This window comes from Carica papaya, chromosome 1 (assembly GCF_054855325.1).
Source record: "Carica papaya isolate Zhongbai chromosome 1, ASM5485532v1, whole genome shotgun sequence".
NCBI lineage: Eukaryota > Viridiplantae > Streptophyta > Magnoliopsida > Brassicales > Caricaceae > Carica > Carica papaya.
Window position 1 is genome coordinate 10,862,440 of NC_142309.1, and position 72,089 is coordinate 10,934,528.

Here is a 72,089-nt window from a genome sequence, read left to right on the forward strand (position 1 = left end):
TAAAAACCCTCTGATAAGCCCATTCTAGTTTTTCGTTTCACACAATTTTTCGACCATTGTGTTCATCGTCCCTTTCTGTGCAGGTTAGTCGAAGAAGAAACTCCAGCCGCGAAGGAGAACCAGCGAAACCATCGCACCTGGAGACACCCCCAGCCAGTAGATTCGATTTTTGTGAGTTTCTAGCCAACCGAGACCCTTTAACGTATTTTTTTTGTATGGATACGTATAAAATCGGCTAAAATCGATCAAAATCGGCCAGGTCGAGGCGAATCATCGCCGTGGGCGGCGGAGTCAGCGCCGTCATGCCGAAACCCTAAATTAGGCCGGAAAGGTTTTCAACATCAATTTTGAATTTTTGGGGTATTTTTAGGTATATGACGAGTATTTTTTATTCCCGCATAAAAAATTTAGGTAACTTGGGACCCGTTAGGAGGCGTAGTAGATAGCATGGTATTTTGAAATACCGATTTGGGTAAGAATCCTTCACTCTATTCTCGGTTACGGTAAATTGATGATTAATAATGATAATTGTGTATTTTGTGAAAACATTAAAAAAATCCTAAAAATATTACAGGTCACTAGTGGAACCAGAGTTAGTTCACATGTCTTGATTCCCTATTTATTTTCATATATTGCCTATATTTACTTACTATTATATTGTGCGTAATTGAATTGATGATTTTTTATTCGATATTTTAATTATTAGTTATTTAACTATGCTAAACTATATCGCTTGTTTTAGTGCCATTTGAATTAATTTGTGAATATAAACTGAGATGTTGATATACTTTAGTGGTTGTTTGGATGATGAGAGTCTAAATAAATGAAAATTTACTGGGCATCCTAGGAAAGGGTGGACCGACCCGGTATATAGGAAACCCTACCGTAGACATTATCTTAGTCGGACGGAGCTGAGAAGTCTCATACCAGAAGAATTTTGGGAGATATGGTTCACCCTCATACCACACGGAGTATTGAGACAATAATATTGTTGGCACCCATTACCGGACTAGGTATGAGGATGGTCATGTTAATTGTCAAATCTTGATACTAGGTTTAAAGTAGAGGGATATCCCTATGGACTCCTAGAGATCCCAGTAAGTAGGTTAAAAAAGAAGAATTATTGATCCTATGTATGAAATTGAAATGACATTTGGTTAATTGTCTTTATAGGTTGATTTTGGGAAAAACCGTAACAATAAATATTAAATAAATAATTTTAAAGTTAAATGTATTTACTTAAAGTAAGGGCTCCATTAGTTATTTTCTGATTTTTACCAATATTTAGTTTTCCATATTAGTGATTAGTGTGATATTCTTACTGGGTTAGTGTAGCTCATCATTTTATTAACTATTTCAGATCAAGAAGATTAAGATCCATATCCCAATCAGCAAAAAGGTTGTGAGTAATTCACATCTTAGACTCCTTTTAAGTGCTAGTGAAGGTTGCCTTAAGATACTTATTTACTCGTTTTTATTTAATTACTGTTTGTTGTTTATGAATCACGTAGAAGAGAAATTTTCATAACCTTATTAGGTAATTCAATTTAATGTGGAATGAATGTAAACCCTAATATTAATTATTCACTTCCGCATTGAAATTATAAATTTATTTCCTTTAAGGTTTCAGACTTTTATAGTTGGTATCAAAGCCACGTTTCTCGAAACCATTTCTTATACAGAGACTTACAAACACTAAATACAAACTATCGCTCAACCATTTCTTATGAAATGCAAGTACAAAGATATGAGGAGAATAAGACTCCCACTAAACCAAGCAGCCTAGGATGGTTCAATTCGAGAGGATGTTGATCGACTCTTTGAGATGCTGGAACGACTCATCTCTGCCCAGCAGACCCGGGAGGAAAGGAGGAAGCTGCTTGACCCTCCTCCACTGTCACAATTTGAGCCACCATTGCAGTAGGAAGATCCGGAGCTACCCTGGTACAACCTTGTTCCTCCACCGTTTCATCCGACACTGTCATAGTACAATCTGGTGCATCTGACACCACCACAATACAATTTGGTGCCTCCACCGTATCATCCGGCACCGCCATGGACCCTCCAATCCCTTCCTAGCACAATCTAGTCCCTCTTCCACTGGACTCAGTTCCATCCATTATGAACCCAAACTACATTGAAAGGTATAAAAGATTAAACTCATTTAGCTTTACAGGGGCATCATCTTTCAAAGAGGTCGAATATTGGTTAGCTGAGACAGAGAAGGTCTTCGCAACTCTTGGGGTGGTTCCTAAACAGAAGGTCATACTTACAACCTACATGTTTGTGCGAGAGGCAGGTCGCTGGTGACAGCTCAAGCAGGTCATCCTGCCCGTTCTAGTCACTTGGGAACACTTCCTGATGGCCTTCAATATAGAGTACTTCCTAGAGCACTTTCGGCATTTGAAGAAAATAGAGTTTGCAAACTTAATCAATGGTGATATGACTGTGTCAGAGTATACCTGAAGATTCTTATAGTTTGGCCAATATTCCCCTAAGAGTATGATGGATAAAAGCAGAAAGATAAAGAGATTCGAGTGAGGTCTCCGTCCTGAGATCAGACAATAGCTGTACGTATTTAAGCTTAGCACTTACTCAGTTGTTCTGGCCAAGGCACAGCTAGTGTAAAGGAACCTTTGCATCTTTCTTTAAGTAATGGGGAATCTCAGACCCCCGGTTTCATACTGTAGACTAGCATTTGCTGCACTAGTTCAGTAGAACAAGAGACCTATGCTAGTGACTTAGACTCCTCCTCAAGCTCCGATAACAGGATGCGATAGGACTTGCCAAGACTGTGGCAAAAATCATGGGGACCGACCTGCTATCGTCTCAACAATCCTACAACATATGTGGGAGTACCGAACATTATGCGAGAGAGTACCCGTAAAATCAGAATCAGGCCAGATATCTTATTTAAGGCAGAACTTACAACCTCACTCAATAGGATACTGAAACCAACTCGAATGTGATACAGAGTACGTATACTATCTGTAATCATCTTGCACATGTTTTGATTGATACTGATGCTTCATATTTATTTGTATCACATGCTTTTGCACGAAACTTGAATGTATTACTTGAAAGATTTAATTATATGTTGTTTGTGTCCACTCTTAGAAGTAAAACACTACTAAGAGAGGTTATATACATAATTTGTATCATAAACATAGCAGATAGAAAACTGAGTGTGGACCTAATAGAGATTGACACGGAAGATTTTAATGTAATTCTGGGTAATTGTTGACCGGCTTACTAAGCCTTCTAACTTCTTGACTATCAAGATGACCGACCTATTGAACAAGTTAGCAAGAATACATATCTGGGAGATAGTCAAGTTACATGAAATTCCAGTGACAGTGGTATCCGACAGAGACCGCATGTTCACTTTTCGATTTTGGTCTAGTTTTTAGCAAACCATGGAGACGAAACTATCCCTTAGCACCACATTTCACCATCAAACCAATGAACAATCATAGAGGACGATTCACACACTAGAGGATATGTTCCGACCTTATGTTCTTGACTTTAGGAGCTATTGGGATGATCACCTATATTTGATAGAATTCGCTTACAATAATAGCTACCAAATAAGTATCGGCATGGCCCCATACGAGGCATTGTATGGTCGCCCCTGTAAGTCACCGATCTTTTGAAAAAATCTGAATGATAGAAAATTGTTTAGTTTAGATCTTGTAAAAGAGACTACAACCAAAATAGTTAAAATCAGAAAAAACATGCAGACAGCTCAGAGTACACAGAAGAGTTATGCGAATACCCGGAGGAGAGATTTGAAATTTGAGAAAGGTAATCGGGTGTTTCTTAAAGTGACCTCTTTTAAGGGAATTAACAGGTTTAGCAAAAGAAAAAAATTAAATTTCTGGTTTATTGGACCATTTGAGATCTTAGACAGGATTGGTACGACCGCTTACAAACTGACACTATTTCCAGAGCTATTCAAGGTTCATAATGTATTTCATGTGTTCATACTACGTAAGTACAACCTATACCTCTCACACATCCTGACCTACGAGCCTCTCTCACTCTAAGAGGATCTATCCTATGAGGAGGTACCAGTAGGCATTGTAGACCAAAAGAGTAAAGTACTTCGCAATAGAGCAATTTTATTCGTCAATATCCTATGGTAAAATCACACACAGAAGGAGGCTACATGAGAGATAGAATCGAACTCTAGAGCACAATATCCCCAACTGTTTGACTAAATGAGAGGGTGACAAATTTAAGGGACCAAATTTTTTTTAAGGGAAGAGAGTTGTAATATCCGGATCCAGAATTTGGCTCAGGATCAATTTTCATATTTATAAAAATAATTAAAAATATTAATTTAATTTAATTTTATCAAATTATTTGAGAAAAATAGGTTATAAACGAAATTGAAAGTAATTTTAGGGAAGATGGGTGAAATTTCGAGTTCGGTGGATGTTTTTGAAAGAAAAATTAAAAACAGAGGATTAAAATATAAAAAAAGAAAACTCGGCCACATGAGACAACTCAGTTAGCAGCCACGCGAACCATAGTACATCGCATGACAAAACAAGCTAACATTGGCGTCACACGGGAGGCCATGCAAGCGATCCACGTGGCCAGTGATTCATTCCACATCGACAAGAATGGACGGCCTAAATCGACGGAGGATAAGTATATAAACATCGCGTGTAGGGGAATTCTAACCCCAGCCGCATTTGCCCTCGCCGAATAAGAAGGACCAGTCGGTATAGAAGGAGACTGACCCACGATCGTCGCCACACTGGAGCCAGTGTCGATTGCCAAAAAAGGTAAAATTCTCTTCTACCCGCTTAAAATTTGATTCCGAGTCTCCTTGTTGCCATATCAGAGTAAAAGAGACAGTGAATAAGCCGAAAACTGCAGGTAAGTCGGAAACCACGGGCAAAGTCCAGCGTAGCTGCCGTGGCCGAAACTCTAAAAATCTTTCGATGAGCCCATTCCTGTTTCCCGTTTCACACAATTTTCTAACTATTGTGTTCACCATCCCTTTCTTTGCAGATTAGCCGAAGAAGAAACTCCAGCCGCAAAGGAGAATCGGTGGAGTCGTCGCACCCGGAGACCCCCCCACTGGTAGGTTCGATTTTTTGTGATTTTCTGATCAATCGAGACCCCCTAACGTCTTTTTTCGCATGAATACATATAAAATCGGTTAAAACTGGCCAAGCCTGGATAAATCGCTGTCGTGGGCGGCGGAGTTGACGCCGGCGTGTTGAAACCTTAAAATGGGCCGAAAAGGTTTTTCAACATTGATTTTTTTTATTTTTGGAGTGTTTTTAGGTACGTGATGAGTATTTTGGATTATCGCAAAAAAAATTCAGGAAACTTAGGACTCGTTAGGTGGTATAGTAGATAGCACGACGTTTCGAAACAGCGATCCAGGTAAGGATCACTCACCCTATTCTCGGTTACGGTAAATTGAGGATTAATAATCGATAATTGTATGCTTTGTTAGAAATTAGAAGAACCCTAAAAATATTATAGCTCACTAGTATAACTGGAACATGTTAGTTTATATTTATCTTGATTCTTTGTTTATTTTTCTGTACTACCTATATTTGATTACTATTATACTGTACGTAATTGAGTTGATGATTTTTTATTCGATATTCTGGTTATTGGTTATTTAGTTATGTTAAACTATATCGCTTGTTTAAATATTATTTTGAATTAATATTTGGATATGAACTGAGATGTTGATATGTTTTAGTGGTTATTTGGATGATAAGAGTCTAAATAAATGAAAGCTTATTGGGCACCCTAGGAAAGGGTGGACATTATTTCAGTCGGACGGGACTGAGAAGTCCCATACCAGAAGGTTTTTAGGAGATATGATTCACCCTCATACCAGAGGAACTATCGAGGCGATGATATTTTTGGCGCTCATTATTGGACGGAGTATGAGCTCGACCGGGTTAATTGTCAAATCTTGATACTTGGTTCACGAGTAGATGGATATCCCTATGGATTTCGAGAGTCCTAGTAAGTAGGTTAAAAAGGAATGATTGTTGATTCTATGCATGAAATTAAAATGTCATTTGGTTAATTGTTTTCATAAGTTGATTTTGAAAATAATTGTAACGTTAAGTATCGAATAAAAAATTTTAAAATTAAATGTATTTATTTAAAGGAATGATTACATTAGTTGTTTCCTGATTTTTACTAACATTAGATTTTCCGTATAAGTGATTAGTGTGATATTTTTACTGGACTAATGTAGTTCACAATTTCATTAACCATTTCAGATTAAAAAAATAAAGATTTAAATTCCAATCAGCAAGAAAGTTGTGAGTAGACCACATTTCGGACTCCTTTCAAGTGCTAATGAAGGTTGTCTTAAGATACTAATATATTTATATTTTTTTAATTAACGTTGTCTTTTATGAACCACGTAGAAAAGATATTTTCATAATTCTATTAGACAATTCAATTTAATGTGTAACAAATGTAAATAGTGCTTCCGCATTGAAATTATAAGTCCATTTTCTTTAAGGTTTTGGGACTTTACATTAGAAGTTTAATTTTACACCCGGTCTTCATGGTTGCATTAACTTGTGTGTATATTTTAAATATTCATATGTTATATTTTATGAACCTAAATTTGTTATATTATTGTAAAAATATTAAGTGTACGATTCATAGTTTTGTAGGATAAATTATAAAATTAATGTACAAAGTTTTACATTTGTTATAATTTGGACATTGATATTATTTATGTTACAATTAGGTTTCTATTTGTTTCAAATATTTGGTTTCTTTCTATTTTCTAACATAATTAGATAATATCGAAATATTTTAAAAAATAGTTTAAAATAATGACTTTAATTAATTATTTTAATTAATAAATTTATTAATTTAATTGATTAGTAAAAATAATGTTTTTGAGTTATTTTTTTAAAATATTTAAATATGATTTGATAATTTAATTTTTTTGTTACAAAATAAAAAAAAATTGGGTGTTTAAAAAAATTAAAAAAATTAAAAAAATTAAAAATTAAATTATAACGAAAAAACAATTTAATGATTTATTTATTTTTATTATAATTATTAAATAAATATTAAATTATTTTTATATAAATAAATAACATACTAATTTTTTTTTTATATTATTCTCATACTATATAATATAAAATTATTGTTAATGACATAAGATCCTTGCATCAAAATATTTTCGTAAGGTTGTAAGTTATAAATATAGAATTATATAACTTTTACAAACATAAACATATACATCAAAGTTGTAATGTTTAATTTAATTTGCTTGTTTGTGAGGATGAAGGACAAAATAGAGATAGAAGAGGGACCCACTGGTGATGGATGAAGCTACAATACACATGATTGGCTGATGACGATTCCATTGGCTTTAACCAAATTTTTGCTTGGGGATATATATACACATATATATATAGAGAGAGAGAGAGAGAGAGAGAGAGAAACAGAAAACAATGCTTTATTTAACATAGTAAATATAATTTTTTTTTTAATTATTTTGTTTTCATTTGAAACATTTTTAAAAAATATATATGATTTTTTAATTTTTTATATTAATTTTAATTAAATTAACACGTTATGTTGCAATAATGAACACAATTGAAAAAATTAATTATTTGATTAATTAATTTATTTCTTTCTCTCTTTACCAAAAAACAAAAACTTTTAAAAAAAATTCAAAGAAGAAAAAAAAGAATTTTTTTTGGCAATTACGATTAATGTTATTAATAATATATAATTTTAAAAAGTTTTACTTATTTTTTTGTTTATCTTTTTTAATTCAGCCATAATTAATTAACCCATTAAATAAAACAATATTCTTTTTTGCTCATGTAAGTACCACAAATTTTTTTAATATATTAAAATATTTTTAATTTTTTTATGGTTATTTTGCTTTATTTAAATTAAATAATTTGCATGAAAACCAATGAATAAAACATAGATTCATTACTTTTAGTTTAATAAATTTTTTATTTTTACTGAAATTTGAAATCTTAATCTAAAAAATAAAAGCTGTTACCCATTAAATAGTGTTTTGTTTGCAATGTATGTATATATACACACATATATATATAATATATAATATATATATACATCATTGGTGAAGGTGCTGTTGCACTTTTTTTTTGGGTTGCATTTTGGCATCAAAGGTTTTGGTTTGCTAAGGAGCATAAAAGATTCCTACTTTGTTTTTTCAGCTGTGGATGAGACTCATTTCCAGCTCTGTTTTTATAGCTTTTCTTCTCTAAACTTTCCATTTTCCTATCAGTTTTCATTTCATTCTGCAACAAATTCATTCCCATCGCTCTAAGGCTTAAGCTACTCTCATGGCTTCATCTTTATCTCTTCTTCAAGTTCCCTCCTTTATCAACCATCATTCTTATAGATTGAGGTCCACACCTTCCTCATCCAAAAATTTCGGTACCCCCACATTCCCCCATTTTCTTTTTTCCTTAATTTTCATACTTGCTTATCAATATGTTTTCTTTCTTTTCCCTTTTTCATTTCTGCTCCTGCATTTCAGGGAATTGTCAGTTTGCTGTAATCAGTTGCTCGTCTTCCAATGGGAGAGAGACTGACTCGGTCGCCAGCGCTGTCAAGAAAGTAGAGCAGCGGATTGAAGAGAAACGGCGAGCCGAGTTGTCTGCTCGAATTGCTTCTGGAGAATTCACTGTGCGCCAGTCTGGGTATCCTCCTTAGTTTTCTTTAATTAAATTGTAAATTTATGTTTTAAGAACACGCATGCAAGCTTGTATTGTGGAACACAGTCTTGGGCATGGTTAGTCTTTGTTGTTGTGATAAGTACATTGGGTGTGAGTAAATGGAGATGAATGAGGAAATCTAAATGTTCTAGTTACTCTGGTCTTGCCTTTGTTTCAATAGTGTTTTATTTCCGTGCAATTTAAAAGTTGTCATAGTTGCATTTGATGCATAATTAAATCAACTTCAGTTGTTGCTTTAATTCCATATCTGTATAGTTGTATTTCAAACTGTTAAGGAAGGAATTACCAAAAAAATAAAAACTACCTTGAATCAAATATATAATTGGTAGACTTATGGGACTTCCATTTATCAAGCTTAAGTTATGGAGTTAACTGAACGCATCTAAATTAGACAAGATCACTTGATTTGTCTATCAGAAAAGATCACATTGTTCTGATTTTCAATATGATAGACATTGGACTGGGAAACCTTTTGAAATTGGGAAAGCAAACTGTGGTTTTTATCTTGCCTTTGACTTACCATAATATATAGTTGTTTTGGTTGTTTGAAAATTATTCCTTTAGTTCTTATATAGTGCTTTGGTTTTGGGAACAAGTTTTCAATCTATATTAAGGAATGGTTTATCGAAACTGGGCATTCCTGAAGAGGTTCTGGAATTTTTATTTAAGTTGACTGGTACTCTTGAAGATTATCCCGAGATTCCAACGGCTAAAGGAACAATTAGTGCCATACGGAGCGAGGCTTTCTTCCTGCCTCTGTATGAACTTTACCTAACTTATGGTGGAATTTTCAGGTTGACCTTTGGACCAAAGGTTTGCTTCTTTTCTTCATGTGATTTCTTATATTACTGGTTGTTTTTTCAATGTACTTGAGCACTAATTAGGAGCATACATGAATTTTATACTTCATTTGTTGGTCTTTTGTGCAGTCATTCTTGATCGTTTCTGATCCATCCATATGTAAACATATATTAAAAGACAATTCAAAGGCTTATTCAAAGGTAAATTAAATGTCATCTTCAATAATGAGCAATCTGGGTTTCGGCTAGTCCTCTGTTTAATTCTTTCTCATCTTTCATATGCAGGGTATTTTGGCAGAAATTCTAGAATTTGTCATGGGGAAGGGACTCATACCGGCTGATGGAGAAGTATGGCGGGTTAGACGGCGTGCAATTGTACCTGCACTGCATCAGAAGGTATCCTAATTAAGTTAGATATTGAATCTTGTTTGCTTTGGCAGCATCATGCTCCTTTGTCTAATTAATTGGTTCACTTGATTTTCACTAACGAAGAAGCTGAAATGTTAATTGAGCTTTTGTTTTTCATTGCATGTAACACCCAATTATTTTTATTATTTATTTTATTTTTATTAATTCTATGTAAATATAAGTATGTATTAATTGAATTGAATTGAATTTAATTTATTTTATTGAAAATAATAATAATAATAATAATAATAAAAAAAGGTAAAAAATTGGTTAAGGATTTAATTGAAAATAATTTTGGAGAAAAGAGGTGAAAATTTGGGTTCTAGGGGTATTTTTGAAAGAAAAATCGGAAATCGAGGGTCAAAACGCAATTCAGAAAAGTTACGCCACGTCAACTGCCCGGTCAGCAGCCCCGATCAACTAGGACGCGCTAGGTGGCAAAGACACTAACCCGGAAGGCCACGCGGGAGGGAACCACGTGGGCGATCCGCGTGCGCGTGATCGAACGGCTGAGATCCGTTCCCGCGCGCATGGACAGGCCAGATCAAAAACGCGCAGGGATGGCCCAGATTGCATCGCGCACAGACGGCCCTGATTGAATTGCGCACGGACGGACCAGATTGAATCGCGATGAACGAACCAGATTCACTCACTATTTAATTGCGATCGGATGGTCCAGGCTAAAAGCGATGGACGGCCCAGATCAAAAGCAGATGAGTATTAATAACCCCATCCGCACCCAAACCCTAACCCTAACCGCCAGAGCCCCTCGTCGGAGAAGATAGCCAGCCGTTGGGGAGCCGACCGCTGCCACCTGCCGCCGCACCGGACCAATTTCCGGCTGCCAAACGAGATAAAAATTCTACCATTTGCTCAGAATTTGATTTCAAACCCACCCATGGCCAAATCAGAGTGAAAGAACCGGTCAATTGGCCAGAAAACACCGCTGAAACTCAGCGGTGCTGCCGCGGGGTGCTTCGATTTTTGCCTCCGATGAGGTCCTTCCCAATTCCCGTTCGATGTGATTTTTCCACCTTGTGATCACCGTTTCCTCCTCTACAGGTTGACCGGAGCAAAACACCCAACTGCAACGTAAGCCAGAGGAGCCGCCGCACCGGAGAGCCCCATCGCCGCTGAGTTTCGATTTTCTACGTTTTTTTGGGCCCACCGAGGGCGCTAAGTGTGTTTTCTCACAGGAATCGATGCAAGTTTGGCTGAATTCGGCCGGAAACGGCAGAAAACAGCCAACTCGAGGCGGATCACTGCCGCGGGCAGCAGCGCCGTCGCCGGAGTACGGTGGAGCTACCGTGCCGGAATTCCGAAATTGACCGAGTAGGCCCTGGGTCTGACTTTGGGTTATTTGGGATATGTGTAGGTACCGTAAGCGCATTTCAGTTCCTGAGAAAAAATTCAGGAAATTTAGGGATCGACCGTAGGCGCAGTAATAATCTAGTTTTCGGCGTCGAATCAAGTAAGAACACCTCACCCTATTTCCTATCATGGAATTAGAGTTCGAATAAATGATAATACTGTATTTTGTGCAAATTAATAGATATGTATAATTAATTAAGGTTGCTAATGGAGCCCGAACCGGACATTATTCTCTGTTGATTCCTGCTTTATTTATTTTACGGTTTAAATGCATTATGATATCTGGTTTATCTTTTCTATGGTTTTCAATGCATGTATTACTGTCTTACTTGACCACTGTGTTTTTGGAATTTACGATATGATTGTATTACCGGGTGCATATTTATTATTTATGTAATTATGTTCAATTTGGTAATGGAGACTAAGAGAAAACAGATAAGGTGACAGCCTCACTAGATATCTTGGGAGATGGTGGACAGATTGGGTTCATAAGGAACCCTACCGTGAACGTCGTCTCATATCGGACGGGGTATGAGGACGGTCCGCTTCACACTTATACCGGACAGGGTATTGATATTTAATGTATTGGAGCTCATACCGGACGAGGTATGGGACGGCCCTGGAATTAATACTGTTAAGGAGAATGGTTCACGTGTAGCGAGGACACCTCTATGGATCCCCCATGGATATTAGTAGGCTGGTGAAAACAAGAAACGGTGATAATCAGTTATTGTTAATGAATACGGATTTATGATATATTTTATGTTATTGATTATGCATGAAATTGTGATCTGTATGATGTTATTATCTTTATAGGTTGTTTTCACAGGTTCTCCAAAAGTAAGAAAAAAGATAAATGGTTTTATTTTAAATAAATGTATTGTTTTAAAATTTGTGCTCTATTGGTTGTTTCTTTTTTTTTTGGTTTTCTACCAAACTTTGCTTTTGTGACGGTAATATAGTGTGATGTCCTTACTGGGCTAGTGTACCTCATTCCTTATTTAACCATTTCAGATCAGGAGGGCTTGGTTCCCGAGCCCGATCCACAAGAAGACGACGAGTAGATGCTAGATAATTTATAGTTTCCTTTATTTTTCTCATTTCTCGTATTTATTTTAGAGAACGTATTCCGTGATATTGTTTAGTACTTTTAAGTTATTGTGTAAGGGATGTTAACCTTAATTTCGCTTCCGCACTCAAATTATTATATGTATTTTCTTTTGAATTTCCGGGGCCGTTGCAGTTGGTATCAAAGTCGCGTTCCTCGGACCCGTCCCTTACACAATAATACTTAGAGAAACACCAAACAATGAATTATCACTCAACTCTTCCTTGTGAAATGTAGGTATAGTGAGATGAGAAGAGGAAAACCCCCACTAAACCAGGCAACCCGGGAGGGTTTGCTCAGGGAAGACGTGGACAGGATATTTGAGATGTTAGAAAGACTCATTGCTGCCCAGCAGGGCCGAGAGGAGAGGAGGGAGCTACCTAACCCTCACCCGCTGCCACATGTTGAGCCACCACTGTAGCGAGAGGATCCTGAGCCACTTCGGTACGACCCTGCTCTTCCACAGTACCACCCAGTGTCACCGCCGCAGTATAATACAGTGCCCCTGCCATATCAGCAAGTACCACCATAGGGCCCCCCCAGTCTATCCTCAACCTGGCTCAGTCCCTCTTCCACTGGACCTAGTTCCTCCCACGATTGACCCAAGTTACATAGAGAGGTACAGGAGACTGAACCCATTTACTTTTGCAGGGGAATCCTCTTTTGAAGATGTCTAATACTGGTTGGCGGAGACGAAGAAGGCCTTCAAGACCCCAGGAGTGACTCCCGAGCAGAGGGTCACCCTTGCTACCTACATGCTGGTGGGAGAAGCAGACTGCTGGTGGGAACTCAAGCAGACCATCCTGCCAGTTTCAGTTACTTGGGAACAGTTCCTAGCAGTCTTTCATGCAGAGTACCTCCCAGAGCACATCCGATATCTGAAGGAGATGGAGTTTCTACAGTTGGTCCAGGGAAACATGACTGTGTGAAAATATGCTTGTAAGTTCCTGGAGTTGGGCCGATACTCCCCTGAGATGTTGATGGATAAGGGCAGGAAGGCTAGGAGGTTCCAGTGGGGCCTCCGCCCAGAGATCAAACATCATTTGTTTGTACTGGAGCTCGGGACTTATTCGGCCGTTCTGGCCAAGGCACAGTTAGTGGAAAGGAGCCTCCACACCCTCCCTCAGTCAGCAGGGAACCACAGACCCTCAGCTCCACCCTGCAGACTAGCACCTACTGCGCCTGTCCAACAGAACAAGAGGCCCAGACCGGTGATCCAGGCTCCCCCTCAGACATAGTGTCCCCTTGGGGTGCCGGAGTCACTTTTCCCAGAAAGGGAGATGTAACGTTGATACTATGTATTGATTACAGAGGATTGAACAAGATCACAATCAAGAACAAATATCCCCTTCCCAGAATTGATGACCTCTTCGATCAGTTGCAGAATGCGCAGGTCTTCTCCAAAATAGACCTGCGATCAGGTTACCATCAGGTGAAAATAAGGACAGAAGACATCCCCAAGACGGCTTTTCGAATCAGGTACGGACATTATGAGTTCCTGTTCATGCCATTTGGGCTAACCAATGCCCCAGCCATCTTCGTGGATTTGATGAACAGGGTCTTCAGACAATTCTTAGATCAATTTGTTATCGTGTTCATCGACGACATCCTGGTCTACTCAAAAAGCAGAGAGGAACATGCTCACTATCTAGCTCAGGTTTTGCAGGTTCTCAGAAGAAAGAAACTGTATGCAAAGTTGAGTAAGTGTGGATTCTAGTTTGAGCAGACCGCTTTCCTGAGACACATCATATCAAAGGATGGAGTATCAGTGAATTCTGAAAAGGTTGAAGCGGTGCTCGGCTGGGAGAAATTGACATCAGTTAAAGAAATCAGTAGCTTTTTGGGAATGGCGGGCTATTATCGCAGGTTCGTTGAATGATTTTCTAGTCTAACAGCTCCCCTAACCCGACTCAAAGAAGAATGCCAAATTTGAGTGGAATGAGAACTGTGAAAGAAGTTTTTCAGAACTAAAGAAGCGGCTGACTACTGCGCCTGTGCTAGCCTTACCGAGTGAATTGGGGGGAATATACAGTTTACAGTGATGCCTCCTATTTAGGCCTGGGTTGTGTTCTAATGCAGCATGAGAATGTCATAGCCTATGGGTCCAGACAGTTACAGAGTCATGAGAAAAATTATCTCATCCATGACTTAGAACTTGCCGCAATTATACACGCCTTGAAAACTTGGCACCATTATTTATATAGAGAAAACTTTCAGATTTATATCGATCACAAGAGTTTGAAACATATATTCACTCAAAAGGATTTCAACATGCGTCAGAGAAGGTGGATAGAACTTCTTAAAAACTATGATTGTGACATCTTGTACCATTCGGGTGAGGGCAAAGTGGTAGTCGATGCACTAAGCAGAAAAAGTGCAGGTATCTTATCCAATTTAATACCTGCACTTTTTCTTGAACCTGTTGTGTGGCCCCAATTTGCCTGCACTTTTTCTGCTTAGTGCAGGTATATTCGAGAAATAGTCAGATTGCATGGAGTCCTAGTGACAGTAGTGTCTGAAATGGACCCCAGGTTCACTTCTCAGTTTTGGAGTAGTTTTCAGCAAGTCATGGGAATGAAGCTGTCCCTTAGTACTGCCTTCCACCCTCATACTGATGGATAGTCAGAAAGGACAATCCGTACACTTGAGGATATGTTCCGAGCTTGTATCCTTAACTCTGGGGGCCATTGGGACGACCATCTATCCCTGATAGAGTTCGCCTACAACAACAGCTAGCAAGCGAGTATTGACATGGCTTCGTATGAGACGTTATATGGGCGCCCATGCAGATCGCCGATTTGTTGGAAAAAAGTGGGCGATAGAAAATTGTTCGGCTCGGAGCTGGTAGAGGAGACTACATCCAAAATAGTTAAGATCAAGAAAACATTCAGACGGCTCAGAGCAGATAGAAGAGTTATGCAGACACCCGAATGAGAGATTTAGTGTTTGAGAAAGACGACCAAGTGTTCCTTAAAATCACTCATTTCAAGTGAATTAGTAGGTTCGGCAGGAGGAAAAACTAAACCCCCGATTTATTGGACCATTTGAAGTCTTAGACAGGATTGGTACTGTTGCTTATAGACTATCACTGCCTCCAGAACATTCTAAGGTCCACAATGTATTTCATGTGTCCATGCTACGCAAGTACAATCCGGATCCTTTTTATGTCTTGGCCCACGAACCTCTTCCACTCCGAAAAGATTTATCCTAGGAGGAAATACCAGTCGGCATTACGGATCGAAAGAGCAGATTACTTCGCAATAAGCAAATATCCTTTGTAAAGGTCGTATGACAGAACCACACACCAAGGGAGGCTACATGGGAGCTAGAATCAGACTTTAGAGCCCAGTACTCCCAGTTGCTCGATCGAGAGTAAGAGGTAAATTTGAGGGATCAAATTTCTTTTTAAGGAGGGAGAGTTGTAACACCTAATTATTTTTATCATTTATTTTATTTTTATTAATTCTATATAAATATAAATATGTATTAATTGAATTGAATTGAATTTATTTTATTTTATTGAAAATAATAATAATAATAATAAAAAGGATAAAAAATTAGTTAAGGATTTAATTGAAAACAATTTTGGAAAAAATGGGTGAAAATTTGGGTTATGGGGGTATTTTTGAAAGAAAAATCGGAAACCGGGAGTCAAAACGCAATTTAGAAAAGTTACTCTACGTCAGCTGCCCGGTCAGCAGCCTTGACCAACCAGGACGCACCAGGTGGCAGAGAAGCTGACCCAAGAGGCCACGCGGGAGGGAGCCACGTGGGCGATCCACGTGCGCGCGATCGAACGACTGAGATCCGTTCCTGCTCGCACGGACGACCAAAATCAAAAACGCGCACGGACGGCACGGATTGAATCGCGCACGGACGGTCCAGATTCACTCCCTATTTAATCGCGATCGGACCGTACAGATTAAAAGCGATGGACGACCCAGATCAAAAGCGGATGGGTATAAATAACCCCATCTGCACCCAAATCCTAACCCTAGCCGCCTGAGCCCCTTGCCGGAGAAGACAGACCAGCCGCCCGGGAGCCGACCGCCGCCACCTGCCGCCGCCACCTGCCGCCGCACCGGAGCAATTTTCGGTCGCCAAACGACGTAAAAATTCTACCCTTTGCTCAGAATTTGATTTCAAACCCACCCATAACCAAATCAGAGTGAAAAAACCAGCCAATTGGCCAGAAAATGTCGCCGAAGCTCAGCGGCGCCGCCACAGGGTGCTTCGATTTTTGCCTCCGATGAGGTCTTTCCCGATTCCCGTTCGATGTGATTTTTGCCTCCGATGAGGTCCTAGTGACAGTAGTGTCTGAAATGGACCCCAGGTTCACTTCTCAGTTTTGGAGTAGTTTTCAGCAAGTCATGGGAATGAAGCTGTCCCTTAGTACTGCCTTCCACCCTCATACTGATGGATAGTCAGAAAGGACAATCCGTACACTTGAGGATATGTTCCGAGCTTGTATCCTTAACTCTGGGGGCCATTGGGACGACCATCTATCCCTGATAGAGTTCGCCTACAACAACAGCTAGCAAGCGAGTATTGACATGGCTCCGTATGAGACGTTATATGGGCGCCCATGCAGATCGCCGATTTGTTGGAAAAAAGTGGGCGATAGAAAATTGTTCGGCTCGGAGCTGGTAGAGGAGACTACATCCAAAATAGTTAAGATCAAGAAAACATTCAGACGGCTCAGAGCAGATAGAAGAGTTATGCAGACACCCGAATGAGAGATTTAGTGTTTGAGAAAGACGACCAAGTGTTCCTTAAAATCACTCATTTCAAGTGAATTAGTAGGTTCGGCAGGAGGAAAAACTAAACCCCCGATTTATTGGACCATTTGAAGTCTTAGACAGGATTGGTACTGTTGCTTATAGACTATCACTGCCTCCAGAACATTCTAAGGTCCACAATGTATTTCATGTGTCCATGCTACGCAAGTACAATCCGGATCCTTTTTATGTCTTGGCCCACGAACCTCTTCCACTCCGAAAAGATTTATCCTAGGAGGAAATACCAGTCGGCATTACGGATCGAAAGAGCAGATTACTTCGCAATAAGCAAATATCCTTTGTAAAGGTCGTATGACAGAACCACACACCAAGGGAGGCTACATGGGAGCTAGAATCAGACTTTAGAGCCCAGTACTCCCAGTTGCTCGATCGAGAGTAAGAGGTAAATTTGAGGGATCAAATTTTTTTTTAAGGAGGGAGAGTTGTAACACCTAATTATTTTTATCATTTATTTTATTTTTATTAATTCTATATAAATATAAATATGTATTAATTGAATTGAATTGAATTTATTTTATTTTATTGAAAATAATAATAATAATAATAAAAAGGATAAAAAATTAGTTAAGGATTTAATTGAAAACAATTTTGGAAAAAATGGGTGAAAATTTAGGTTATGGGGGTATTTTTGAAAGAAAAATCGGAAACCGGGAGTCAAAACGCAATTTAGAAAAGTTACTCTACGTCAGCTGCCCGGTCAGCAGCCTTGACCAACCAGGACGCACCAGGTGGCAGAGAAGCTGACCCAAGAGGCCACGCGGGAGGGAGCCACGTGGGCGATCCACGTGCGCGCGATCGAACGACTGAGATCCGTTCCCGCTCGCACGGACGACCAAAATCAAAAACGCGCACGGACGGCACGGATTGAATCGCGCACGGACGGTCCAGATTCACTCCCTATTTAATCGCGATCGGACCGTACAGATTAAAAGCGATGGACGACCCAGATCAAAAGCGGATGGGTATAAATAACCCCATCTGCACCCAAATCCTAACCCTAGCCGCCTGAGCCCCTTGCCGGAGAAGACAGCCCAGCCGCCCGGGAGCCGACCGCCGCCACCTGCCGCCGCCACCTGCCGCCGCACCGGAGCAATTTTCGGTCGCCAAACGACGTAAAAATTCTACCCTTTGCTCAGAATTTGATTTCAAACCCACCCATAACCAAATCAGAGTGAAAAAACCAGCCAATTGGCCAGAAAATGTCGCCGAAGCTCAGCGGCGCCGCCACAGGGTGCTTCGATTTTTGCCTCCGATGAGGTCTTTCCCGATTCCCGTTCGATGTGATTTTTCCACCGTTGTGATCACCGTTTCTCCTCTACAGGTTGAACGGAGCAAAACACCCAACCGCAACGTGAGCCGGAGGAAAACACCCCACCGCCGCTGAGTTTTGTTTTTCTACATTTTTTTGGGCCCACCGAGGGCGCTAAGTGTGTTTTCTCATAGGAACCGTTGCAACTTTGGCTGAATTCGGACGGAAATGGCCGAAAACAGCTAACCCGAGGCGGATTGTCGGCGTGGGCAGTGGCGCAGTTGCTGGAGCATGGCGGCTCGTGCCGGTATTCCGAAATTGGTCGAGTAGGCCCTGGGTCTGATTTCTGGGTTATTTGGGACATGTGTAGGTACCGTAAGCGCGTTTTAGTTCCCGGAAAAAAATTGAGGGAATCTAATGACCGGCCGTAATCGCAGTAACAATCTAGTTTTCTGTATCGAATCAAGTAAGAACCCCTCACCCTATTTACTATCATGAAATTAAAGTTCGAATAAATGGTAATACTGTATTTTGTGCAAATTAATAGATATGCATAATTAATTAAGGTTGCTAATGGAGTCCGAACCGAACATTATTCTCTGTAGATTCCTGCTTGATTTATTTTACAGTTTAAATGCATTATAATATCTGGTCTATCTATTCTATGGTTTTAAATGCATATATTACTGCTTACTTGATCACTGTGTGATTTTGGAATTTATGATATGATTGTATTACCGGGTGCATGTTTATTGTTTATGTGATTATGTTCAACTTGTTAACGGAGATTAAGAGAAAATAGATAAGGTGACAGCCTCACTAGATATTCTGGGAGATAGTTTACGGATTGGGTTCATAGGAAACCCTACTGTGAACGTCGTCTAATACCGGACGGGGTATTGGGACGGCTCGCTTTACTCTCATACCAGACAGGATATGGGAATGGCCCTGTAATTAAGACTGTTAAGGAGAATGGTTCACGTATAGGGGGGCCACCCCTATGGATCCCCATGGATATTAGTAGGCTGGTGAAAACGAGAAACGGTAATAATCAGTTATTATTAATGAATACGGATTTTTGATATGTTTTATGTTACTGATTATGTATGAAATTGTGATCTGTATGATGTTATTGTCTTTATAGATTGTTTTCACAGGTTCTTCAAGGACAAGAAAAAGAGTAAATGGTTTTATTTTAAATAAATATATTCCTTTAAAATTTGTGTTCCATTGGTTATTTATTTATTTTTTTGTTTTCTACCAAATTTTGCTTCTGTGACGGTAATATACTGTGATATTCTTACTGCAGTAGTGTAGTTCATTCCTTATTTAATAATTTCAGATCAGGAGGTTCTGTTTTCCGAGTCCGATCTACAAGAAGACGGCGAGTAGATGCTAGTGCTTTATAGTTTCCTTTATTTTTTTCATTTCTCTTATTTATTTTAGAGAATTTATTTCGTGATATTGTTTAATACTTTTAACTTATTGTGTAAGGGATGTTAATTTTAATTTTTTATTTCGCCTCCGCATTCAAATTATTATATGTATTTTTTTTTGAATTTTCAGGGCCGTTACATTTCAGATTATGAAGCTAGACATTTATGAATTTAGGAGAAAAGACTTAAAATTTATGTAGTAGACAGTGCTTAAAATTTTAGTAGTGTCCACAAGTTTTTAGAAAGAGAGTAATTTATGGCCTGGCAAAACAGCTACCTTGAGCATGTAACCTGGCAAAAAGGAAGTTACTTATGCCAGGAAAAGACACTATATTGAGCATGTAACCTGTCAGCTTGAGTTATAAATCATTGTTGACTAAATAGTTTTCAAGGTCAACTGCAACCTTTAAGTGACAAACTCTCATTTTTTTTCTTTAAATTATGAAGGAGTGGTTAAACAAATTAAACATGAGTTATAACATTATTAGTTTAACTAGTTGGAACCCAACAGGCCACAAGAATTGGATACATTAGACATACATCTAGGAGATTAAGGATAGAATACCAAAGAAACAAGGGAAATAAATGTAAAGTGTGATAAATTTCTACCTTGATCAATGTCTACCTTTATAGGATTGGGAGGCATTTTGGAGCCTTAAATACATCATTTGACCTGTTTCTGATGCTGATTCTTTTCTTGGTTTATTATATAGTATGTTACAGCTATGATCAACCTGTTTGGAGAAGCTACAGATAGGCTTTGCATGAAGCTCAATGCTGCTGCATTCAATGGAGAAGATGTGGAGATGGAGTCACTCTTTTCCCGTCTGACATTGGATATTATTGGCAAGGCAGTCTTTAACTACGATTTTGATTCATTAACAAATGATACTGGTATAGTTGAGGTACTGGCTTTTCTTTTCATATAATTTTTTATTGGAGTCTAAGTTAGCTTTATGGTTGATGTCTTATGCAAGAACTTACTGGATTTATGATATGTTGGATGTAACCAGACTCAAAATTCCGCATGGGCGTGGGTTATGGAGGAAAATATTAATGTTGAGGAAACCTTTCCAGCAGTGTATTAACTGGAAAATTGGTAGAGGCAACAGTATCAAATTCTGGGAGGATGATTGGGTTGGTTATGGGTGTCTTAGGAGGAGTTTTCCGAGAATTTTTAATATTGCTCAAATGACTATGATGACTGTTGAGGAGGCCTACCGAGTCTTGAATGGTAATATTGTCTGGTGTATCAATTTAAAGTGGAATTTAAATGATTGGGAGATTAAGAGTTTGAAGATCTTCTGAAGTATCTCATGTCACAGCATATTTCTGATAGGGACGATCAGGTTGTTTGGAAGTTGGAAAAGAATGAAAAATTCTCTGTTTCTTCTTTTTACAATTATTTATGTGATATGGGAGCTGTGAATAGACTGGTATTTCCAGCAAAGCTAATCTGGAAGACCAAAATTCCACCCAGAATTGCTTTTTTTGCACGAGAGGCATGCTGGGAAAGAATTTTAACTATGGACAGATTGAAAATCACGGGCAGAATCATTGTTAACGGGTGTTACTGCTGTCTTAAGGCTGAGGAGACGTGTAACCACATACTGTTATGGTGTCCCACTGCATATAATTTAGGTGTACGATTTATGGTTTATTAGGAATTAACTGGGTCATTTCGGGTTCGTTTGAGAGGGAGATTTGGGCATGGGATGGTTCCTATGTAAAAAGAAGTATGAGAAACATTATTCCTTTAACTGTTTTTTAGGTCATTTGGAAAGAAAGAAACATGAGAGATTTTGATAGTGTTGAAAGTAGTGCATACTAATAAACTAATAGATAGCTGGATATATTTATTCAAGTTGATTATACTTAGTCATGATATCACTAGAAATGTGGATTTTAGGGATGTCATTGACATATTAACTTTTATGTAAATGCTTTTGTACATAGGTGGTACTCTCGTCTTTTTGGTACCATGATTAGTATATACTTTACACTTTTTATTTTTTAAAAAAGTGATATGTTGGATGCAACAGGCTGTTTACACAGTTTTGAGAGAAGCTGAAGATCGAAGTGTTGCACCTATTCCATTATGGGAAATCCCAATCTGGAAAGACATTTCACCACGGCAGAAGAAGGTTACTGCTGCTCTCAAATTGATCAATGAAACGCTTAATGATTTGATAATGATATGCAAGGTAACGTTGGAACTGTCAAAGCAACACCTAACTCTTTTTCTAAGAGAATACTGGACACTTTTATGCATATATGTATTTGGCATATGAAGCTTTAGAACCATTCAAATCAGGTAACTTCAGAAGCATATGAAACTTTTATAAACATTCAATTGGAACTTTTAGAACCATTCAAATCAGGTAACTTTGAGATTGTATTTGAGAAACCCTACTGAGTATCAATAAAGGATCAAAATGATGTCCAGGCTGTTCTGCTTCTTTTTTTTCGGGAATTTGATTTCTTTGTAAATATCAAATAGTTAGAACTTACACTTACTGCTTGTTTAGTTAAAGAATTGCTGATTCTCCTTGATAAACTGATAATAGATTTCTATATTTTATTTATTTACTTGTTTCTTTGTTCATTTATTTGATACAATGAGGTTTTACTTGAAGCTAGAGAATTTTAGGGGTTGAAAAACATATTTATTGTTCCCTTTTTTTTTTTTTTTCAAAAAGAAGGCAGCTCTTTTAATTATGTGGCTAACTCGGTTTCATTTAAAAGAAAAAACCACTGTAAGAGAACTGTTTTTAATTTTCATTTTGAAAATTTGTCTCACATGAAGTCAAGGTCATATGATTCTTTCAATTGGATTCAACTGTCAAGCTCTTGGATATATGACCACTGATTCGGTTTTGTTTTTGTTATTTATTTGCTATCCTGCAGAGAATGGTAGATGAAGAGGAGCTGCAGTTTGGTGAAGAATACATGAATGAACAAGATCCTAGTATACTACACTTCCTTTTGGCATCAGGAGATGATGTATGTCTTATTAATTGCAACATGTTTCTGCTAATAGCTCACATGATAGAAGAATTTCTTCCAACTTTTTGTAGGTTTCTAGCAAGCAACTCCGTGATGACTTGATGACCCTGCTTATAGCTGGGCATGAAACATCTGCTGCAGTTTTGACATGGACATTTTATCTTTTGTCGAAGGTGACAAGCAATTTCTCAGCACATATCAAATAGGTGCTTGGTTATATTTCACTATTTTTACTTTCTTAATGACTGTAGGAACCTAGTGTCATGGCAAAGCTCCAAGATGAGGTAACCTAAACTTGTACTGGCATATAGTGCACCTAATAGATTTATGCTATAAAATTTTGTTTGGTCTTAATCATTTGACCCTAATCTAATTTTCTATTTCCTCTTTCAATCACATGATTTTTCTTAGGTTGATACTATTATTGGAGATCGGTTTCCAACCGTAGAAGACTTGAAGAAACTAAAGTATACAACTCGAGTAATTAATGAGGTAAGGAAATTAAATTCAATATAATTTATAGTTCCTATTAGTTTGATTTTTGTCTTACAAAAGGTTTTGATATTAATTGTGTTATGACCTCTGCAGTCACTCCGGCTCTATCCACAACCTCCGGTCTTAATTCGCCGTTCTATTCAGGATGATGTGCTTGCACAGTATCCCATAAGAAGGTTATATCCTAGTAATATGTCCACGGTCACTACTGTTCTTGGCACCAGTGTATATTATTGAGACTGATGTTCTTTTGCATGACAAGGACTTGAATAATTTCCATTTCAATTGACTTGGCGAAAAAACTAAGGGAATGAGGTTCTCATTGGAAATGACTGCATTTGGTAGCATCACTAAGTTTCTAGGTATAAGGATAAATTTAGGAATCTACCAAACACAAATTAGAGGGTGAAATACATACTTGGAAACCTGTAAATTTCTCAAAAGTTTTGCAGCAGATTTTCCTCATTTGGATTCCCATCTTCGGATCTGCTTATTGATCACGTGGTCAATTACAGAAAGAGATTACTTGGTGATTTACCCCCTATATGCCTTTTCATTTTTGAGATTCAAGAGGTCTGGTTTGTGGGAATTATAGAGATTTTGGATCTCAACTTTTCACTTGGATTTGCTATCTATCCAAACACCATAATCTAGTCTCCCATTAACCACCAACTTCATCTCTTATAATAACTACACCCTGTTACCTCCGTTGTATCCTGAGGTTGATTGAGTTCCTATAACTATCCTTAATGGATGGTGGGGATGATTTTAGGTAGGTTCTTTTTGGTGCTTATTACCTTAGGTTAAGATTGGTCCATAATGACCACCAAATTCGTGATTTGACCAACCTAAATACCAACGGTAGGTGTTAAAGAGTGTAAGAATTAGATAAAAAAATATTGAATATTTTCTTATGTTTTATTGAAACAAAAGTAGGGATATATATACATGTAAACGGATTCATATATGCTAATCAACATAAATTACCGTAATAATTTTCTTCCTAATTAAACTTACATATTTGGAAATATTATCATACTATTATGTCAGAAAATATTCTATAATATTCTAACACTCCCCCTCAATCTGAAGTATAGATATTAATCATGTCTATATTGTTTCGAAGATACTCAATTCGTGTTCCATTCAGAGGCTTTGTGAATATATCACCAAGTTGTTCTCATATTTTCACATAACCAGTAAATATAAAGTTTAGCTGAATCTTTTCTCAGATGAAGTGACAATTAATCTCGATATATTTGATTCTCAATCTCGATATGTTTGATTCTCTCATGATACACAGGATTTGAGGCAATATGAAGGACAACCTGATTATCGCACCAAAGTTTTATAGGAGATGTGGGATTCAAACCCATTTCTTCTAAAAGATGATGTATCCATAAGACTTCACATGTGGACTGGGTTATACCTCTATATTCAAACTCTGCGCTTGAGTGAGATATAACTGTTTACTTTTTACTTTTCCATAATACGAGATTCCCACCAACAAAAACACAATAGTTTATAGTAGACCTCGTATCAATTTTTGATCCTGCCCAATCAGCATCTGTAAAACATTCAATGTGAGTATGTCCGTGATTTCTAAATATTATGTCGAGTTTTGGGGCACCTTTTAAGTAACACAGAATCTGTTATAGAATCTACCAATTTTTAACTATAGGTGTAGATATAAATTGACTTACAATACTGATAGAATATGCAATATCTGGACGAGTCATAGTGAGCTAATTCAATTTTCCAATAAGTTATATTTTTTTAATTCATCAAGGGGATCACCGTCATCTTTTGTAAGATATACATTTGGTACCATAGGCGTATTGCATGGCTTAGATCCTAACTTTCCTATTTTTGCAAGTAGATCAAGTACATATTTGCTCTATGATAACAGAATCTCTTCCTTACTTGTTATTTCAACCCTCAAGAAATAGTTTAGTTGTCCCAAGTCTTTGGTATTGAACTTGGTATGCATGAATGACTTGAGAGAGGATATTCCTGTATGGTCATCTCCCTTAATCACGATATTATTAACGTAAACAATAAAAAATATAATACCAGTTGTTGATTGTTAATAGAGGGCTGAATGATCACATTTGCTCATTTTCAATCCGAATTCACATACTACCTCACTAAACTTGCCAAACTATGCATGAGAAATTTGCTTATGATCATATAAAAATTTCTTCAAATGACAAGTTTTCTCTTACTCTCTCTAAGTAATAAATTCAAGTGGTTGCTCCATATACACTTTTTCTAAAAGATCACCATGAAAAAATACATTTTTAATGCCTGCCTAGTGGAATGGTCACTCTCTGGAGACTGCAATAAATATGAATAAATAGGCAAAGATAAGTTTTGTCACTAAAGAGAATGTATCAGAATAGTCCACCCCATAAGTCTGATCATAACTTTTTGCTACCAATCGAGTTTTAAAGTCTTGCCACAGAGCTATCTGGATTCACTTTGACTGCAAATACCCATTTGTACACCCACAACCTTTTTTCTCTTGGAAAAATCTACTAGATCTCAGGTATGATTATTATCAAGAGCATTTATCTCCTCAAGTATGACATTACGCTTATCAGGGTGATTCAGAGCATCCTTAACTATCTTGAATATGGAAGTGGAATCTATAAAAACAATTAAAGAGCTAGACGAATCAGGCAAATGATCATATGAAATGAAGTTAGCAATAGAATAAGTAGAATGAGGAAGGGTGCATTGACGTGTACCTTTACAAAAACTGATGGGGAGATCAAGATCATGGGTGGAAGAATCAGATGATGTAGAAGCTGGTGCAAGGCATGTATCATTAATCTGTTGTCTTTTGGAATAAATATGAATAATGGGCGGTTGTTCTTGAGTTAGAAGCATACTATCATCAATTTGTTCAGAAAATACATTAGAAGAAATACCATTATCTGGTTGCTCTGTAGAGGTACTATTCTGGAATATATAAATGAGTCACTCATCATCCTTCACTTAATCTGTAGAACTAGACTGTGAGGAAAAAAACGGTATATTCTCCGAAAAGACTACTGTCAAAAGTGTTAGACATGGCTGTTTGATCTTAAGAAAGAAAGAGAGAGAGAAGAGAGAAATAGAAAAGAAACAAATAGAGAAATATGAGAAATAATTTTATTCTTTTTCTTGATTGATTATAATATAAAGATTAGACCTTTTATACATTATAAGCAATTAAAGCAGCCACTATCATGGCCATTGCAGCGGTAGCTGCTGTGAAGTAAGTTTAAAACTTTAACTCTAACCCTAACCCTAACCCTAACCTTAATTGATATTTGTAAAAGACTAATTTACCTTGTAAAAGATTAATTTACTCATTTTATTATTTCTCTTTTTTTTTTACCCTTAATGTCCTGACAACTACATTGGCTGATACTAGATATTTATTGGGATATGAAGAGTAACACCGGTATCCCTTTTGTAGGCCGAGAATATTCTAAAAAGACACTTCAAGACTTTAAAATCCAACTTAATAATATTTGGTTGAATCTCTCGAACATAACAAGTACTACCAAATATCCGCGGCTGTATCAAAAACAATAACTTGTTTGAAAAAAGAATACTGTAAAGAATATCACATTCGAGTACTACAGACAACAGATGATTAATCAGGAAACAGGCAGTGGATACAACATCAGCCAAGAATTACTTGGGAACTTTTGTCTGAAACAAGAGGGCTCGAGCAGTTTCAAGTAGATGTCTATTTTTTCTCTCAGCAACCCCATTTTGAGATGGTGTATTAACACAAGAGGACTGATGAAGAATCCTTTGTTGAGTCATATAATTGTGAAATGAGTCTGACATATATTCTTTAGCATTATCACTTATTAGCATATGCATACAAACATTAAATTAAGTTATGGTTTCCGCATGAAAAATACAAAAATGTGCAAACACTTCAAAACGATTTTTTATAAAGTATATACAAGTCATTTGAGAAAAATCATCAATAAAAGTAACAAAATACTTAAATCTTGTTTTAGATATAATAGGACATGGGCTCCAAATATCAGAATGAACTAATTCAAAAGCAGACTCTGTTAGTTTATTAATTGTTGGACTTGACGAGTTACGATGATGTTTTGTAAACTGACATGACTAACAATCTAATGAAAATATATCATGAAACTGATGACACAACTTTTCAACACAGTAAGAGATGGATGCTCCAGCTGACAATGTGTTTCAAATTGAGAGATAATACTAGAGTAGACAACTGATCGAGACACCCAATTATCCATAATTTAGAGACCTTCTGATACGTATTATTTACTAATAATCTGCTTCGTCATAAGATTTTAAAAAAGACAATAATCAGGAAAAAATGAGATACAACAATTAAGATTTTTGATAAATCTACTTACAGAAATAAAATTGAAAGCAAGTTTGGATAGACTTAAAACAGATGTCAGGGTAATGGCGCGAGTTGGTTTTGTAGTCCCAGAACCCTCAATATTATAGGTTGACCCATCAGCAATAATTACAGGAGATGATGCTCTTTATGATCGAAAGCTAGAGAAGATATTAGAGTTATCTTTCATATGATCTGTAGTACTAGAATCAATCACCTATTTGTTTGATGAGAAGATAAAATATTTTTTATCTGATTCAATAGATATAGTGGTTGGTGTACGATCTTTCAAAAATTCTTGAAACTGAAAGAATCTTACATATTCGTCGGCTAAAACTACAATAGTTTTCTCAGAAGTGGAGCTAGCAATAGCAGCAGTAACAATATTTGCAGTTTGTATTCTCTGATTTCAATTCTGTAATTTCTTGCACTGCCACTTTGTATGTCCTTGCTCATGACAATAATAACAAACAATATTATTTGAATCATTATACCAACTATATCCATTACTCTGTTTCCTCTCCTATTATTATTTCTTCATCTTCCTCTAGCAATAAAAACATTAGTATGCTGATTAGGTGTAGTAGTCTCTGTGCGTAACACTCTATTGAAAACTTTCTGAAGAGATGTGATCTCGAAATCAGATAGGATTTGAGATTTAGTAGTCTCAAATTCAAATGGAAGACCAATCAAGAAATTTATTATGACCATCTGCTCTCTCTCTGTTTGTTGTACCTTGATATCAGTACTGAACGACAAAAACACATTAAACTCCTCATATGTCTTTTTAAATTTCTTAAAGTAGGACGTAAGAGATTTGACCTCATTTTTAGCACGATAGAAAGCTTCACAAGCATCATACATGTGAGACACATTTTTTTCGTCTGAATATATAAACATTAAATAATTCATTAGTTCTTTAACAAACTCAATGATTAATTAAGCTAATTTTTTTTTTAAAAATAAAAAGTGTAAAGTATTGTATTAACATAGTACCAAAACGGGGGTATCACTCATGTACAAAAGATTTACAAAAGAATTAACTCATCAATGACATTTCCAAAATTTACATCGTTAATAATGTCATGACCTAATAATGTGGTTCCAAAAGAATACAATCATTTATCTTTAATGCTATATGGCTGCAAACTCTACCCTCAAAAGCTCTCAAGTTTCGTTCTTTCCAGATAACCCATAAAACAGTTAATGGAATAATGTTTACAATGTTTCTTTTTACATATAACCCATTCCAAGCCCAAATTTCCTCATGGACCGAACCCGCCATCATCCATTGAATCCCTAACAAACCATAGATCACACACCAAAGGTCCCAAGCCACGGGGCACTAAAGCAGCAGATGATTACAGGACTCCTCAGCCATCAAACACATATAACACCCGTTCACAAGAATCTGTCCTCTAGTTATGAGTTTATTAATTGTGAGAATCTTCTCCCAACTAACTTCCCACGCAAAGAAAGCGACCCTCAGAGGGATATTTGTTTTCCAGATTTGTTTGTAAGGGAAGTTCCAGTGAACCAACGTAGTATCCTTCATTAAGAAGTTGTAGTAGGATCTAACCGAGAATCTTTCAGACTCCTCTAATTTCCAAATAAATTTGTCAGGAGATGAAGAGATTTGTTGTGAAGATAACACTTAAGAATCTCTGCATAATCATTAATTTCCCAATCATTTAAGTTTTTTACAATCTTTTTGTCCCAAATTACATTACCATTCGATCGTTGATACACATCTTCAATGAGCATATTCTTCCATTGGGCAATAGAAAAAATCCTCGGAAAATAAATTTTGAGACTACCCCTCTCCAACCAATCGTTAGTCCAAAATTTGATTTTATTACCTTTCCTCAGTTTCCATTGTGAGCATAGGCTGAATTGGGGCCAAAAAGATAAGATCTTTTGTCATAAGCCTTTGCCATGCAGAGTAGAGAGCCTACTTCTCGGAATCATATTAGGATCACCCCAACGAGCCTCCATAATCCTCCTCCACAACCTATTATCCTCAATCATGTATTTTCACAACCATTTGCCAAGGAGAGCATCATTCATTTTCACCATAGATTTAATGCGAAGTCTACCCAAACAAATGGGCCTTTAAATATCCTCTCACTTTACCTAATGATACTTGTGTTTCCCATCAACATCCCCCGAAAGGAAGCGACATTGAATTGATTCTAGTCTCTTGGCCACCTTTGCTGGTATCGAAAAGGTAGAAAGATAATAGATAGGAATGTTGGCCAAAGTGCTTTTGATTAAGGTATATCTACCACCTTTTGAGAAGAGGTTATGCTTTCACCTCGCAAGATTCCTCTCAAATAATTCCACAATCGGCTCCCAAGAGGTAGTGTCTTTATATTTAGCCCCTAGAAGAATACCCAAATATTTCATGGAGAACCTAACTGCTTTACACCCAGGCACTCTAGCAAACAGCTTAAATTCCCAATTCCCGCCAATACTAGCCAACTCAAACTTATCGAGATTAATTATTAAACCGGATACAACCTGAAAGTAAAGGAGAACACATCTCAAATTCAGCAAGTACCTCACATCCAGTTGACAAAATATGAGCGTGTTGTTTGCGAAAAATAGGTGAGACACTTGAATCTCATGATTATTTTTACCTACCACGATCCCCCTCACTAATTGAATGTCAACAGCCCTGGTTAAGAGGTCATTTAGGGCTTCCATGATAATGATGAACAATAATGGTGAAAGGGGATAACCATGTCTTAGACCTTTAGATGCACCAAAGAATTTGGATGGACTGCCATTGATGAGCATCGCAAACGAAGAGGTGTATATGCAATGTCATCTCTTAGCGTGATTTGTCTAGTTCTATCAGTGGGAAAGTCTTGAATCAAGTGATCATCTTTATCAATACCGCGTAGATAAACTCTAATAGTTTTACTTCACTCCAGATAATTTATTGCATTCAATTTATGTTTAGTGATCTTTGACATGGCTGAGACTATCTCACTAACTGAAAACTTGTTATTCTTCATTCTTAACTCGAGAATATCTACAAATTGTCATTCAAAAATATCCAGATATAGCAGTTAGAGATACACCAAAAACACTGCAAATATACTAGGAAATTTGAGAAAACAGAATATCCTTCACGTACAGGTATCAATAACCCTAATAGAACCTCACTGTCAACCAATGGAGATCTGCACTGCCGTCTAAAACTACCAAACAGCCTCCTTTTGACCGGAAATCACCATAGAACTCCAATGTCAGCCCTAATATGAAATAACGCTCGAAGAAACAACCGAAATCGCGCTGGAGAGCGGAGAATCGATTCCTGTCACGTGATCTACTCCGCCACGCCTTTTCTTTCTGTGGCCTTTTGGTTTCATGCACAGAGCCAGTCAACCGAGCCTCTCTGTTGCTTCTATCTTCAAATGAGAAAGCAAACTGCACAGAAATACACTCCTTCGACAAAACCTGACACACACAGCCTCAAATTGCCGCGCAAACCACCATCTTGAATTTTTCCGCGTACGCCACTGTAATGGCCGCATTCTGAACTGGCCGGAGATCATTGATCGACTTCCTTCGGTGTCGGGAATGGGTTGTTTAACCCTCTTTTGGTCTGATAAAATTTGACTCATAAAACCCTAACTCTAACCCTATCTCTAATACCATGTAAGAATTAGGGAAAGGAATACTGAATATTCTTATGTTTTATAGAAACAAAAGTAGGGATATATATATGTAGACGGATTCATATATGGTAACCAATATAAATTAGCATAATAATTTTCTTCCTAATTAAGCTTATATATTTAGAAATATAATCATATTATTATGTTAGAAAATATTCTATAATATTCTAAGAAAGAGGAAAAAAAATCATAATGTTAAAAAGAAAGTAAATCAAGGTGTTAAAGAGAAAGTAAGTCAGGGTATTAGAGAGAAAATAAATTAGAATGTTAAAGAGGAAATAAATCATGTTAAAAAGTAAAATTACACTATTTGTAATTAATTTTCTATTTTCTTTTCTGTTCTGGAAAACTTATATATATTGGGATGTAACGTTCAGTGGAATATATATCAATCAAAAAACTATTTTTATCAGTAAGAAAGTTGCACTATTCTCTTTAGGGGATCTGGTCACTCTCATTTAAGTGTGTTTGTTTAACATTCTTTTTTGTTGTTCAACTTTTTCAGATGCTAATTCCTTCACGAAAGGAGTTAAGAAAATTCTGTGGGTTTTCTTTCGTCTAGGGTGAAAGAGGTCTTTAGGGATAAAATGGTTAGATGAAGCTTTTTGGCAGTTGAATAGGACAGGGGTCTTGTTATTTGGAATCTTGTAAAAAAAACTTTGGCCTCAACTAAATGGCCATCGTGTATTCCTTTGGAACCTAATTTTTTGTGGTACAAGGAGATGACAAACGAATAGCAGTTGTCCCAGAATAGTTGAGATACTAAATTCAAGTCTTATACTACTGTTAGGAGCTCTAGCAACTCATTTGTCATGTTTATGGCTTCTTTTGGCCCCTTGTCCTTTTATTAGAAGAAAAAGAGTTATATTGACAGCGCTTCTTTTGGCCCCTTCTCTTTTTTAGAAGAAAAAGAGTGAAATATATTGACAGGGCATCAAGGAGAGTGCCACCTTTCTCGAAATTATACAGAAGTCAAGAAAGCAAAATGTCATCCATGTCCTTTTTGGCCTTCATTATGTTGAGTTTTGGCGATTACTCTTGTTTCGTTTTTTGGGAGGATCTCTGGTTGGAGTCTTCTCTTGAATCTTGTTTTCCTTATCTATACAGATTCTTTTATAAATGTTATGCTCCTATAACTGCATTCTTGACTCATTAGATTCCATTTCTTGTAAATTTTTTTCCCCCTTAAAAATTGTAATTTTAGGGCAGTGTTAGATCTAAAGCTCTAGATGAACCTTCTTGATGCTTTTTGTCTCACTCCTAGATCTGATCCAGAGTTTGGGCTCTGACTGATTGATTCATTGGGTATTTACGCTTGGAACTTCTTTTAAGTGTCTGGTCCTTCACTTTAATACCCAAGAATACAGTCTTATGCCATTCTTTTTGGCTGGAAAATTTCCTCTAAGGTGGAAAAGTTTTCGTTTGGACTTGGTCTTGAGTAGGATTGACACTAATGATATGATATGCTTTCCAAAGGCACCACCCTTCATATTTCTTTGATGTGCTTCCGGAGTTCAGAATGTAGTAGCCATTTGTTTCTTTATAGTAATGTGGTATGGATTTTGTCCAATTTGTTTTCCACAATTGAGGAAGTTTTGGTTTACTTCCCTAGTTGAGAGAACCTAAATATCTTCTACTTTTTCCTTTCTTGGGAGTGCTAAGCATGGGGTGCTTCAGAGGGGGCATTTTTTACTGGATTATGGGTCTTATGGTTGTAATGAAATTCTAGCATATATGGTTTGAACCACACACGTGCGTTGGATAGAATTTGATCAATATATAGCTCGAAATACAATTTCTAGAAAGCACCAACCACTACATGCTTTTTCCATTAAATGTTCTTTAAACTCATCCACAGGCAGAAACACACATATTCCATTCAGATGTCTTCTCGCAAATCTCGATAAAGCTTTCTAGTTGAGCTATTAATCTACTAATTCAAACTTATTATGATTTCTCAAATTTAAACCCCTGGCTTGTTTTTTATTTGTATATTGCATATCCCAATGGTTTATTAATTAAAGTTGTCAGTGGCCTACAATCTCTTTTTCAGTCTGTAAGACATAATAACTAAAATATTATTAATCTGTATTCACGCCATTCTGTTTTTTTTTTTTTACATGCAGGGGTGAAGATATTTTTATTTCTGTTTGGAATCTTCATCGTAGTCCACATCTGTGGGATGATGCCAATAAATTTAATCCCGAAAGGTGGCCTCTAGATGGTCCAAATCCAAATGAGACTAATCAAAATTTCTGGTGAAGTACTCACTTTGTTGGTTGCACCACTTAACTCAATTTTACATTCTTTTTTTTTTTTTTTTTTTTTTTTAAGTTTCTTTAACTTTACTTTGTTTCATCAAATAAGAGAAGTTAAAAGCTTACTGTTGAATGTTAAGTGCTATCATTGAAGTTTGAAAATGGAAGTTCTAATTGGGATGTAATAAATCCATAATATAGGTATGCGCTATAAATATTTCAGATTGGATAATTTGCATGGCATCTTTATACCCTAAGGAGCATGGCTTCTTTTCAGAGATTTGCCTTTTGTCTATTATAAGAAGTTCTTAGGAGGCTATTCTGCTATGATGTTTGCCCTATTTTTTCTTGTTCAAAATTTGTGTTAATTCATCTATTAGCAGGATATCTAATCAAGTAAAGAGGAATAGTTTTTAGAAAATATAGGGAAGAAAAGAGAGAAAATTGTTAGGCAATTAATGAGAGAGCATTATTGCGTTTTGTTCATAATACACCAATCATGAATCACCTATTACCCATACATTTATAGTGGTTTGAGTTGAAGAAGTTTTTCGTTTAGTGGTGCTTTGGATTTAGGTGGTATGAATTGACTACAAATTTGGTATTGGAAAAATATGTAATTATTAAACTCCATATAAGAACTTAAGTCATTTATTATGAGTAATTTGAGCTTGAGCTTTTGAAAGCTAATAGTTTGCTTTCAAAGGTTGTTGGCTTTACTTGAATTTGATGCTTTATAAATGATTTTAGATCACATGCTAGTATGATGATTCAAAGATTTGAATAATGTAAATTTTGATGTCTAATCCAACATAATTGTTGAGTTCTATATTAGTGTTCAAGTCATTCATTACTAATATCTTAAACTTGAGTTTTTGAGGCTAGTGGTTTAAGTCCAAACTGTTATTAAGTCAATGATATTTGGTCTCAATCGTTCACAGATGGATTTGACCCATCCTTTTGAATCAGTACTTGAGATTGGACAGACCAACCTGGCAATCTTGAGTTTGGTGGTTGGTTAAATTATTAATGGTAGGTTCTTTCTTCGGGGGCAATCAACAATCTTGGTCTGCATGAACCCCATTATAATGCTGTCAGTTCCCATTAGACCGTAAATTGTTGAATATCTTGTCTCTTGAAAGGCCCACCCAAGTTTTTTTTTTCTCCTCTGGTTTTGCCTCCTCTTCAAACTTTCTTCAAACTCTTTCCTTTACTACTTAACAACTTTCTTCTTCTGCGCTTCATTCCTAAATCAATTAATCGAGCCTTATTGAGTACGTCAGCATGAGTCTTTATTTGAAGCTCATTGCATCCTTCCTACGTGATATTCTCAAATTGGCCAAGAAACAATCTTCACCACTCAGTGACACATTTTTTTTCATGTGGGTTTTTTTTTATATTTTGTGGCTGTAGAAGAATGCCAAATTATATGAAGAATGTTTCCATTTTTTCCTGGTTGTGTAGGATAGATTAGCATTTTTCAGTTTTGCATTTGGTTAATGCTCATGGTGGCAGAATATAATACCTGAGAAAGGACGTATTATGAGATTTTTATATAATTATAGTCTTCATATATTATTAAGGGTACTTAATTAATTTAAAACTATTAAATAGGTTCACATACTGTTTAGAAACTTTATTTCTTATTTAGTTAGAACCTTACTTGATTAATTTTTTCCTTTTAAGTATTTTAGTCATATTAAGCTATGCAAACACTTCATAAATACCTGAGTAAGACTGCATATGAACAAAATGGTTGATTTCTCATTAAATTGAATGTTTGACAACTCTGATTATGATTGTGGCCTTATAAGTGTGGTTGTTGTCAATGCTCATGTTGTAGATTGATTTGTCTTTTCTTTTCTTTAATTTTTTTTTTTTTCTCTTCATTGTATTCCGCTGTGCTCCATCATATGATCTTCTTTGCAAAGGGATTGCGTTTATCTTGTTTTGTAGTTAGCTTATTTTCTGGTTTCAGTTTCCCTTAATGCGGAAAATCATCTCATCCTCCATTTGTGTACCTTATCTTTTTCCTATCCAATAATGTATATTCTTTTTTCCATACTTTTTTTAAAAAATTCTCTTATATAAAGAAATGAGAGATCTCTTCCTTGGGGACCTTACTGCAGTTTCTACTTCATGTCTGGAATGATAAAAGTTGTTGTCTAAGAAATCATAGTCTAGCCATTCTCCAGGATTTTTCTTTAGATATATTGGAACTTCAGAATTTATTCAGGATTTTACTTCAGATATATTGAAACCTCAGAATTTACTCTGTGAATAAGCAGGGAAGGTTTAAAAGCAGCATATGTGGACTGGATTTCTAGCTTTTTTCCTGTGACATTATTCATGATTTTGCAAGCAACAACAGCTACCTTGTATTTACTTTTATTCATATTTTGTTAATTGCAATTTCCATTTTGAAGTTCTCTGTTTCATACACTGGGACTTGAAAGTGAGTTAGATGATGTTATATTATATCTACTATCTATATTTCCATAATTTAATAACATTTGCTGTTTTTCCCCTTTAGTTACCTGCCCTTTGGTGGAGGACCACGGAAATGCATAGGGGACATGTTCGCTTCGTTTGAGGTAATCCATATAATGAAATTGTTGGAGGACCAATATCAGAATTGAGTAATGAACTTGTTGGTTGTCATGATAAGTGTCTTCAATTGTATTAGAAACCAATATTGATTATTATTGCAATTAACTTTAAGTCATTATAAACTCAATTTTCAGTAACTCGATTTGCAGACTGTAGTAGCAGTTGCAATGCTTGTTCAGCGATTTGACTTCCAGATGGCAGTAGGAGCTCCTCCAGTAAGTCACCTGCAGCCTTACTCTTTTTAGTTTTATTATCAATTGAATTAGATGATTTTGAAGAATCATAATTTTTTTTTAATTTATAAGAAGAATAGTAGCAATCTTGATGGTATCCTGCTGCTGTCTGGTTAGTGCAGCTTCAAACAACTTGATTTGTTACACTTAACCATGTAATCAGAACATCAATCATGGTAAAGCCGGTTGAAAAGTCTTGCTTGACACTTCAACTAAAGGATGTGACTGATTGATCTCACATAGTCCCTGCTATCTAAACCCAATGACTCCTTTAAGTTTTGAGTCAGCTTGTCAACTATCAGAATATCATAGAGCTCCAACATTTTGAATGATATGCAGGTAAAGATGACAACTGGGGCAACAATCCATACCACGGAAGGACTAAAGATGACTGTTTCACGAAGAATGAAACCTCCTATTGTACCAACTCTGGAGTTGCCTGCATTAGAGATGGATACATCTGGGGGAATTCCGCAGGAGACAAGCAACTCGATTTGAAAGGTGATGTTTCTGCTGCTCATTCTTGATCATTGTGCCCCTGCTGCACTTTTTTCAACTGCTTGGCGTGTCCGTGAGGGAAAGAGTAGCACAAAGGAAAAGGAAACGAAAAAGAGAATTGTAAATCTCTTATATCCAGAAAGCTCAGTTTGTGATAGAATAATGTTGGTAAGTGGTGAGAAGCTGTCTATAACCTCCCACCACAAGCACATCTGAGGTCCATTAAAACCGGGATGTTTCCTTTGTAGTATATCTATCTTTTATTTTGTCGTTTTTACTCATTCGTCGAGGGGAGAATTCCTTATTCTCCTTGTTTGTATTCTTTCATTCTCTTTGTCTGGTGAAGAGAAGCTTCTTGTCTTATAAAAAAGACAAAAAATAGTTGTCTGTAATCTATTTCGTGGACTATGATGTGAAAATTGAAAGAGACTAAAACAACTGTATATTAAATTGATCATCCACTATTTTTTCTCTGATCAGGTAATAGATTGGAAAATTGGGAACTCTTTTCTTGGTACTCCTAACAGGGTTTTGCATCATCCTCTTTGACAAGCTTCGAATTCTATTTACAACAATGAGTGCTACAATTTAGTAAAAATAATTTATTTAAAAATAAAAAATCACTGCATATCATATTGGAAGTAGGATCCGCAGCCTAATCAAATCAAAATTAAAGATTCGAGAATCAAAATAACGAAGGATTAGGAAAATATATAGAATATAAATTAAATAATTGAATATGTTTTGCACGCTTATTCGATAATGTCTTAATTATTGTAATTGTAAATTGAGTAATTATAATATTTTATAATTGAAAATTTTATTTTATAAAGAGAAAAAATTTAAAATATGTTCAAAAAAGAAAATTAAAATGAAAGTTTTGTATGCTCGAGGATATTAATTCTTGAACCTCTCTTTTTGGGTAAAATTTCAATGATTTTTTAAACTTTATTTTCTTAATTTTTAAGTTATCAAAACTTTATATAAAAAACACAACGATGAAATTATTCTCTATTTTATGCCGTCATTTTGTTAAAGGGTTTTCTCGGCTTCTCTTGGATTCTAATCATAAGGAAGATAGAAAAAAAAAGTGCAGAACAAACTAGGTAAGAGGAAGAGACAATAGTTTGTAAAAAGTATGTATTAATTTCTTATGTTGAATGTATGTATGAATGATAAAGATTCCCTAGAAAGTTTAAAAATAAGGTAACAAATTTTACTGCAGTGTAATATAAGATAAATATTTATTTATGATTAAGACATATTAAAATAAGTTCAAAAAATTTAAATAAAATCTAAAAAAAATAATTAATTATTATTTAAATTTTTTAAAAAAACAAATTGACGATGATATATAAAGATAAATGCATTGTGGTTCTACTTTTCATAAAAAATTTTAAAAATTGTATAAACTCTTATTATAAAATAGTAAAAAACTATCTTCTTGTTTGTAACAACCAGCAAAGGAGACCATTCATCATTATATATTTGACTTTACCTGATATAATGCGGAATCTTGGTACCTATTTGACAAGTAGGAAAGTGAAAGAAAAGATAATAGAGGGGAGAATCGTAGAAAAGAAGAAAACAGTGAGGGGAAGTGGCAATCATTCTTTTGCTTATTGAGTCATCCATTTCTTTTCTCTATTTTTTCTGAATCTGTAAATATTTGAAGTATAATTTACGATTTTATTTTTACTTTTACAAATACATTTATTCAAAAATAAAAACAAAGATATGAAGAATTAGAAAAAAAAAGTTAGATCATCAACAATGGTGGCTACTGTCCATAATCTACTATAATATTGATAAAGAAAAAAAAAAAAAAAACTTGTGAAAGTATCATAAAATAAATAAATATATTCATAAATTCTATACTGCCAAGAGAGATTAATATAAAGAACAGAAACAACTCCATAGAAGAATATAATAAAAGCTACTGAAAAACTTACAAAGAAGACTAATCAATCAATCTTTTGCCATTTTTCTTCACTTTGATTTGATGAAGATGTGGTTATGTGATTCCTATCATCCTCGCCTCGGCACTTCTTCTTCAATAGAAATCCACATAAAAATTTATTTCTTTAAAAGCTACTTTTTGCAAATGTCGTCCCATGTCCCAGACTATCAGGAATTTTTCCTGACAAATTGTTATATGCAACGCTGAATGCTCCCAGAAAGTAAAGTTTATTCAGTTTTGAGGGAATTTTTCCAATGAAGTTATTGTGGGAAAGATTCCAGTTCTCTATCTTATTAAGGTTTGAGAATGTTATAGGAATAGAACATGTGAGTTGATTGTGAGACAAATTCAATGCATGAATCCACGATAGAAATCCTAGTTCCCTTGAGATGTTACCTGTTAAGTTGTTGCAGGATAAATCTAATGCTAACATGTAATTGAGAATGTTTCCCTTAAAGGAATTGAGTCTATTTTTGGCAATAAACTCGACTTTGTCTTGTAAATCATAAAAAACTTGATGGTGAAACCAACTATATTGGATGCTTTTGTTTCCATAGTATGGAAAACCCCAAATTCTGTTCATAGTACTTTGAAATCTAAAGATATACTCATTAGTCGCTAAATTTCTGAATGAGATATTGTGGAGGCAATGAGGAATTGACCCACTAAAAAAGTTGTGGGATAGGTCCATGAAGTTTATCTTTCTTAATTGGCATAGAGCATTAGGAATTACACCACTAAAGTAATTTCCTCCTCACAACATAACCTGCACGTTCGAAATTGTAATTATGTGAGGAATGTTGCCAACAAAGCCAATATCTTTGAGGTTCAATGTCAATAGGTTGGAGGAGTTGAGAAGACCTTTAGGTAATTATTCAATGAGATTATTTCCTTGTAAATTTATTTGTTTTACCATTTCTAGTCTTAAACATGAAGGTAAAGAGCCTGAAAGAGAGTTATGAGATAGGTCTATAAAGTTAAATGTACCTCTGAATTTATTTCTACCCAGTATACATGGAATTTCATCTTCAAAAAAATTATTATTTAGTAAAAGGATATCCAAGCTTGTTATATTATCCATCCATCTCAAAATTTCACCTGACATGTAATTGTTGCCAATATCAAGTAACTTCAAATCTGGACGTTGTAACACTATATTTGGTAGAATTCCATTGATCGAATTGTTGTTCAAACTTAAATACACTATCCAAGTTAAGTTGAATAGAGAGAGAATATCTCACCATAGAACTTATTGTTATTTAAGTTTAGAATGTAGATCTTCGTACAATTTACAAACAATTCCTGGGAGACTTCTCCTGAAAAATTATTATTGGCCAAATCTAATCCTTGCAATTCATTCAAGTCACCAATTGAAGACAGAAGACTACCCTCAAAAGCATTATTAGACATATTAAGATACACCATGCATGGAACAAGCTTCCCAATATTTTCTTGAAGTTGTCCATTAAAGCCTTTGCCTGAGATATCCAAGTGAAGTATAGAATGAACATGCCATAGTTGAAGTTGACTGGTGAACAATTATTTGTTAGATATAAATCTTCTAGTCCATTATTATTCTGAAGAAACCAACTAGGGAAGCTTCCTATCAAATTATTGTGAGGACAAGTCGACCATAAGCAAGTTGACCTGGTTCAAGAGGAACGTAGTTACATGACCAGTGAGCCTATTCAAGTTGCAATTAGATAGCACAAGAACCTTTAACTGAAATGAAGGAACCCAATATGGATCTTCAGCTTCAACCTCAAATTTGCGAGTGATTAGCAAATGAGCTGAACGAGAAAAAGCCCTCAAAATGGTTGACTTAGATCTATGTACTCAAGGGATGTGAGGCCCGCTATTAAAGAAGAATAAATGCTTCCTGTAAATTGGTTGTGATATAGATCTAAACTCTTAAAGGGATGTCAAATTATTTAGGCATGTTGGAAGGGTCCCCTGAAACATATTCCAACTAAGATCTAATTCTTCAAGATGCTTTAGTGCACATAAACCTGCATAGAGAATTCAATTTAATCACATTTTCTAAAAACCTTATTAGCAATTTTGCTATTAACTGCCAAGCACCTTTTCTTAGAGCCAATAACTATCCAGTAATGTTGCTTTCTTATGTTTAAATAGAGTTGGCAACAAGAAATAGAAAGAAAAGGCCTGTCTTCTAGTAAACTCAATAGAAATTAATCATCACTTTTTTAAACTGCTCCCTCGAGAAGTAGACAAGAAACAAAGATAAACAACAAAAATATATTGATACACCTACCATGGCTAGAAAATGGTCCTCCCATGTTAGTAGACGCCAAGGATAGAGATGTAATAGCAGGGAGATGATTCAAGTATCTCGAGATTCCATTGTCAAAATAGTTATAACTTAGATCCAGGTGCTTTAGTTTCCTAAATCTGGAAAAGCTCGAGGGATCTGTGAATATTTGGAAACCATGTTGAAATGTCATAAAAGATGCATATTATACAGATTGTGTATGTTATGTGTGTTTATATGTGTGTGTATATGTATGTATGTATGTATATCTATACACAGATGGGAAACCATGTTTTCATTTTCGCTCGGGATATGTATCCATGTAAGTGTATATGTATATATATACACAGATTATGTATGTACAAATGGCAGAATGCTTGTTAACAATTCTCACTGTGAGTGTGTTACCTTGTGGGAAGATTAAAACTCAGATCCAAAAACTCCCAAGTTCTCCAACGCTGACAATTCTTCTGCTCAGAAAATCAAAATTGTTACCATTAAAATTCAGATGCTTTAGCTTCCTAAACTAGGACAAGCTTAGGAGACTTGTGAATATATGGAAACCATGTTGAAATATCATCAAAGATATCAGTGCATGTCATTATCCACTGAGAATTCTTTTTATTTATTTCAAACATTAATAAATATATATTTTAAATTGTGGTACAATTTTTATATATAATTTATTTCACAAATCTAAAAATAAAATAGAACAAATATATATATATATATGTAATATTATGACATTAATAATATATCTTAACAAATAGAAAAACAACATATGCTTGATGTGTTTCCGAAAAATAACATAACATGTACATATGTATATATATACATATATATAATGATTGAATAATAAAAAGTTGAATTCCAAAAAGGAAAAACCTTATAAATTTAATTCTTGGATAACTAATATATAATAATTAGAAAACTTATAAAAATTTAACTAAAACATTAAAATAATTAGCCACAAATTCTCAAATTGTTTCCTAAAGAAATAAAAAACTAAATTGAAATTTAATCTGTTATATAACTAGCTAAATTAAAGAAACTTAACGGCTTTAAAATGTTCTCTTCGATGGAAATGTAATAGGTAATGTAATATTGATCTCAACTTAGTTATCGCAATCTCATTAATATATTACTAAATTTAGTTCTCAATTTCATTAAATTAAAAATTATATGTTCATCACTACTAATTCTCGAATGTAAATATTTTATCCACTACATCACTTTATTATTGATAAAAAATTTTAAATTATTAAAATATATACATTTTGGTTTGTAATTTAATTAGAGATGTAAATGAAAAACATACTTATTTACTTTAAGGAAGTGAACATACACATACCTTCATCCTCAATGGAACCAAACAAATTGTTACTAGACAAACTCAGACTTGAGAGGTGTTTAAAGGGCAAGAAGATGGAAAAATTTAGAAACCAAATGTTGCTATATGGGTAGTGATTGAGACTGTCAAGCAATAGTCGAGTGACTCGGCCTGTGGTTGAGTCGCAGGTGACTCCCTCCCAGTTGCAGCAGTCACTGTGATCCTCATCAAGCCATGAAGGAAGAAGATAATTGGTATCTTCACTGTTTGATTTGAAGAAGGCCTTGATATCTAAAAGACTGAATCTTTCTTCTTCCCAGCAACACAGGCCTTCATGGAGTCGAATCAGCAGTACCATCACCACCCAGTTTACCATCAAGCATGACTTCATTTTGTTTTTCATTATGTGAGAAATCAAAATGGAAGATGCAGTGCTGATCTACCTCCAGTGTTTACACATATATAATGCATGCTCCTCTAGTTATGATCGTTAGATCAACAACAATCAATCACAGCCATCCATTCTTTCAATTTTTCAAAATAACTTATAATATTATGCAGTAATTATTTATACTTCACACACAATTTTTAACTAATGTACCGTTACGCAAATATAATTATTTTTAAAATAAATATATTGAGTATATTTGTTTTGTATTTAATTTTAGTATATTTTTCAGAAAAGATGATAATTAACTGATTTACCAAGGTAATTGTTATTTGATATTATCATTTTCATTATTGGCTTTGAATATTTGATATACTGTCTTTATATAATAAATTCACTTTTTCATATATTTCTTTGATTCACCATTCATAACAAATTTTGCACAATTTAGTTTTTTTGAAATTTAATGTATTTAGGTTTATTTATAATGACTAATATTTTTTTTTATAATAATTAAATAATTATTCAATAACAAAGTATAACAATACAGTCATTCATCTAACATATATTGAAATATTAGATAACCATTTAACATCTTAGAATAATTATTCTTTTTTTTTTATAAATGGGTTAATAAAGGTAAACGAAGTAATCCACTCACAATAATGTGTATGAATGATTAAGGATTTCTAAAATTTTAACCAGACTCTGGTTTTAAAATTCAAAACCTGAACTCATTCCCGAGTTTTAAAAATTAATTTTATTTCTTGTTCGATTAATTTTTTAGTAAACTTCACCCAACACGAATTTATATGTTAAGCATAGTTTTCTTTTTTAAATTACTGTTTTTTTATTAAATATTACAATTCTATATACAAATTTTCTATGACGTAAAAGAAAATTAAAAAAAAATTAATTATAGTTAATTACAAAGATGTAATTTTATCTTTATATCCTTTAACTTGATTTACTTCTTCTTTAATATCCTAATTTACTTATTTTCTAATACTCTGATTTACTTTCTCTTGAACATCCTAATTCATTTTATTTTTAACATCCTAATTCACTTTTTTTTTAATACCCTAATTTATCTCATCTTTAATACTTCATCTCAAGCTCAGGAATAAACATCGTCTATTCTCAACTTCCCAATAAGAGTTTGAAATATTAGATTGTTTACACCTTTAATTAACATGTGCATGTTGAGAATCAATGGACATATATGGTGTACTATTATGTTGCTATTAAGTTTTTTGATGATAAAATATTTATCAATCTCAATGTGTTTGGTCCGACCATATTATACCAAATTGTGAAAATACTTATAACTGACTTATTATCATAGTATAAGTACATAGAATTTTTTTATTTGATTTTAAAATCTTCTAAAATTCTTTTTATACAATTAATTCACATACCTATTTTGTTATTGCCTATAACATGGTTCTGTACTTGATCTTGCAACTACATTTTGTTTCCTAATTCTCTAGGTGACTAGGTTGTCACTGAGGAAGGTACGGTAATCTATATTACGTCTTCTATTTATAATCGATCTTGCATAATCTCCATTAGTATAGACTTGTAAGAGCAATTTATTATTATTTTTTAACATATCTCCTTTTTCTGGTGATCCTTTTAAGTATTATAGTATTAAGTAGGTTGTTTATAGACGTACTTTTTTTGAATTATGTATGAATTTGCTTATAACACTTACTGCATAGACAATGTCCGATCTTGTGTTAGATAGGATAGGTAGATCAACCTCCCAACTAATACATTTCCTAATTTATTGGTGCATCCCCTCTATCAATCCTATTTTGTGATTAGGATCAATATGTGTACTAGTTGGTTTGCATGTTAGCTTACAAATATCCTTTAACAAGTCATGAATGTATTTTTATTGAGAAATAAAAATCTCATATTTAGAGCAAACAACTTCAATTCCTATAAAATACTTCAGCTTGCCTATTTCCTTAATTTCTAAATCTTTTACTAAACATTATTTTAGTATTACTCGTTCATTATCATTAATTTTTGTTATAGTAATATCATCAACATATACTAGGAAATTTTTCTTATTTTTGAGTATTTGATGAAAATGTGATCTCCTCGAGACTACTTAAATCTCATATCTATCTTCACCTTTATAAACTTGACAAACCATGTTTTTTATGACTGTTTGAGTCCACTATTAGTTTACATACCTTATTGCTCATACTTCTTTGTTAAAGCTTGGTGAGATATTCATGTAAATTTCTTCTTCTAAATCTCCACGCAAGAAGACATTTTTTACTTCAAACTATTTAATTGTCAGATAAAATAGGCAGCTAATGATAATAAGATTTGCAGAGTTGTGAATATCTCATAGTAGTCTATCCCATATTGTTTGAGTATAGCTTTTTATCACTAGTCTTGCTTTGTACATCTTAATTGTCCTATTTGCTTTAAATTTAATTGAGAAAACTCATCTCTATCCTAGTCTTTTTCCTTGGGTAGATTCACCACTTTTCAAGTTTGATTCTTTTCAAGTGTATATGTTTTCATACTCATATTATTTTTCCATTTTGTATATAACAAAACCTCAAATACTATTTTAGACATATACTCATTCCTTAAACTCGTTAAAAAATTTTTATAAGTTAATGAATATTTATCAAATAACATAAATTGTGAGATATGATACAAATAGTTTTTATTATATTCATTTGTACCTTTGCAAAGTGCAATAAATGTATTATTATCAGAGTATTGAATAAGTTTTTTGGGACTTACCTAAGTTGTAGGATCAAGGTTAGATTCTTGGTACAGTTTTAACCCAGTACTTAATATTTTCTTCCTTGTATACACCTAAGAATATTTAGGGTCTAGTATGATCTTTTAAGAATGTTGATTTTGGAGGCTTTCTTGTGATGATGATTTTTCAAGTGAACTTTGAACATTTTCTTGCGGTGGTAAATTTTTTAATGGGTCTAAATGTTCTCTTATGGTGATGGTTTTAAGATGTGTGTGACAAATATAGTCGGTTAAAGTCTCTTAAAAATTATGTATCTTTATTTTTTAATATAAGTTCCCTCTAAAAATAAGGTTATATAAAGTAAAATTTTTATTCAACAAATATGATCTGCAAAATTTTGGTGGGAATGACAAAGAATAAAGACAACACACTCTATATCCGAGGGTTCAGATGATATGTAACACTTTTTATAAGATAAAACTATTGAAGTGTTTCAAGAGGACTTTTAAAGTTAAGAACACTTATAGACAAGTGATTAATAATGTAGGTGGTAGTAAAGATGACTTCACCCTAATATTATTTTAGGACTTCATTTCGAAAAAGAAAATCTCTAACAGTGTTTAAAAGATGATTGTTCTTGCATTTCGCTACTCCCTTATATAGTGGAGTATGGACACTGGACAATTCATGAAGAATTCATTCTTAATGAAAAAATGATGAAAGTTTGTGATTGAAAAAATCTCTAAGTACGAGATTTTTTTTATGGATGTTATAAATTGGGTTTTATCATATTGCAAATTTAGAGTATGATATAAATAACATAAGATTTGACATTAAGTAAAAATAAGCAGGTGACTCCAATACAATCATCAATAAATGATAAATCCATCAAACCCTAAAAATATTAGGTGTCTGAGATAGTCACCAAATATCATTGTGAATTAATAAAAATATAACTAAATTTTTTTTATTACTAATAGAAAATTTTACACACTTATGCTTTACAAATTCACAACTATCTCAATGTAAATATCTATATTCTGAATTTATAAATAATAAATGAAACATAACCTTTGAAATAGAGAAGGATGTGTACCCATGTTTCTTATGGTGGTGTGTATGGGGTTGGTGGTAATAGCCGAAAATGTTCTCCCAAGTGTATCCAAGTAATAATGTCTCTATCTGGCCCCAGCATGTACAATCATTTTCTCTTAATTATATTCTCGCAAGTCACAGTGGGAAGAATGAAATCTTACTTTATAGTTCAAGTTTTATGATAATTTAGGAATATGCAGCACATTTTCTAAAACGATGATAGTACTAAGATTAATGTTCCTCTTACCTACAACGGTATTTAAAGGACCATCTGTAATGACAATCTTCTATTACAGATGTAGACTTCTCAAGGTTATCAATAGACTTCGTATTCATTCAACTCAAGCTTAAAAGTAATGAGATTGATAGGTGTTTCTTCTTTCTGTTGGTTAGTTATATGAACATATTTAGGAATTTTTTTGGGGGCATTTTTGTATCCAGACGTATTGGCTTACTATGCAGTTTCCATAACTTATGTCTAGTATATTTGGATTTTTTACAGAAGGCACATCAAAGATTATCCATATCATCAACTTCTGGAGTGGCAATCTCACGGTAATTTGCTTTCTTCATTTACTTGCAAGGTCTAAGTATGACCCTTCACTTATTTACTTCTACTGTTATGATAAAAAATATCTCATTGAGTGATGAAATTTCTTCTTTTTCTAAGATCTAGATTCATCCTTGATCATATTCGCGGTTTAGTCCTACCAAAATTTATATGCATGGTCTTTTGTATAAACTTTTTAAAATTGCCTGCATTTTTGTTGCAATCCATGATCAAGCTGTGGTATTGGTTTAGTTTCTGCTATTGGTTTTTTGATATGTTAGAATATTCATTTACTAACCTATGCACTTATTTCACGGACTATGTCTTAAATATCATATCATAAATTTGTGCAGCGTCCTTGGATTTAGAGAAGATTTTATCAATTTCATCCCACATTGCTTTTAATATTACAATTTTGCTTATCTCTAGAACCATGGAGTTCTAGAACCATGTTATGATTATAAAATTCTCTTAATCCCAAGCATCAAATGTAGAGTCTTCGAGACTCAATTTGATACTTAGAAGATGTGAACGTTTTTAGAGATGAAGAAAATAGAGGAATCAAAATTTTATAGAAGGATGTCACTGGAATACAATAGTAGCAAAGGAAAAAACTTACATTAAATAGACCTGAAATTTAACTATCAACTAAATTTATGATCCTAAATTAACTAACCATTAAATCATAATTACAAATATAAAATTTAGAAAATATTAAACTCCTAAAAACTAGGAAACACTACATCATGTGCAGTCCTGAAGCAATATTTAAGACTCATCCTTGCTTTAGAAGCTGTAAACTCCAATTTATTGCCTTAGAACCTCGAACTTGTTGACTAAAAATGGTTTTGTAAACAAATCTGTTAGCTGATCTTCAGACTTATAGTAGATTAATATTACTTCTCTATTTTGTTGTACTTCCTTCAAGAAGTAGAGTTTAACATTAAAATGTTTAGCTTTCTCATGAAATTTCGAATTGTGAGAAATTGCAATTGTTGCCTGATTGTCAACAAAAATCTCAATGTTGTTTTTTTGCTCCATACGTAGATAAGATAAAATTCTCTTCAGCCATAAAGCTTGCTTTACTGCTGCTATTGCGGCAATAAATTCTACCTTTACGGTGGATTGTGTTACAATCTCTTGCTTCTTTGAGCACCGTGAGAAAACTTGTAACACCCAAGTGTTATTATTTTTATTTTTTAATTATTTGAATTTTTTAGATTTTTAATTAATTTAATTTAATTTCATAAAAATAAAAATAAAAATAATGATAAAATTGGGTAAAAATATTGTTTAGATTTAATTGAAATTGATTTTGGGAAAAAAAGGTGAAAATTTAGATTATGGAGTTGTTTTTGAAAAGAAAATCGGAAACCGGAGGTCAAAACGTAATTTAGAAAAGTTGTGCCACGTCAGCACTCACGTCAGCGGCCCGGTCAGCAACCCCGGCCAACCAGGACATGCCACGTGGCAAGGAAACACTGACCAGGGAACGGGCCACGTGGGCGATCCGCGTGCGCGCGATCGGACAGCCCAGATCCGTTTCGCGCGCACGGACAGCCCAGATCAAACATGCGCACGGACGGCTCAGATTCACGCGTACGGACGGCTCAGATTCAATCAGGCACGGACGACCCAGATTTAATCCCAATTAAATCGCGATCGAACGGTCCAGATTTAATCTTGATGGACGGTTGAGATTAAAAGACAAAGGGTATAAATAACCCCACCCACACCTGACCACAAAACCCTAGCCGCCAGTGCCTCGCCGGGAAGAAGAACCAGACGCCGGAGGAGCCGGCCGCCGCCACCCGCTGCGGCATCGGGGAAGTTTCCGACCGCCGATCGAGGTAAATTTTCTCCCCCTGGCTCGTTTTTCAATGCTGAGTCCGCCTATGGCCAAACCACCGGCCAAACGGCCGAAAAATCCAGCCAAAGCCCACCGGCGCCGCCGCGCCCCCCCTCTGTTTTTGCCTCCGATGAGGCCCTTCCCGGCCTCCGTTCGATGCAAATTTTATACCACTGTGATCATCGTTCTTTTTTCTACAGGTTGATCGGAGCCAAACATCAAAACGCGACTCACCCGGAGGAGCCGCCGCACCCGAGAGCACCGTCGCCGATAAGTTTCGATTTTTCGTGATTTATTGGCCCACCGAGGGCCCAAGGGTTGTTTTATCGCAGGGACCGATGCAAGCGTGGCTGAATTCGGTCGAAAATGGCCAACCCGAGGCGAATCGCCGCCGCTTGCGGCAGCGCCGTCGCCGGAGCACGGCGGAGCCGCCGTGCCGGAATTCTGATATTGGCCGAAAAGGGCCCTAGGTCTGATTTGAGATTTTTTGGGACACGTGCAGGTACCTGTAGTGCGTTTCAGTTTTTCGAAAAAAATTCAGGAAAATTAGGGACAGCCTGTAGGCGCACTGTAAAGTCGAAACAAGTAAGGACCCCTCACCCTATTTCCTATCACGGTATTAAAGCTAAATAAATAATTAAATTGTACTTTGTGACTTTATAGATGTATAATTGATTAAGGTTGCCAATGGAGCCCGAGTATGATACAGTATTGGTCTGTTATTGTTTGATCTAATTTCCAGTATTAAATGCAGCATGATGTTTGATGTAATTATGTTATGGTCTCGTATGCATGAACTATGGTCTTTTTTATTATGGTTTGTATTATGGTGAACCCGGTACTGTATTGTCTTATTTGGTGTCAATTACTGGTTTACATGTTTTGTATGATTGGATGATTGAGATTAAGGAAAAATGCAAAAAGTTTATGTGAATTGATAAGTGAAAAATATGGACAACCTGACTAGATATCCTGGGAGATGGTGGACGGACCGGGTCCGTAGGGAACTCTACCGGGAACGTGGTCTCTCATACCGGATGGGGTATGGAGACCTTATGTGTTTTGGCGCCCATACCGGACGGGGTATGGAGACGGCCCTGGAATCAAGTTATAAATGTTAAGGGTTCACGGGTAGCGGGACCCCCTATGGATCCCCATGGATACTAGTATGCTGGTAAAAGAAGAAAATATATTATTTAATAATTGAAATGCAAAAGGCGTGGTAAGTGTTATGTTATAAAGTTTATATGATTTCATGATAATGTTATTGCTTTCATATGTTGTTTTCATGGATCTCACCGAGGTATGTGGACAGTAAAGGTTTTTATGTTAATAAATGAGTTTGTTATAAATTATGCTCCATTAGTCATTTTTTATTTTCTACCCACCTTTACTTCTGTTGCGGTGAGATAGTGTGATGTCTTTACTGGGCTGGTGTAGCTCATCCCTTATTTAACAATTTCAGATTAGGAAGACGTTGTTCCCGAGCCCGTTCTGCAGGAAGACGGCGAAGGGGTCGCCTAAAAACTTTATAGTTATATTTATAGTTTTTATTTCGAATATCTCTTTTAGTTAGTTTGTTCTTTCATGTTTAGAGTACGTTTTGGTTATTGTGTAAGAGATGTTAATCAAAATTTTTATTACGCTTCCGCATTTGAGTTTTTTAATACATACATTTCATTTAAATTTCTGGGCCGGTTACAAAACTCCTAAACTTAAGCCAAAATAGTATCCTGGGATACTTTTCATGTCATCAACAGATCCAGCCCAGTCACTATCTGAGAATCCATACAATTTGAAATTTTCACATTTTTTAAACTTGACATCATAATCAACAGTACCTTTAGTATACCTTAATGTTCTTTTTGCTGATCTTAAATGTATTTCACTAGCACAATGCATAAATCGAGATAAAAGACTTACAATAAACAAAATGTTTGGTTTTGTTATTATAAGATACATTAAACAACTAATCAGACTTCTATAATAACTTTCATCAATTTTATAAGTACCATTTTCCTTGCTCAGCTTCTCTTTTTGACTAATTGGTGTGTTTGTTGCTTTGCACTCTTTTATCTGAATTTTTTTTAATATTTTTCACTGCATACTTTTCTGGCAGATGAATACTTCATTTTTATTTTGCTTGACCTCCATCCTAAGAAAGTAAGCCATAAGACCAAGATTTGTCATTTCAAAAACCTGCATCATTTTTTGTTTAAAATCCTCAGCCAATTATGCATTATTTCCTGTTATAAAAAGATCATCAACATAAAGAGACACAATGAGAATATCATTTTCCTTCTATTTAATGTAAAGAGTGGCTTCAGATAAACTTTTCTTAAAACCTAAGCTCAGTATATGTTCATATATCCTACTATACCAGGCTCTAGGTGCTTACTTAAGGCCATATAGAGCTTTTTTTAGTAGGTAGATCTTATCCTCTTCACCTTGCACCACAAATCCATCTGGCTACTCTACATATATTTTTTCCTGTAAAACACTATTTTAAAAAGTTGGTTTGACATCTAATTGGAACATTTTCCAACCTTTTTGTGCTGTTATGGCTAGCAATAATATGATTGTATCTATTCTAATAACAAGAGCAAAAAGTGCCAGAGTAATCAACACAAAAACTCTTAGCATAATCCTTAACAACAAGTCTAGCTTTGTATTTGTTGATAGAGCAATCTGTATTGAGCTTTATTCTATATACTCATTTTGCTTCAATGATTTTTCTACCTTTTGGTCTTTCAACTAATTTTCATGTTTTATTTTTTTTTTGGGATCTTTGACATCTCCTCCTCCATTGCCCTTTTCCACTTCAGGTCTTTAAGAGCTTCTTCATGTCCAGCAGGTTCGCATCTTGCCACATTGCATCTCTGATGGATGTCTGAAAGTGATCTTGTTTCTCTTACTGGAGGATCATCTACCAATTCATTCTGCCACTTATCTGTTTTTTTTTTCTCCAAAAAAAACTGTTTTTAAATTCTTGTAAGACTATTTGTTCTTCTTGAATCATGTTAGTCCTATTTCTCATCCTTGTTGAAGTGGACATCTATAGTGATTGTCATTTTTCTTGTTTGATGATGATATACCTTGTAGGCTTTGGAAACTAAGCTATGTCCCATAAAAATGTCTAGAGTTGCCTTCTTATCAAGTTTAGCCCGTTTGATATGTGCAATATGAACAAAATATACACAACTAAAAACTTTGAGAAAGCTTAATAAAGGTTTATACCCATTCTAAGCCTCAAACAGAGTTTTGTCTTCCAAAACTTTGCTTGAAAATCTATTTTGTAGAAATATTGCAGTGTTTGCTGCTTTTGCCCAAAACTTTTTTAGTAACTCTTTTTCATGCAACATGTATTTGGCCATCTCCACGATGTATCTCTTTCTCCTTTCACTAACTCCAATTTGTTATGGAGTATAAGGGGCAGTGAGTTAAATGTTTAATGTCAGCTTCCTCACATAACAACTTAAATTCTGCAGAGGTGTATTCCTTTCCGTTATTAGACCTTATAGCTTGAATTTTGTAGCCACTTTGATTTTTCACCTTTTTTTTTAAATTTCCATAAGATTCTAGCCACTTCTGATTTAAATTTCAAAAAAAAAAAAATCAGCACATTCTTGTAAAGTTATCAATGAAAAGAATATAGTAAAGGCTACCTTAAAGTGATGGTATTCTTTAAGATCTTCCCAAATCTGTGTGGACTAGTTGTAACTTTTATGAGGCTTTCCAAGATTATTTTGGAAATGATATCCTATTTAGTTTACCAAATTGACAAACATAACAATTTGACAAACAATCAGGAAGAATTGGTAAGCCTCTTACAACATCCTTTTTTTTTTCAGCATTCGTTGAAGTTGACAATGCCCAAGCCTCTTGTGTCATATTTCTGTGTTATTAACTTTAGCGGCATTATAGATATGGCAATACCAATTTTCAAAGGACACTTTACATCCTTTTTCTATTAACTGGCCTATACTCAACAGGTTTTGATCAATATCTAGTACATAAAGAACGTCATAAATTATTTTTGTACTTGAAATTGTTGTAATTGTAATGATTCCTTTTCCTTTTGCAGCTATGTAACCACCATTTCCAATTCTGACCTTAGTGATTTTGGTATATATTTAGTTCCTTAAATAGAGTTCTGGTATAAGTCATGTAGTTTGTACAACCACTGTCAATCAGTCAATACTCTGAAGAACTCATTGTTGAGAGACATGTTGCCATAAAAATCTAGTCTTCTTTATCTTGATCAGCAACTTGGGCATTTGCATCTTGTTTTTGAAATTTGCTTTTTCAAATAACATCTTCATGTCTAAGCTAATTACATTTGCTGCATTTTGCATCTGGTCTCTTCCAACACTTGAATGGTATATGACTTTTTTTACCCCATTGCTTACAAAGAGGATAATTTCCCTTTGAGCTTCTACCCTTGATTCGATTTTGGTTGTTTGAAGTGCTCTCACAACTCAAGACCTGGTTTTTCTTAAAGTTCTTCCTATTATTCCTTTCGGCATTCTAGTGTTTGACCGCCCGGGCTCCTTCAACAATACGATCTTGTCTCAATAAGGCCCCTATTGTTTTTGAGCTTGCAAAGCATTTAACAACTCTGCAAAGGACAGATCCTTTGTGTTCTTCAAGTTGGTTATTGAACTTTCATATCTTTTAAGTATAGTAACAAGAATTTTTTTCTATAATTCTTGAATCAATAAAATCAGTGCCCAGTAACCTGACCTTGTTGACGATGCCAAATAATCTATCTAAGTATTCTTTGATTGTCTCAGATTCTTTCATCTTTTGCAACTCAAATTCCCTTATTAGATTTAGTGCTTGCATTCCTCGTATCCTTTCACCTCCTGCATATTCTTCATTCAGATAATCTCAAACCTCCTTTGTTGTTTCAAGAGTCATAATTCTTGTGAATATGGTTGTTTAAACAGCAGCGAACAAAGTTGCTTTCGCCTTTGACTTTTTGGTCTTTTTTTCTTTGTGACTTTTGATATGAGCTACAGTGGGATTGTTCGGGAGCAGAGGAACTTCGTAATCCTCTTTCACAACTTCCCATAGATTTAAAGCTTCCAAGTACATCTCCATGCGTACTGCCCAATTTGATAGTTTTTTCTATCAAACAACGGTGGAGCAATTGATGAGAGATTGGCTTCAGCTTCCATGACGTGTCAAAACTCACATGCAGGTCTCTTAAGAAGAGAGTTTTGATACCAAATCAAGGTTTTTAAAGATGAAAAAGTTAGAGAAATCTAAATTGCATAGAAGGATGTCACTGAAATATAGCAGCAAAGGAAAAAACTTACACTAAATAAACTTAAAATTTAACTACCCACTAAATTTATGATTTTAAATTAACTAATTACTAAATTATGATTATAATTAATACTGAATTTTTTTTGTTATTTATATGTATTATATTGAATGTCACAATTTAAATTTATATATATAAGTTTTTCGATGACTTAAAAAAAATAAATAATTAATTATAACTTACGTAATTTTATCTTTATATCTTTTAACATGATTTGTTTTTTTTTAATTCTGATTTATTTTGCTCTTTAACGTTTCAATTTATTTTCTCTTTAAAATAACATATTATACATAATTAAAATTAAAAAGTATATTATTTTTAATCTACTAAAAATTTAAAATACTAAACGAAGCCTTAAAAATCATAATTTAAAGTGGGTTGCCTCGGTCACTAATTGAGATTCAAGTTAATGACGGCGTTAAGTCCATGGAGTCGTCTACACGGAAAGCAATCAGTAGACTTATATTTTCTTTTTCTTGGGGACAATAATTATATATATATATATATATATATATATAGTGTGTGTGTGTGTATCTATCTAATACTTTTAATCATAATTTATAATGATTATATGTATATGCTTTTTTATTTTTTAAATTTATAATAAACCTAACATTTTATAATTTATTTGGTAAAATTTTACATTTAAAAAAATTGAATTTCATAATAAAGAGAAAATAGTTTGGTAATAACTATATTTGTTATCATATGAAATAAGTATAAAACAAGTCTAGATTTTAATAATATATACATTCCATTCTATTCCACTAAATATAATTACTACATTTTTCATTTTTAAATTCTACTTAAATTAACTAATTTTTAATTGAAGAATGTTTAGAAAATTATATATTTTTAATATTGTTTTATTTTTATTACTGACTAAATAATATTTAAATATCATTTTAAAATATATTTTATTTCAATTAACACTTTAAATGTTTATTTGAGTTTTATCCGTTTATTTGAATAATTTGTTTAAAGACTACTAATTTTGTAATTTATAGTATAAGTAAATAAGATATTATACATAATTAGGAGAGATTAATTTGTCGGATTTTTTTTTATCAACAATTGAATTTAATATGAGTCTCTGCATGCGTAATAAACAATCAATTTATTAGACCCGTTTAAAAGTGATCAATTACAGTTAAACGATTATGAATCTTAATGTATCGGATTTAAGTATAAACTTGTAATATATGTAGATACTAAATTTTTAATTTTTCATTTTATGATGAGTAAAATGAGAAATAATAAAAATGGTTATAGTTTTTAAATCACACGTGCATTTGGTTATTTCCTGTTATCTCGTCAATATTAAAAATTAGTATTTTACAACCACATGTTAATTTGAAAGATTTATCACAAGACGCGAAGATCGTTTTCATTATGGATTCTGGTATGCTTCTGTGTTCATTTTTTTTTATTCAGTACGGGTTTACTTATTGTTTTTCAAATCTATTTTGATTTAATTTTTAACAAGTAGTATTAGAGCCACTTCGTATTAAATCTTTAAAATTTGAGTTTTGATTTTCGAATTCGGATACATGTAATGTAACGCCCCGAAAATTAAAAGGAAATATATATATTTATTCTAAGTGCGGAAGCGAAATAAAATAGATTATGATTAATATCCATTACACAATAACCAAAATGAATTAAAGTATGAAAGAATAAACTAACTTAAAGGAAATATTATGAATGAATGCTATAAGGAAAACTAATAAATTCTTTGGCTTCTACTCGCCTTCTTCCTGCAGAACGAATTCGAGAACCAAGTCCTCCTGATCTGAAATGGTTAAGTAAGGAATGAGCTACATTAGCCTAATAAAGACACTACACTATCTCACTGTCACAGAAATAAATGTTGGTAGAAAACAAAAACGATCATTGGAGCATAATTTATAACAAACTCATTTATCAATAATAAAACCCTTTACTGTCCACCTACCTCGGTGCGATTCATGAAAATAATTTATGAAAACAATTACATCATAAATATCATAAGATCACGCATACTCTGTAACAAAACACATATCATGCTTTTCTATTTCAATCATCAGGCAACAAATTTTCTCTTTTATCAGTCTACTAGTATCCATGGGGATCCATAGGGGGTCCCCGCTACACGTGAACCATTCACATTAATAACTTAATTCCAGGGTCGTCCCTTATCCCGTCCGGTATGGGCGCCAAAACCATAAACCTCAATACCTCGTCCAGTATGAGGGTGAAACGGGCCGTCCCCATACTCCGTCCGGTATGGGCGCCAAAACACAAAGTCTCCATACCCCGTCTGATATGAGAGTCCACATTCCCAGTAGGGTTCCCTATGGACCCGGTCCGTCCATCATCTCCCAGGATATCTAGTCAGGCTGTCGACATTATCCATTATCAAGTCACATACCTTTTTTCATTTTTCTTAATCTCAATTATCCAATCAAACACAAACACGTAAACCAGTAATGGACACCAAACAAGGCAACACAACATCGGGTTCACAATAATTCAAAGTATAATAAATGAAACCGTGATTCATGCATACAAAACTATAGAATAAACACATCAGACACCACACTGCATTCAAAACTGCAAAATAAATCAAACAACACCTGACCGAAAATATATCAGATTCGGGCTCCATTAGCAACCTTAATCAATTATACATATCTACTAATTCATAAAATACCGTTTTATCATTTATTAGGCTTTAATGTCGTAATAGGAAATAGGGTGAGAGATCCTTACTTGTTTCGGAGTATGAAATCGGGTTCTCACTGCGCCTACGGGTAGTCCCTAGATTCCTTGAATTTTTTTTTCGGAAACTAAAACACACTTTCGGTACCTGCACATGTCCCTAAAAAACCCCAAATTAGACCCAGGGCCCTTTCAGCCAATTTCAGAATTCCGGCACGGCGGCTCCGCCGTGCTCCGGCGACAGCGCTACCGCCCATGGCGGTGATCCACCTCGGGTTGGTCGTTTCTGGCCGTTTTTGGCCGTTTTCGGCCAAACTTGCATTGGTTCCTGTGATAAAACACCCCTAGGGCCCTCGGCGAGCCAAAAAATTCTAGAAAACTGAGACTTACCGGCGGCGAAGCTCTCGGGTACGGCGGCTCCTCTGGCGCGAGTTGTGATTCGGTGTTTTACTCCGGTCAACCTATAGAAAAAAGGATGGTGGTCACGGTGGTATAAAAATTACATCGAATGGGAAACGGGAAGGGCCTCATCGGAGGCAAAAATCGAGAAAACCTGCGGCAGTGCTGCTGGACTTCGGCGGTGTTTTCCGGCTAATCGGCTGGTGGTTTGGCTACAGGGAGGTTCGGCATTGAAAAACGAGCCAAAGGGAAAAATTTTACCTCGTTTAACGGCCGAAAAGTCTTCTGGTGCGGCGGCGAGTGGCGGCGGCCGATTCCTCTGGTCGCTGGGTCGTCTTCTCCAGCGAGGGTTCTGGCGGCTAGAGTTTGGGATTGGGTGTGGATGCGATTATTTATAACCCTCCCCTTTTAATCTGAGCCGTCCATCATGATTTAATATGGGTCATCCGATCGCGATTAAATTAGAAATAAATCTGGACCGTCCATCACGATGCGATCTAGGCCTTCCGTGCGTGCGGGAACGGATCTGGGCCGTCTGATCGCTCGCACGCGGGTCGCCCACGTATCTCCGTCCCGTGTGGCTTCCCGTGTCAGCGTCCCTGCCACGCGGCGTGTCCTGGTTGGCCGGGGCTGCTGCCGTGGCTGCTGACGTGGCACTATTTTTCTAAATTACGTTTTGACCATCGATTTTTTATTTTCTTTTCAAAAACACCTCCAGAATCCAAATTTTCACCCATTTTTCTCAAAATCAATTTTAATTAAATTCTAAAAATAATTTTATCCTATTTTATTATTATTATTATTTTTGTTTCTATTAAATTAAATTAAAACCTTATAAATTAAATATTAAAATAGAATAAAATTAAGCAAAAATTCTAATAAAAATTAAAATAAATTAAATAATAAAAATAAAATAAAATATAAATTTCTGGTGTTACAACTCTCCCTCCCTTAAAGAAATTTGGTCCCCCAAATTTGGCTTTTAGTCTTAGTCGAACAAATACGGATACTATGCTTTAAAATCTGATTCTAGCTCCCAGGTAGCCTCCCTTGACGAGTAGTTCTGCCACACTACCTTTACAAATGATAATTTTCAGTTGTGGAGTATTCTGCTCTTTCGGTTCGTGATACCGACTAGGACTTCCTCATAAGATAAGTTCTCTTGGAGTGAGAGAGGTTCATGAGCCAAGATATGAGAGGGGTTCGGGTTGTACTTATATAGCATGGATACATGGAACACATTGTGGAACTTGGAGAGCTCTAGAGGCAGTGCTAGTCTATAGGCGGCAGTGCTAGTCTGTAGGCGGCAGTACCAATCCTGTCTAAGACTTCATATGGTCCAATAAATCGGGGGTTCAGTTTTTCTTCCTGCCGAACCTACTAATTCCTTTGAAAGGAGTGACCTTAAGGAACACCCGGTCGCCTTGTTCAAACGCAAAATCTCTCCTCCAGGTGTCCGCATAACTCTTCTGCCTGCTCTGAGCCGTTTGAATGTTCTTTCTGATTTTAACTATTTTAGACGTAGTCTCCTCCACCAACTCCGGGCCGAATAATTTTATGTCGCCCACTTTTTTCCAATAAATCGGCGATCTACATGGGCGCCCATATAACGCCTCATACGGAGCCATGCCAATGCTCGCTTGGTAGTTGTTGTTATAGGCAAATTCTATCAGGGGTAGATGGTCGTCCCAATGGCCCCCAGAGCCAAGGACACAAGCTCGGAGCATATCCTCAAGTGTACGGATTATCCTTTCTGACTGTCCATCAGTCTGAGGATGGAAGGCAGTACTAAGAGACAGCTTTGTTCCCATGGCCTGCTGAAAGCTACTCCAAAACCAAGAAGTGAACCTTGGGTCCCTGTCGGATACCACTGTCATCGGAACTCTATGCAATCTGACTATTTTCCGGATATACATTCTTGCCAACTTGTCCAAGGGATCAGTTATCCTGATGGCTAAGAAGTGGGAAGACTTGGTAAGCCGGTCAATAATTACTCGATGGTGTCATGTCCTGAACGTGGCTTGGGTAATCATGTTACGAAGTCCATGGCGATATGTTCCCACTTTCACTCCGGGATCGGTAAGGGCTGAAGTAACCCGCCTAGGCGTTGATGCTCTGCCTTGACCTGCTGACATACCAAGCATTTAGATACAAAGTCAGCTATGTCCCTCTTCATCCCATTCCACCAAAACCGGGGTCACATACTTTGGTACATTTTGGTGCTTCTAGGATACATGACAAACTTGGAGCTATGGGAATCTGTCATGATGTCTCTCTTTAACTCACTGTCGTCTGAGACATACACTCTGTCCCAAAAACGGAGTAACCCATCGACAGAGATTCGGAATTCTGAACTCACTCCCTATTCTGCATCATTCTTGCGGGCTACCAGGGCGGGGTCAACTGACTGGGCTTCCCTTATTCTCTGTATTAACTCGGGCTGGACAGTCAGACAGCCCAAACATACGACTCTCTTCAGGTCCTGAAGCCGAATCTGTTGTGTGACCCCAATTTTTCTGCGTTCTGAAACCATTAAATAGGCTAAGATACCTGCACTTTTCCTACTGAGGGCATCTGCCATCATGTTGCCCTTACCAGGATGATACAAGATATCACAATCATAGTCTTTAAGGAGTTCCATCCACATTCTCTGACACATGTTGAGATCCTTTTGAGTGAATATGTGCTTCAGACTCTTATGATCGGTATAGATCTGGAAGGTCTCTCCATATAAATAATGGTGCCAGGTTTTCAAGGCGTGTATGATTGCGGTAAGTTCTAAGTCATGGGTGGGATAATTCTTCTCATGATTCTTTAACTGTCTGGACCTATAGGCTATGACTTTCCCATGCTGCATCAGGACACAACCCAGGCCTAGATAAGAGGCATCACTATAAACTGTATATTTCCCCGATCCACTCGGTAAAGCCAGTACGGGTGTAGTGGTCAGCCGCTCCTTTAATTCTGAAAAACTTCTTTCACAGTCTTCATTCCACTCAAACTTGGCATTCTTATTTGTGAGCTGGGTTAGGGGAGCCGCTAGACTAGAGAATCCTTCGACGAACCTGCGGTAATAACCTGCCATTCCTAGGAAGTTACGGATCTCCTTAACTGATGTCAACTTCTCCCACCCAAGTACCACTTCAACCTTTTTAGGATTCACTGATACTCCTTCCTTCGATATAATGTGTCTTAAGAAGATGGTCTGCTCCAGCCAGAATCCACACTTACTCAACTTGGCATATAGCTTCTTTTTTCTGAGGACCTGCAAAACTTGGGTTAGATGGTGAGCATGCTCTTCTCTGCTTTTTGAGTAGACCAAGATGTCATCGATGAACACAATAACAAATTGATTCAAGAATTCTCTGAAGACCCTATTCATCAGATCCATAAAGATGGTCAGGGCATTGGTTAGCCCAAATGGCATGACCAGGAACTCATAGTGCCCGTACCTAGTTCGAAAGGTCGTTTTGGGGATGTCTTTTGTTCTTATTTTCACCTGATGGTAACCTGATCGCAGGTCTATTTTGGAGAAGACCTGCGCACCCTGCAGCTGATCGAAGAGGTCGTCAATTCTGGGAAGGGAGTATTTGTTCTTGATTATGACCTTATTCAATCATCTATAATCAATACACAGTCTCAACGTTCCATCTCCCTTTTTGGCAAACGTGACTCCGACACCCCAAGGAGACACACTGTGTCTAATAAAACCACTGTCTTGCAATTCAGTGATTTGTTTCCTCACCTCTTCCATCTTAACGCGGCTCATGCGGTAAGGAGCAACTGAAAAGGGCTGGGTGCCAGGTTGTAGGTCTGTAGTGAACTCAACTTCTCTGTCCATTGGCAGTTCAGACAGTTTCTTCCGGAAACACATCTGGAAAGTCTCAGACTACTGAAATCTCTTGGATACAAATTTCCTTCTTGGGCTTGCCTAGTTAGAGAAAATAGAAAGGTTAAAGTACTTGAAAATTAAGGAAACTTGCCATCAAGGAATAAGTATCAAATAATTTTATTAATTTGTAAATGGCTCCTCATTAGTAGGATTAAATACAACCTTCTTGTTAGAGCAATCTATGGTGGCGTGATACGCCACTAGCCAATCCATCCCTAAAATTACATCAAAATCCCCCGTGTCTAACCCTATTAGGCCTACACTCAGTTTCCTATTTGCTATCTCCACGGCACAAGCCCTGTAGACAACTTTTCCTAATAGTGTTTCACCCCCAGCAGTAGACACAAACAACATTGAATCAAGTTTATCAAGTGATACATTAAGTTTGGATGCAAAAACATGTGAAATAAATTAATGCAATGCACTAGTGTCAAATAAAACATGAGTAATATGGTCACAAATAGTGTACAGGAACGGTCGAGTTGTGCTTGCGCTTCGGCTGTTGAGTTGAAGCCACGCAGGCTGTCAAGTTGCGCTTTGGCTTCAATTAGTCATTGCAACAGGACTGGAACGGTCTTGTGACTGCGCCGGCAAAAGGCAAGCAATTCTTAAATTTCTTAAATTTAAGATATATCATATGATTTTCAAAATAGCATTATTTGATTAATTTAAAAAGGAAAACAAAACAGTTTCAAGTTCATTCAGTCTTCAGAATCTTCATTTTAAACAACTATTCTGTGTATATGTACGTATATAGTACATATAAGTGTGTGTGTGTGTGTGTGTGTGTGTATACATCAATATCATCTACAAAATATGTCTACATATGTATAAATGTAAAATAATACTTACATGCATAATGTCTCTAAAGCCAGCAATAGGAAGATATCCAATTTTTTCCACTTGATAACAAGTCTTTAGTAAACATCTGTAGCAAGGAAAAGCTAAAACCTTCATATTCACATTGTTACGTCTCGCTTCATAGGTGTCTTGCATAGTGTGTGTGTGTGTATATATATATATATATCAATTTCCTTTTACCCCAAATACTGCTTAAAAAAAATTGATAAGATTTGAAGTTTGGTTAGACATTTATACGTCGGTTTTCAATATACTTTCGGTGAACATCTTCTTCACGCTCCCTCAATACCTTTATTGTGCCACTTAATATAAATGATGCAAGAAAACCAAACCATATATTATTCTACCAAAAGTAACACTGTAACACCCAAAAAATTTTATTTTATTTTATTTATTTTAATTTTATTGGAATTTTGTTTAATTTTGTTTTATTTTAATAATTAATTTATAAGGTTTTAATTTAATTTAATAGAAATAAAAATAATAATAATAATAAAATAGGGTAAAATTATTTTTGGGATTTAATTGAAATTGATTTTGAGAAAAAGGGGTGAAAATTTGGATTATGTGGGTGTTTTTGAAAAGAAAATCGAAAACCGAAGGTCAAAACACAATTTAGAAAAATAGCGCCACGTTAGCAGTCCCGGCCAACCAGGAGACGCCGCGTGGCAGGGACGCTGAAGCGGGAAGCCACGCGGGACGGAGACATGTGGGTGATCCGCGTGCGTGCGATCGGACAGCCCAGATTTGTTCCCGCACGCACGGACGACGCAGATCAAAAGCGTGCATGGACGGCCCAGATCTCACGCAAGCGGACGGTCCAGATTTAATCTCGTACGGACGACCCAGATCGTATCGTGATGGACAGTCCAGATTAAATCATGATGGACAGCTCAGATTAAAAGGAGAAGATTATAAATAATCGCATCCACACCCAACCCCAAACCCTAGCTGCCAGAACCCTGGCTGGAGAAGATGACCCAGCCACCGGAGGAATCGGCCGCCGCCATCCGCCGTCGCACCGGAGGATTTTCTGGCCGCCAAATGAGGTAAACTTTTTCTCCTTGACTCATTTTTCGATGCTGAATCTCCACGTGGCCAAATCGAAGCCAAACAACCGGCCAATTAGCCGAAAAATACCGCCAAAGTCCAGCGGTGCCGCCGCGGGTTTCTTCAATTTTTGTCTCCGATGAGACCCTTCCCGGTTCCCATTCGATGTAATTTTTATACCACTGTGACCACTGTTATTTTCTCTACAGGTTGACCGGAGCAAACACCAAATTGCAACTCGTGCCGGAGGAGCCGCCGCACCCGAGAGCTTCGCCGCCGGTAAGTCTCGATTTTCTGGAATTTTTTGGCCCACCGAGGGCCCTAGTGGTGTTTTATCACAGGAACCAATGCAAGCTTGGTCGAATATGGCCGGAAACGACAAACCTAAGGCGGATCGTCGCCGGAGCACGACGGAGCCGCCGTGCTGTAATTTCGAAATTGGTCGAAAGGGCCCTGAGTCTGATTTGAAATTTTTTGGGGACATGTGCAGGTACCAGAAGTGTGTTTCAGTTTCTGAAAAAAAATTCAAGGAATCTAGGGACTGCCCGTAGGCGCAGTGAGAACCCGATTTCAGACTCCGAAACAAGTAAAAATCCCTCACCCTATTTTCTATCACGGCATTAAAGCTTAATAAATGATAAAACGGTATTTTATGAATTAATAGATATGTATAATAAATTAAAACTACTAATGGAGCTTGAATCTGATGTATTTTTCGGTTAGGTGTTGATTGATTTATTTTACAGTTTTGAATGCAGTATGGTGCCTGATGTGTTTATTCTATGGTTTCGTATGCATGAATCACGGTTTCATTTATTATGGTTTGAATTATTGTGAATCTGATGTTGTGTTGCCTTGTTTCGTATCCATTATTAGTTTACGTGTTTATATTTAATTGGATAATTGAGATTAAGAAAAAAAATGAAAAAAGGTATGTGAATTGATAAATGGATAACTTTGACAGCCTAACTAGATATCCTTGGAGATGGTGGACGGACCGAATCCATAGGAAACCCTACCGAGAATGTGGTCTCTCATATCGGACGAGGTATGGAGACTTTATGTGTTTTGGTGCCCATGCCGGACGGGGTATGGGGACGGCCCGTTTCACCCTCATACCAGACGGGGTATTGAGGTTTATGGTTTTGGCGCCCATACCGTACGGGGTATGGGGACGGCCTTGAAATTAAGTTATTAATCTGAATGGTTCACGTGTAGTGGGGACCCCCTATAGATCCTCATGGATACTAGTCGGCAGAAAGGCCAGGAGGTTCCAGTGGGGCCTCCACCCAGAGATCAAGCAGCACTTATTGGTACTAGAGCTCAAGACATATTCAGCCGTTCTGGCAAATGTGCAGATTGTGGAGAGGAGTTTCAACACCCTTTCCCAGTGAGCAGGGAGTCACAGACCCTCAGCTCCACCCCGCAGACTAGCACCTACCGTGCCTGTCCAACAAAATAAGAGGCCCAGACCGGCGATCCAGGCCCCCCCCCCCCTTAGGCTCCAGGGGCAGCACATGGCAAGATATGTCAGCACTGCGACAGGGATCACGGGGACCAACTATGCTATCGCCTCAACAACACCTGTCGTATATGTGGTAATGCCCAGCACTATGCGAGAGAGTGCCCGAGGAACCAGAACCAAGGAAGACCTCCTTTTCAGGGCAGGGTTTACAATCTCTCACAACAGGATGCCGATGCCGATCCGGACGTAGTAAAGGGTATTTACACTATCTGTGACCATATTGCTCATGTTTTATTTGACACTTGTGCATCGCATTCATTTGTTTCACATGTTTTTGCATCCGAACTTAATGTATCACATGATAAACTTGATTAAATGTTGTTTGTGTCTACTGCTGAGGGTGAAACACTATTAGGGGAAGTTATCTACAGGGCTCGTGCCCTGGAGATAGCAAATAGGAAACTGAGTATAGATCTAATAGGGTTAGACACGAGGAATTTTGATGTAATTTTAGGGATGAATTGGCTAGCAGCGTATCACGCCACCATAGATTGCTTTAACAAGAAGGTTGTATTTAATCCTCCTTATGGGGAGTCATTTACAAATTAATAAAATCATTTGATACTTATTCCTTAATGGCAAGTTTCCTTAATTTTTAAGTACTTTAACGTTGCTATTTTCTCTAATTAGGTAAGCTCAAGAAAGAAATTTGTATCCAAGAGATCTGGTAGTCCTAGACTTTGCAGATGTATTTTCGGACGAACTGCCCGGACTGCCAGTGGACAAGGAAGTTGAGTCAATATAGACCTACAACTAGGCACCCAGCCCATTTTGGTTGCTCCTTACCGCATGAGCCGCGTTGATATGGAAGTGCTGAGGAAACAGATTATTGAATTTTAAGACAGTGGTTTTATTAAACACAGTGTGTCTCTTTGGGGTGCCGGAGTCACGTTTGCCAAAAAGGAAGATGGAACGTTGACATTGTGTATTAATTACAGATGATTGAACAAGGTCACAATCAAGAACAAATATCCCCTCCCCAGAATTGACGACCTCTTCGATCAGCTACAAGGTGCGCAGGTCTTCTCCAAAATATTCCTGCGATCAGGTGGTAATTAGGTGAAAATAAGAACAGAAGACATCCCCAAAATGGCATTTCGAACGAGGTACGAACACTATGAGTTCCTGGTCATGCCATTTGGGCTAACCAACGCCTCGGCCATTTTTATAGACTTGATTAACAGGGCCTTCAGAGAATTCTTGGATCATTTTGTTATTGTGTTCATCGATGACATCTTGGTATACTCAAAAAGCAGAGAAGAGCATGCTCACCATCTAGCCCAAGTTTTGCAGGTCCTCAGAAAGAAGAAGCTAATACAAAGTTGAGTAAGTGTGGATTCTGAGTTGAGCAGACCGCCTTCCTAGGACACATCATATCAAAGGAAGGAGTATAAGTGAATCCCGAAAAGGTTGAAGCGGTACTTAGCTTGGAAAAGTTGACATCAGTTAAGGAGATCCGTAGCTTCCTGGGAATGACAGGTTATTACCGCAGGTTCGTCAAAGGATTCTCTAGTCTAGCGGCTCTCCTAACCCATCTCACAAAGAAGAAGCCAAGTTTGAGTGGAATAAGGACTGTGAGAGAAGTTTTTCAGAATTAAAGGAGCGGCTGACCACTGCACCCGTACTGGCTTTACCGAGTGGATCGGGGGGATATACAGTTTATAGTGATGCCTCCTATCTAGGCCTGGGTTGTGTCCTGATGCAGCATGGGAAGGTCATAGCCTATGGGTCCAGACAGTTAAAAAATCATGAGAAGAATTACCCCACCCATGACTTAGAACTTGCCGCAATCATACACGCCTTGAAAACCTGGCGCCATTATTTATACGGAGAGACCTTCCAAATCTATACCGATCATAAGAGTCTAAAGCACATATTCACTCAAAAGGATCTCAAAATGCGTCAGAGAAGGTGGAGGGAACTCCTTAAAGACTATGATTGTGATATCTTGTATCCTCCGGATAAGAGTAACGTGGTGGCAGATGCCCTCAGCAGGAAAAGTACAGGTATCTTAGCCCATTTAATGGTTTCAGAACGCAGGCAAATTAGGGCCACACAACAGGTTCGACTTCAGGACCTGAAGAGAGTCGTATGTTTGGGCCGTCTGACTGTCCAGCTTGAGTTAATATAGAGAATAAGGAAAGCCCAGTCAGTCGACCCCGCCCTAATAGCCTGCAAGAATGATGCAGAACAGGGAGCGAGCTCAGAATTTCGAGTCTCCGCCGATGGGTTACTCCGATTTTAGGACAGAGTATGTGTCCCAGACGACAGTGAGTTAAAGAGAGACATCATGATAGAGTCCCATAGCTCCAAGTATACCATGTATCCCATAAGCACAAAAATGTACCAAAGCATACGACCCCGGTTTTGGTGGAATAGGATGAAGAGGGACATAGCTGACTTTGGATCTAAATACTTGGTATGTCAGCAGGTCAAGGCAGAGCATCAACGCCCAGGCAGGTTACTTCAACCATTACCGATCCTGGAGTAGAAGTTGGAACATATCGCCATAGATTTTGTAACTGGATTGCCCAAGGCACGTTCAGGACATGACGCCATCTGGGTAATTGTTGACTGGCTTACCAAGTCTTCCCACTTCCTATCCATCAGGATGACCGATCCCTTGGACAAGTTGGCAAGAATGTATATTCAGGAAATAGTCAGATTGCATGGAGTTCCAGTGACAGTGGTATCCGACAGGGACCCTAGGTTCACTTCTCAGTTTTGGAGTAGCTTTCAGCAGGCCATGGAAACAAAGTTGTCTCTCAGTACTGCTTTCCATCCTCAGACTGATGGACAGTCAGAAAGGACAATCCATACACTTGAGGATATGCTTCCAGCTTGCGTCCTTGACTCTGGGGGCCATTGGGACGACCATCTACCCCTGATAGAATTTGCCTACAACAACAGCTTTTAAGCGAGCATTGGCATGGCTCCGTATAAGGCGTTATATGGGCACCCATGCAGATCACCGATTTGTTAGGAAGAAGTGGGCGACAGAAAATTATTCAGCCCAGAATTGGTGGAGGAGACCTCCTCTAAAATAGTTAAAATCAGAAAGAACATTCAGACAGTTCAGAGTAGACAGAAGAGTTATGCAGACACCCGGAGGAGAGATTTAGCGTTTGAATAAGGCGACCGGGTGTTCCTTAAGGTCACTTCTTTCAAAGGAATTAGTAGGTTCGGCAGGAAGGGAAAAGTGAACCCCCGATTTATTAGACCATATGAAGTCTAATACAGGATTGGTACTGCCGCCTACAGACTAGCACTTCCTCCAGAGCTCTCCAAGGTCCATAATGTGTTCCATGTATCCATGCTACATAAGTACAACTCGGACCCCTCTCATGTCTTGGCTCATGAACCGCTTCCACTACAAGAGGACTTATCTTATGAGGAAGTTTCGATCAGTATCACGGACCGAAAGAGCAGAATACTCTGCAATCAGAATATATCATTTGTAAAGGTATTGTGGCAGAATCACTCGCCAAGGGAGGCTACTTGGGAGCTGGAATCAGACTTTATAGTCCAGTATCCCCATTGTTCGAGCAAGAGTAAGAGGCAAATTTGGGGGACCAAATTTCTTTAAGGGGGGGAGAGTTGTAACACCCAAAAATTTTTCTTTTATTTTATTTTAATTTTATTGGAATTTTGTTTAATTTTAATAATTAATTTATAAGGTTTTAATTTAATTTAATAGAAATAAAAATAATAATAGTAATAAAATGGGTAAAATTATTGTTGGGATTTAATTGAAATTTATTTTGGGAAAAAGAGGTAAAAATTTGGATTCTGGGGATGTTTTTGAAAAGAAAATTGAAAATTGGGATTCAAAACGATATTTAAAAAAATAGCGCCACGTCAGCAGCCGCGTCAACAGTCCCGGCCAAGTAGAGACGCCACATGGCAAGGACGCTGATGCAGGAAGCCACGCGGGACATAGACACGTGGCGATCCGCGTGCGCGCGATCGGACGGCCCAGATCTGTTCCCGTGCGCACGGACGGCCCAGATCAATAGCGTGCATAGACAGCCCAGATCTCACGCGTGCAGACAGCCCAGATTTGATCACGCACCGACGACGCAGATCACATCGCGATGGACGATCCAGATTTATTTCTAATTTAATCGCGATCGGACGGCCTAGAGTAAATCATGATGGACGGCTCAGATTAAAAGGGAAAGATTATAAATAATCGCATCCACACCCATGCCCAAACCCTAGCCGCCAAAACCCTCGCCGGAGAAGACGACCCAGCCACCGGAGGAACCGGCCGCCGCCACCCACCGCCGCACCGGAGGATTTTTCGATCGCCAAACGAGGTAATATTTGTCCCTTTGACTTGTTTTTCGATGCTGAACCCCCCTCTGGCCAAATCGGAGCCAAACCACCGGCCAATTGGCCAGAAAACACCGCCGAAGTCTAGCGGCGCCGCCACGGGTTTCCTCAGTTTTTGCCTCCAATGAGGCCCTTCCCAGTTCCCGTTCGATGTAATTTTTATACCACTGTGACCACCATCCTTTTCTCTATAGGTTGACCGGAGCAAAATACCAAATTGCAACTCGTGCCGGAGGAGCCGCCGCACTCGAGAGCTTCGCCGCTGGTAAGTCTTGATTTTCAAAAATTTTTTGGCCAACCGATGGCCCTAGGGGTGTTTTATCACAGGAACCAATGCAAGCTTGGCCGAATACGGCCGAAAATGGCCAACCTAAGGCGGATCGCCAACGTGCCGGAATTCTGAAATTGGCTGAAAAGGCCCTGTGTCTGATTTGGGATTGTTTGGGGACATGTGCAGGTACCGGAAGTGTGTTTCAGTTTCTGGAGAAAAATTCAGGGAATCTAGGGACTGCCCGTAGGCGCAGTGAGAACCCGATTTCAGACTCCGAAATAAGTAAGGATCCCTCACCCTATTTTCTATCACGACATTAAAGCTTAATAAATGATAAAACAGTATTTTATGAATTAATAGATATGTATAATTAATTAAGACTGCTAATGGAGCCCAAATCTGATGTATTTTTCAGTCAGGTGTTGTTTGATTTATTTTACAGTTTTAAATGCAGTATGGTGCCTGATTTGTTTATTCTATGGCTTCGTATGTATGAATCACGGTTTCATTTATTATAGTTTGAATTATTGTGAACTCGATGTTGTGTTGCCTTGTTTGGTATCCATTACTGGTTTACGTATTTATGTTTGATTGGATAATTGAGATTAAGAAAAAAAAATGGAAAAAGGTATGTGAATTGATAAATGGATAACTTCGACAGCCTGACTAGATATTCTGGGAGATGGTGGACTGACTGGGTCCATAAGGAACCCTACCGGGAACGTGGTCTCTCATATCGGATGGGGTATGGAGACTTTATATGTTTTGGCGCCCATACCGGACGGGGTATGGGGACGGCCCGTTTCACCCTCATATCGGTCGGAGTATTGAGGTTTATGATTTTGGCACTCATACCGGACGGGATATGGGGACGACCCTGGAATTAAGTTATTAATGTGAATGGTTCATGCGTATTGGGGACCCTCTATGGATCCCCATGGATACTAGTAGACTGATAAAAGAGAAAATTTATTGCCTGATGATTGAAATACAAAAGCATGATATGTGTTTTGTTACAGAGTGTGCGTGATCTTATGATATTTATGATGTAATTGTTTTCATAAATTGTTTTCGTGAATCTCACCGAGGTAGGTGGACAGTAAAGGGTTTTATTATTGATAAATGAGTTTGTTATAAATTATGCTTCAATGGTCGTTTTTGTTTTCTACCAATCTTTATTTCTGTAACAATGAGATAGTGTGATGTCTTTACTGGGTTAGTGTAGCTCATTCCTTACTTAACCATTTTAGATCAGGAGGACTTGGTTCCCGAGCCCGTTCTGCAGGAAGACGGCGAGTAGAAGCCAAAGAATTTATTAGTTTTTCTTATAGCATTCATTCATAGTATTTCCTTTAAATTAGTTTATTATTTCATACATTTAATTCGTTTTGGTTATTGTGTAAGGAATGTTAATCATAATATATTTTATTTCGCTTCCACACTTAGAATAAATATACACATTTCTTTTTAATTTCCGAGCCCGTTACAAACACTGTTTATATTTGGAGAGAGAAACTATTAACTATTTTCTCACACTTTTAATGTTGTTATATTTGAAATATTTATAGAATTTTTAATTTAATTATAATAAAATTATTATTTTTATAAAATTTTAATTATATAATATTAAATAATAAAATAAAATAATTAAATAATAAAATATAATAATCTAAAACAGCTTGGGCTTCACTAGAGTACCAGACTAGCTCTCACGTGCCACCAACATGCCACTTTTGAGAAGTGTCACACACTGCTGCTGTAATGTCCTAATTAAGTTTAATTACAATTAAAATTAATGAATAAATATAATTTTTAATTTTTTAATTCTTATTTAATGTAAAAATGAAGAAAATTAAATAGATGAAGATATTGAAAATAATTTTAGAAAAAAATGCTGAAAATTTGAGTTCTAAAAGTATTTTTTAAAGAAAAATCGAAAACCGAGACTAAAAATACAATTTAGAAAAATTGTGCCACGTAGGACGCCTAGTCAGCAGTCCTAACAAACTGGAGTTCACTGCATGGCAAGGGGCGCTGACGCAGTACCACACAGGAGACCAAACTGGCGATCCGCGTGCCCTCGATCGGAGGGTCTAGATTCGTTCCCGTGCACACGGACGGTCTAAATCCGTTCCCTCCTCAGACGCGATCGGACGATCACAATTAAATACGATGAACAGTTTAGATCTACTTCCTATTTAAATGCGATCGGACAGTTTAGATTCACTCTTTATTTAATCGCTATCGGACAGTCCCTATCAAACGCGATAGACGGTCCATATTAAAAGGGAACAGATATAAATAACCATCTTCACACTAATCCCTAACCCTAGCCGCCAGACACCCCCACCGGAGAAGAAGAGACAGCCGCCTAGAAGGAAGCCGCCCGCCGCTCGCTATCGCACAGGAGTCACTTCCGATAGCCGAAAGAGGTAAAAAAAAAAATTTTTGCTCGAAATTTGAT

The 72,089-nt window shown here is 36.4% G+C and overlaps 1 protein-coding gene, 1 long non-coding RNA gene and 1 pseudogene across 2 annotated transcripts; 1 reads left to right on the forward strand and 2 right to left on the reverse strand.

The window, feature by feature from the left end:
* Positions 1 to 8,119: 8,119 nt before the first annotated feature.
* Positions 8,120 to 37,588, forward strand: CYP97A3 (cytochrome P450, family 97, subfamily A, polypeptide 3). Its single transcript, XM_022035189.2, is given in 17 exon segments — positions 8,120 to 8,433; positions 8,537 to 8,699; positions 9,332 to 9,548; positions 9,665 to 9,736; positions 9,821 to 9,931; positions 20,620 to 20,811; positions 21,949 to 22,110; positions 22,814 to 22,909; positions 22,984 to 23,085; positions 23,164 to 23,196; positions 23,324 to 23,404; positions 23,501 to 23,583; positions 33,613 to 33,744; positions 36,278 to 36,338; positions 36,504 to 36,569; positions 36,927 to 37,059; positions 37,062 to 37,588. Coding segments are annotated over 17 exon segments (1,851 nt in total). The 5' UTR covers positions 8,120 to 8,339; the 3' UTR covers positions 37,115 to 37,588.
* A 1,261-nt stretch (positions 37,589 to 38,849) lies between these two features.
* Positions 38,850 to 41,067, reverse strand: LOC148269208 (receptor-like protein 13; annotated as a pseudogene).
* Positions 41,068 to 41,233: 166 nt separating this feature from the next.
* LOC110809407 (uncharacterized) lies at positions 41,234 to 41,911 on the reverse strand. The gene is made up of 2 exons (XR_002538821.2): positions 41,726 to 41,911; positions 41,234 to 41,476 (listed from the first exon to the last, which is right to left on the reverse strand). It is a non-coding gene; the product is annotated as an uncharacterized LOC110809407 (long non-coding RNA).
* Between the last annotated feature and the right edge of the window lie 30,178 nt (positions 41,912 to 72,089).